This window comes from Littorina saxatilis, linkage group LG9, assembly GCF_037325665.1.
Source record: "Littorina saxatilis isolate snail1 linkage group LG9, US_GU_Lsax_2.0, whole genome shotgun sequence".
Classification (NCBI taxonomy): Eukaryota; Metazoa; Mollusca; class Gastropoda; order Littorinimorpha; family Littorinidae; genus Littorina; species Littorina saxatilis.
This window is the reverse complement of record NC_090253.1, coordinates 59,048,104-59,120,192: the sequence shown is the minus strand read 5'-3', so window position 1 is coordinate 59,120,192 and position 72,089 is coordinate 59,048,104. Positions and strand designations below refer to the sequence as shown.

General features: G+C 42.0%; 1 protein-coding gene and 1 long non-coding RNA gene across 2 annotated transcripts; both read right to left on the bottom strand.

The window, feature by feature from the left end:
• Positions 1–24,156: 24,156 nt before the first annotated feature.
• LOC138976622 (uncharacterized) lies at positions 24,157–26,476 on the bottom strand. Its single transcript, XR_011459097.1, has 2 exons — positions 26,337–26,476; positions 24,157–24,700 (listed from the first exon to the last, which is right to left on the bottom strand). It is a non-coding gene; the product is annotated as an uncharacterized lncRNA (long non-coding RNA).
• A 3,429-nt stretch (positions 26,477–29,905) lies between these two features.
• Positions 29,906–67,992, bottom strand: LOC138977300 (sacsin-like). The gene is made up of 22 exons (XM_070350201.1): positions 67,803–67,992; positions 66,454–66,547; positions 65,612–65,667; positions 63,475–63,622; positions 63,009–63,179; positions 61,766–62,082; positions 59,755–59,895; positions 57,370–57,704; positions 56,384–57,021; positions 53,822–56,139; positions 53,183–53,401; positions 51,533–52,340; positions 50,274–50,433; positions 47,828–49,291; positions 46,922–47,255; positions 46,483–46,617; positions 45,947–46,128; positions 43,214–43,304; positions 39,898–40,051; positions 32,775–37,573; positions 31,501–32,205; positions 29,906–30,226 (listed from the first exon to the last, which is right to left on the bottom strand). The coding sequence occupies exons 1-22, from the start codon at positions 67,953–67,955 to the stop codon at positions 29,906–29,908; spliced, it is 13,743 nt and encodes a 4,580-aa protein (XP_070206302.1). The 5' UTR covers positions 67,956–67,992.
• Between the last annotated feature and the right edge of the window lie 4,097 nt (positions 67,993–72,089).

Sequence of the window (72,089 nt, the reverse complement as noted above, 5' to 3'; positions counted from 1 at the left end):
ATGTAGCTTGGTGATTGGTTACAGGTGTTTGTATCATGTAGCTTGATGATTGGTTAAAGGTGTTTGTAGCATGTAGCTTGATGATTGGTTAGAGGGGTTTGTATCATGTAGCTTGATGATTGGCTAGAGGTGTTTGTATCATGTAGCTTGGTGATTGGTTGGAGGTGTTTGTATCATGTAGCTTGGTGATTGGTTACAGGTGTTTGTATCATGTAGCTTGGTGATTGGTTACAGGTGTTTGTATCATGTAGCTTGATGATTGGTTACAGGTGTTTGTATCATGTAGTTCGATGATTGGTTAGAGGTGTTTGTATCATGTAGCTTGATGATTGGCTAGAGGGATTTGTATCATGTAGTTCGATGATTGGTTAGAGGTGTTTGTATCATGTAGCTTGGTGATTGGTTAGAGGTGTTTGTATCATGTAGCTAGATGATTGGTTAGAGATGTTTGTATCATATGTAGCTTGATGATTGGTTAGAGGTGTTTGCATCATGTAGCTTGATGATTGGTTAGAGGTGTTTGTATCATGTAGCTTGATGATTGGTTAGAGGTGTTTGTATCATGTAGCTTGATGATTGGTTAGAGGTGTTTGCATCATGTAGCTTGATGATTGGTTAGAGGTGTTTTTATGGTGTAGCTCGATGATTGGTTAGAGGTGTTTGTATCGTGTGGCTTGGTGATTGGTTAGAGGTGTTTGTATCATGTAGCTCGATGATTGGCTAGAGGTGTTTGTATCATGTAGCTTGGTGATTGGTTAGAGGTGTTTGTGTCATGTAGCTTGTTGATTGGTTAAAGGTGTTTGTATCTTGTAGCTTGGTGATTGGTTAGAGGTGTTTGTATCTTGTAGCTTGATGATTGGTTAGAGGTGTTTGTATCTTGTAGCTCGATGATTGGTTAAAGGTGTTTGTATCGTGTAGCTTGGTGATTGGTTAGAGGCGTTTGTATCATGTAGCTTGGTGATTGGTTAGAGGTGTTTGTATCGTGTCGCTTGATGATTGGTTAGAGGTGTTTGTATCTTGTAGCTTGATGATTGGTTAGAGGTGTTTGTATCTTGTAGCTTGGTGATTGGTTAGAGGTGTTTGTATCATGAAGCTCGATGATTGGTTAGAGGTGTTTGTATCATGTAGCTCGATGATTGGTTAGAGGTGTTTGTATCATGTAGCTTGATGATTGGTTAGAGGTGTTTGTATCATGTAGCTCGATGATTGGTTAGAGGTGTTTGTATCATGTAGCTTGGTGATTGGTTAGAGGTGTTTGTATCATGTAGCTTAGTGATTGGTTAGAGGTGTTTGTATCATGGAGCTCGATGATTGGTTAGAGGTGTTTGTATCATGTAGCTTGATGATTGGTTAGAAGTGTTTGTATCATGTAGCTCGATGATTGGTTAGAGGTGTTTGTATCATGTAGCTTGGTGATTGGTTAGAGGTGTTTGTATCATGTAGCTTGGTGATTGGTTAGAGGTGTTTGTATCATGTAGCTTGATGATTGGTTAGAGGTGTTTGCATCATGTAGCTTGGTGATTGGTTACAGGTGTTTGCATCATGTAGCTTGATGATTGGTTAAAGGTGTTTGTATTGTGTAGCAAGGTGGTGGTTAGAGGTGTTTGTATCATGTAGCTTGATGATTGGTTAGAGGTGTTTGTATCATGTAGCTTGATGATTGGTTAGAGGTGTTTGTATCATGTAGCTTGATGATTGGTTAGAGGTGTTTGTATCATGTAGCTTGATGATTGGTTAGAGGTGTTTGTATCGTGTAGCGTGATGATTGGCTGGAGGTGTTTGTATCGTGTAGCTTGGTGATAGGTTAGTGGTGTTTGTGTCATGTAGCTCGATGATTGGTTAGAGGTGTTTGTATCGTGTAGCTTGGTGATTGGTTAGAGGTGTTTGTATCGTGAAGCTCGATGATTGGTTAGAGGTGTTTGTATCGTGTAGCTTGGTGATTGGTTAGAGGTGTTTGTATCATGTAGCTTGTTGATTGGTTTGAGGTGTTTGTATCATGTAGCTTGGTGAGTGGTTGGAGGTGTTTGTATCATGTAGCTCGATGATTGGCTAGAGGTGTTTGCATCATGTAGCTTGGTGATTGGTTAGAGGTGTTTGCATCATGTAGCTCGATGATTGGTTAGAGGTGTTTGTATCATGTAGCTTGGTGATTGGTTAAAGGTGTTTGTATTGTGTAGCAAGGTGGTGGTTGGAGGTGTTTGTATCATGTAGCTTGTTGATTGGTTAGAGGTGTTTGCATCATGTAGCTTGATGATTGGTTAGAGGTGTTTGTATCATGTAGCTTTATGATTGGTTAGAGGGGTTTGTATCGTGTAGCTTGATGATTGGCTAGAGGGATTTGTATCGTGTAGCTCGATAATTGGTTAGAGGTGTTTGTATCATGTAGCTCGATGATTGGTTAGAGGTGTTTGTATCATGTAGCTCGATGATTGGTTAGAGGTGTTTGTATCATGTAGCTCGATGATTGGTTAGAGGTGTTTGTATCATGTGGCTCGATGATTGGTTATAGGTGTTTGTACCATGTAGCTCGATGATTGGTTAAAGGTGTTTGCATCATGTAGCTTGGTGATTGGTTACAGGTGTTTGTATCGTGTAGCTTGATGATTGGTTAGAGGTGTTTGTATCATGTAGCTTTATGATTGGTTAGAGGGGTTTGTATCATGTAGCTTGTTGATTGGTTAGAGGTGTTTGCATCATGTAGCTTGGTGATTGGTTACAGGTGTTTGCATCATGTAGCTCGATGATTGGTAAGTGGTGTTTGTATCGTGTAGCTTGATGATTGGCTAGAGGGATTTGTATCGTGTAGCTTGATGATTGGCTAGAGGGATTTGTATCATGTAGCTCGATGATTGGTTAGAGGTGTTTGTATCATGTAGCTTGGTGATTGGTTAGAGGTGTTTGTATCATGTAGCTCGATGATTGGTTAGAGGTGTTTGTATCATGTAGCTTGATGATTGGTTAGAGGTGTTTGTATCATGTAGCTTGGTGATTGGTTAGAGGTGTTTGTATCATGTAGCTTGATAATTGGCTAGAGGGATTTGTATCATGTAGTTCGATGATTGGTTAGAGGTGTTTGTATCATGTAGCTTGGTGATTGGTTAGAGGTGTTTGTATCATGTAGCTTGATGATTGGTTAGTGGTGTTTGTATCATGTAGCTTGGTGATTGGTTAGAGGTGTTTGTATCATGTAGCTCGATGATTGGTTAGAGGTGTTTGTATCATGTAGCTTGATGATTGGTTAGAGGTGTTTGTATCATGTAGCTTGATGATTGGTTAGAGGTGTTTGTATCCTGTAGCTTGGTGATTGGTTAGAGGTGTTTGTATGGTGTAGCTTGATGATTGGCTGGAGGTGTTTGTATCGTGTGGCTTGGTGATAGGTTAGTGGTGTTTATGTCATGTAGCTTGATGATTGGTTAGAGGTGTTTGTATCGTGTAGCTTGATGATTGGTTAGAGGTGTTTGTATCATGTAGCTCGATGATTGGTTGGAGGTGTTTGTATCGTGTAGCTTGGTAATTGGTTAGAGGTGTTTGTATCTTGTAGCTTGATGATTGGTTAGAGGTGTTTGTATCATGTAGCTTGGTGATTGGTTAAAGGTGTTTGTATCTTGTAGCTTGGTGATTGGTTAGAGGTGTTTGTATCATGTAGCTTGGTGATTGGTTAGAGGTGTTTGTATCGTGTCGCTTGATGATTGGTTAGAGGTGTTTGTATCATGTAGCTTGATGATTGGTTAGAGATTTTTGTATCATGTAGCTTGGTGATTGGTTAGAGGTGTTTGTATCATGTAGCTCGATGATTGGTTAGAGGTGTTTGTATCATGTAGCTCGATGATTGGTTGGAGGTGTTTGTATCATGTAGCTTGATGATTGGTTAGAGGTGTTTGTATCATGTAGCTTGTTGATTGGTTGGAGGTGTTTGTATCATGTAGCTTGGTGATTGATTAGAGGTGTTTGTATCATGTAGCTCGATGATTGGTAAGTGGTGTTTGTATCGTGTAGCTTGATGATTGGCTAGAGGGATTTGTATCGTGTAGCTTGATGATTGGTTAGAGGTGTTTGTATCATGTAGCTTGTTGATTGGTTAGAGGTGTTTGTATCATGTAGCTTGGTGATTGGTTAGAGGTGTTTGTATCATGTAGCTTGGTGATTGGTTAGAGGTGTTTGTATCATGTAGCTTGATGATTGGTTAGAGGTGTTTGTATCATGTAGCTTGATGATTGGTTAGAGGTGTTTGTATCATGTAGCTCGATGATTGGTTAGAGGTGTTTGTATCATGTAGCTCGATGATTGGTTAGAGGTGTTTGTATCATGTAGCTCGATGATTGGTTAGAGGTGTTTGTATCATGTAGCTTGATGATTGGTTAGAGGTGTTTGTATCATGTAGCTCGATGATTGGTTAGAGGTTTTTGCATCATGTAGCTTGGTGATTGGTTACAGGTGTTTGTATCGTGTAGCTTGATGATTGGTTAGAGGTGTTTGTATCATGTAGCTTTATGATTGGTTAGAGGGGTTTGTATCATGTAGCTTGATGATTGGTTAGAGGTGTTTGTATCATGTAGCTTGGTGATTGGTTACAGGTGTTTGTATCATGTAGCTTGATGATTGGTTAAAGGTGTTTGTATCATGTAGCTTGATGATTGGTTAGAGGGGTTTGTATCATGTAGCTTGATGATTGGCTAGAGGTGTTTGTATCATGTAGCTTGGTGATTGGTTGGAGGTGTTTGTATCATGTAGCTTGGTGATTGATTAGAGGTGTATGTATCATGTAGCTTGGTAATTGGTTAGAGGTGTTTGTATCATGTAGCTTGATGATTGGTTACAGGTGTTTGTATCATGTAGTTCGATGATTGGTTAGAGGTGTTTGTATCATGTAGCTTGATGATTGGCTAGAGGGATTTGTATCATGTAGCTTGATGATTGGTTAGAGGTGTTTGCATCATGTAGCTTGGTGATTGGTTACAGGTGTTTGCATCATGTAGCTTGATGATTGGTTAGTGGTGTTTGTATCATATGTAGCTTGATGATTGGTTAGAGGTGTTTGTATCATGTAGCTTGGTGATTGGTTAGAGGTGTTTGTATCATGTAGATTGATGATTGGTTAGAGGTGTTTGTATCATGTAGCTTGATGATTGGTTAGAGGTGTTTGTATCATGTAGCTCGATGATTGGATAAAGGTGTTTGTATCGTGTAGCTTGATGATTGGCTGGAGGTGTTTGTATCGTGTGGCTTGGTGATAGGTTAGTGGTGTTTATGTCATGTAGCTTGATGATTGGTTAGAGGTGTTTGTATCGTGTAGCTTGGTGATTGGTTAGAGGTGTTTGTATCATGTAGCATGATGATTGGTTAGAGGTGTTTGTATCGTGTAGCTTTGTGATTGGTTAGAGGTGTTTGTATCGTGAAGCTCGATGATTGGTTAGAGGTGTTTGTATCGTGTAGCTCGATGATTGGTTAGAGGTGTTTGTATCATGTGGCTCGATGATTGGTTAGAGGTGTTTGTACCATGTAGCTTGGTGATTGGTTAGAGGTGTTTGTATCATGTAGCTTGATGATTGGTTAGAGGTGTTTGTATCATGTAGCTTGGTGATTGGTTAAAGGTGTTTGTATCGTGTAGCTTGGTGATTGGTTAGAGGTGTTTGTATCATGTAGCTCGATGATTGGTTAGAGATGTTTGTATCATGTAGCTTGATGATTGGCTAGAGTTGTTTGTAACATGTAGCTTGATAATTGGTTAAAGGTGTTTGTATCGTGTAGCTCGATGATTGGTTAGAGGTGTTTGTATCGTGTAGCTTGGTGATTGGTTAGAGGTGTTTGTATCGTGTAGCTCGATGATTGGTAAGAGGTGTTTGTATCGTGTAGCTCGATGATTGGTTAGAGGTGTTTGTATCATGTAGCTTGATGATTGGTTAGAGGTGTTTGTATCATGTAGCTTGATGATTGGTTAGAGGTGTTTGTATCATGTAGCTTGGTGATTGGTTAGAGGTGTTTGTATCATGTAGCTTGGTGATTGGTTAGAGGTGTTTGTATCATGTAGCTTGGTGATTGGTTAGAGGTGTTTGTATCATGTAGCTTGTTGATTGGTTAGAGGTGTTTGCATCATGTAGCTTGGTGATTGGTTAAAGGTGTTTGTATTGTGTAGCTTGGTGATTGGTTAGAGGTGTTTGTATCATGTAGCTCGATGATTGGTTAGAGGTGTTTGTATCATGTAGCTTGGTGATTGGTTAAAGGTGTTTGTATCATGTAGTTCGATGATTGGTTAGAGGTGTTTGTATCATGTAGCTTGATGATTGGCTAGAGGGATTTGTATCATGTAGTTCGATGATTGGTTAGAGGTGTTTGTATCATGTAGCTTGATGATTGGTTAGAGGTGTTTGTATCATGTAGCTTGGTGATTGGTTAGAGGTGTTTGTATCATGTAGCTTGGTGATTGGTTAGAGGTGTTTGTATCATGTAGATTGATGATTGGTTAGAGGTGTTTGTATCATGTAGCTTGATGATTGGTTAGAGGTGTTTGTATCGTGTAGCTCGATGATTGGTTAGAGGTGTTTGTATCGTGTAGCTCGATGATTGGTTAGAGGTGTTTGTATCATGTAGCTCGATGATTGGTTGGAGGTGTTTGTATCATGTAGCTTGATGATTGGTTAGAGGTGTTTGTATCATGTAGCTTGATGATTGGTTAGAGGTTTTTGCATCATGTAGCTTGGTGATTGGTTACAGGTGTTTGTATCGTGTAGCTTGATGATTGGTTAGAGGTGTTTGTATCATGTAGCTTTATGATTGGTTAGAGGGGTTTGTATCATGTAGCTTGATGATTGGTTAGAGATGTTTGTATCATGTAGCTTGTTGATTGGTTAGAGGTGTTTGTATCATGTAGCTTGGTGATTGGTTAAAGGTGTTTGTATCGTGTAGCTCGATAATTGGTTAAATGTGTTTGTATCGTGTAGCTCGATAATTGGTTAGAGGTGTTTGTATCATGTAGCTTGGTGATTGGTTGGAGGTGTTTGTATCATGTAGCTTGGTGATTGGTTACAGGTGTTTGTATCATGTAGCTTGGTGATTGGTTACAGGTGTTTGTATCATGTAGCTTGATGATTGGTTACAGGTGTTTGTATCATGTAGCTTGATGATTGGTTAAAGGTGTTTGTATCGTGTAGCTTGGTGATCGGTTAGAGGTGTTTGTATCATGTAGCTTGATGATTGGTTAGAGGTGTTTGCATCATGTAGCTTGGTGATTGGTTACAGGTGTTTGCATCATGTAGCTTGATGATTGGTTAAAGGTGTTTGTATCATATGTAGCTTGATGATTGGTTAGAGGTGTTTGTATCATGTAGCTTGATGATTGGTTAGAGGTGTTTGCATCATGTAGCTTGATGATTGGTTAGAGGTGTTTGTATCATGTAGCTTGATGATTGGTTAGAGGTGTTTGCATCATGTAGCTTGATGATTGGTTAGAGGTGTTTGTATGGTGTAGCTTGATGATTGGCTGGAGGTGTTTGTATCGTGTGGCTTGGTGATAGGTTAGTGGTGTTTATGTCATGTAGCTTGATGATTGGTTAGAGGTGTTTGTATCGTGTAGCTTGGTAAATGGTTAGAGGTGTTTGTATCATGTAGCTCGATGATTGGTTGGAGGTGTTTGTATCGTGTAGCTTGGTAATTGGTTAGAGGTGTTTGTATCGTGTAGCTCGATGATTGGTTAGAGGTGTTTGTATCTTGTAGCTTGATGATTGGTTAGAGGTGTTTGTATCATGTAGCTTGGTGATTGGTTAGAGGTGTTTGTACCATGTAGCTTGGTGATTGGTTAGAGGTGTTTGTATCATGTAGCTTGGTGATTGGTTAGATGTGTTTGTATCATATAGCTTGATGATTGGTTAAAGGTGTTTGTATCATGTAGCTTGGTGATTGGTTAGGGGTGTTTGTATCATGTAGCTTGTTGATTGGTTAGAGGTGTTTGTATCATGTAGCTCGATGATTGGTTAGAGGTGTTTGTATCATGTAGCTTGATGATTGGTTAGAGGTGTTTGTATCATGTAGCTCGATGATTGGTTAGAGGTGTTTGTATCATGTAGCTTGGTGATTGGTTAGAGGTGTTTGTATCGTGTAGCTTGGTGATTGGTTAGAGGTGTTTGTATCATGTAGCTCGATGATTGGTTAGAGGTGTTTGTATCATGTAGCTTGGTGATTGGTTAGAGGTGTTTGTATCATGTAGCTTGTTGATTGGTTGGAGGTGTTTGTATCATGTAGCTTGGTGATTGATTAGAGGTGTTTGTATCATGTAGCTTGGTGATTGGTTAGAGGTGTTTGTATCATGTAGCTTGGTGATTGGTTAGAGGTGTTTGTATCATGTAGCTTGGTGATTGGTTAGAGGTGTTTGCATCATGTAGCTTGGTGATTGGTTAAAGGTGTTTGTATCGTGTAGCTTGGTGATTGGTTAGAGGTGTTTGTATCATGTAGCTTGATGATTGGTTAGAGGTGTTTGTATCATGTAGCTTGATGATAGGTTCGAGGTGTTTGTATCATGTAGCTTGATGATTGGTTAGAGGTGTTTGTATCATGTAGCTTGATGATTGGTTAGAGGTGTTTGTATCGTGTAGCGTGATGATTGGCTGGAGGTGTTTGTATCGTGTAGCTTGGTGATAGGTTAGTGGTGTTTGTATCATGTAGCTCGATGATTGCTTAGAGGTGTTTGTATCGTGTAGCTTGATGATTGGTTAAAGGTGTTTGTATCATGTAGCTCGATGATTGGTTAGAGGTGTTTGTATCGTGTAGCTTGGTGATTGGTTAGAGGTGTTTGTATCATGTAGCTCGATGATTGGCTAGAGGTGTTTGTATCATGTAGCTTGGTGATTGGTTAGAGGTGTTTGTATCGTGTAGCTTGATGATTGGTTAAAGGTGTTTGTATCATGTAGCTCGATGATTGGTTGGAGGTGTTTGTATCATGTAGCTCGATGATTGGTTAGAGGTGTTTGTATCATGTAGCTTGTTGATTGGTTAGAGGTGTTTGTATCGTGTAGCTTGGTGATCGGTTAGAGGTGTTTGTATCATGTAGCTTGATGATTGGTTAGAGGTGTTTGTATCATGTAGCTTGTTGATTCGTTAGAGGTGTTTGTATCATGTAGCTTTATGATTGGTTAGAGGGGTTTGTATCATGTAGCTTGTTGATTGGTTAGAGGTGTTTGTATCATGTAGCTCGATGATTGGTTAAAGGTGTTTGTATCATGTAGCTCGATGATTGCTTAGAGGTGTTTGTATCATGTAGCTTGGTGATTGGTTAGAGGTGTTTGTATCTTGTAGCTTGATGATTGGTTAGAGGTGTTTGTATCTTGTAGCTCGATGATTGGTTAAAGGTGTTTGTATCGTTTAGCTTGGTGATTGGCCAGAGGTGTTTGTATCATGTAGCTCGATGATTGGTTGGAGGTGTTTGTATCATGTAGCTTGATGATTGGTTAGAGGTGTTTGTATCATGTAGCTCGATGATTGGTTAGAGGTGTTTGTAACGTGTAGCTTGATAATTGGTTAAAGGTGTTTGTATCGTGTAGCTCGATGATTGGTTAAAGGTGTTTGTATCGTGTAGCTCGATGATTGGTTAAAGGTGTTTGTATCGTGTAGCTCGATGATTGGTTAGAGGTGTTTGTATCATGTAGCTTGGTGATTGGTTAGAGGTGTTTGTATCATGTAGCTTGGTGATTGGTTAGAGGTGTTTGTATCATGTAGCTTGGTGATTGGTTAGAGGTGTTTGTATCATGTAGCTTGATGATTGGTTAGAGGTGTTTGTATCATGTAGCTTGGTGATTGGTTAAAGGTGTTTGCATCATGTAGCTTGGTGATTGGTTAAAGGTGTTTGTATCTTGTAGCTTGATGATTGGTTAGAGGGGTTTGTATCATGTAGCTTGATGATTGGTTAGAGGTGTTTGAATCATGTAGCTTGATGATAGGTTCGAGGTGTTTGTATCATGTAGCTTGATGATTGGTTAGAGGTGTTTGTATCATGTAGCTTGATGATTGGTTAGAGGTGTTTGTATCGTGTAGCGTGATGATTGGCTGGAGGTGTTTGTATCGTGTAGCTTGGTGATAGGTTAGTGGTGTTTGTGTCATGTAGCTTGATGATTGGTTAGAGGTGTTTGTATCGTGTAGCTTGGTGATTGGTTAGAGGTGTTTGTATCATGTAGCTTGATGATTGGTTGGAGGTGTTTGTATCGTGTAGCTTGGTGATTGGTTAGAGGTGTTTGTATCATGTAGCTTGTTGATTGGTTAGAGGTGTTTGTATCATGTAGCTTGGTGAGTGGTTGGAGGTGTTTGTATCATGTAGCTTGGTGATTGATTAGAGGTGTTTGTATCATGTAGCTCGATGATTGGTTGGAGGTGTTTGTATCATGTAGCTCGATGATTGGTTAGAGGTGTTTGTATCTTGTAGCTTGATGATTGGTTAGAGGTGTTTGTATCTTGTAGCTTGGTGATTGGTTAGAGGTGTTTGTATCTTGTAGCTTGATGATTGGTTAGAGGTGTTTGTATCTTGTAGCTCGATGATTGGTTAGAGGTGTTTGTATCATGTAGCTTGATGATTGGTTAGAGGTGTTTGTATCATGTAGCTTGTTGATTGGTTAGAGGTGTTTGTATCATGTAGCTTGGTGATTGGTTAGAGGTGTTTGTATCATGTAGCTTGTTGATTGGTTAGAGGTGTTTGTATCATGTAGCTCGATGATTGGTTAAAGGTGTTTGTATCATGTAGCTCGATGATTGCTTAGAGGTGTTTGTATCGTGTAGCTTGATGATTGGTTAAAGGTGTTTGTATCATGTAGCTTGGTGATTGGTTTGAGGTGTTTGTATCATGAAGCTCGATGATTGGTTAGAGGTGTTTGTATCATGAAGCTCGATGATTGGTTAGAGGTGTTTGTATCATATAGCTCGATGATTGGTTAGAGGTGTTTGTATCATGTAGCTGGATGATTGGTTAGAGGTGTTTGTATCATGTAGCTCAATGATTGGTTAGAGGTGTTTGTATCATGTAGCTCGATGATTGGTTAGAGGTGTTTGTATTATGTAGCTCGATGATTGGTTAGAGGTGTTTGTATCATGTAGCTCGATAATTGGTTAAAGGTGTTTGTATCATGTAGCTCGATGATTGGATAAAGGTGTTTGTATCGTGTAGCTCGATGATTGGTTAAAGGTGTTTGTATCGTGTAGCTCGATAATTGGTTAAATGTGTTTGTATCGTGTAGCTTGATAATTGGTTAAAGGTGTTTGTATCGTGTAGCTCGATGATTGGCTGGAGGTGTTTGTATCATGTAGCTTGGTGATTGATTAGAGGTGTTTGTATCATGTAGCTTGGTGATTGGTTAGAGGTGTTTGTATCATGTAGCTTGTTGATTGGTTAGAGGTGTTTGTATCATGTAGCTTGGTGATTGGTTAAAGGTGTTTGTATCGTGTAGCTTGGTGATTGGTTAGAGGTGTTTGTATCATGTAGCTTGTTGATTGGTTAGAGGTGTTTGCATCATGTAGCTTGGTGATTGGTTAAAGGTGTTTGTATCGTGTAGCTCGATGATTGGCTAGAGGTGTTTGTATCATGTAGCTTGGTGATTGGTTAGAGGTGTTTGTGTCATGTAGCTTGATGATTGGTTAAAGGTGTTTGTATCATGTAGCTTGGTGATTGGTTAGAGGTGTTTGTATCATGTAGCTTGATGATTGGTTAGAGGTGTTTGTATCATGTAGCTTGATGATTGGTTAGAGGTGTTTGTATCATGTAGCTCGATGATTGGTTAGAGGTGTTTGTATCATGTAGCTTGGTGATTGGTTAGAGGTGTTTGTATCATGTAGCTTGGTGATTGGTTACAGGTATTTGTATCATGTAGCTTGTCAATTGGTTAAAGGTGTTTGTATTGTGAAGCAAGGTGGTGGTTAGAGGTGTTTGTATTGTGAAGCAAGGTGGTGGTTAGAGGTGTTTGTATTGTGAAGCAAGGTGGTGGTTAGAGGTGTTTGTATTGTGAAGCAAGGTGGTGGTTAAAGGTGTTTGTACTGTGAAGCAAGGTGGTGGTTAGAGGTGTTTGTTCTGTGAAGCAAGGTGGTGGTTAGAGGTGGTTGTACTGTGAAGCAAGGTGGTGGTTAGAGGTGTGTGTACTGTGAAGCAAAGTGGTGGTTAGAGGTGTGTGTACTGTGAAGCAAGGTGGTGGTTAGAGGTGTGTGTACTGTGAAGCAAGGTGGTGGTTAGAGGTGTTTGTACTGTGAAGCAAGGTGGTGGTTAGAGGTGTTTGTACTGTGAAGCAAGGTGGTGGTTAGAGGTGTTTGTACTGTGAAGCAAGGTGATGGTTAGAGGTGTTTGTATTGTGAAGCAAGGTGGTGGTTAGAGGTGTTTGTATTGTGAAGCAAGGTGGTGGTTAGAGGTATTAGAGGGAAATTATCATGCAGGTATTGACTGAATGTAAAAACAAAAGAAAACATTGCAGACTCAGAAGAAACGGGTTTTTTTTACTGTTGTTGCAAACTTAATATCATTTTGGCTGACTTTTTATTCAGCAATGTGTCAGTTATCACCACCTTTAGGTCAAGTGGTTCCTAGTTCGTTCTTGGCTATTCGATCTTTCATAACTTCCCAATGTGGGTAAAACACACACTTGCTAACTGCAATCAAGATCTGTTATCCACGTGGCAAGATTAGTTTTATTTTAGTTTGGCAGGTTATGAATCTGAATCCCTCTCTCAGAAAAAACCCTTCCACAACAAAAATAAAATAAAAACGATGTGTGAGGCGAATCATCCGATAAAGTCAACCTTTGGTCAAGTGTTGAATTCCAACGTCAGCACTTTCATTGAACTCTGGCGTGTGATTGCAGTAGTCAAGCTGTGGTCAAATGATAACTGATATATTCCATAGTCAGCAGCTTCTGTGAACTCTTGTGTGGGAGTGAAAGAGTCATTGGCAGGTTAAGAGACATACACCTCGCGTTCATCGTATGATCCAGCTTGAAAACTTAATATAACAGTATCACAGACTCCTTCCAAAGGGCCCTGCATAGGTCAGTCCTGTGTCAGCTTGTAAACTTAATATAACAGTATTAGACATTCCTTCCTAACGGCCCAACATAGGTCAGTCCTGTGTCAGCTTGTAAACTTAATATAACAGTATTAGACATTCCTTCCAAACGGCCCAACATCGGTCAGTCCTGTGTCAGCTTGTAAACTTAATATAACAGTATTAGACATTCCTTCCAAACGGCCCAACATCGGTCAGTCCTGTATCAGCTTGTAAACTTAATATAACAGTATTAGACATTCCTTCCAAACGGCCCAACATCGGTCAGTCCTGTGTCAGCTTGTAAACTTAATATAACAGTATTAGACATTCCTTCCAAACGGCCCAACATCGGTCAGTCCTGTGTCAGCTTGTAAACTTAATATAACAGTATTAGACATTCCTTCCAAACGGCCCAACATCGGTCAGTCCTGTGTCAGCTTGTAAACTTAATATAACAGTATTAGACATTCCTTCCAAACGGCCCAACATAGGTCAGTCCTGTGTCAGCTTGTAAACTTAATATAACAGTATTAGACATTCCTTCCAAACGGCCCAACATCGGTCAGTCCTGTGTCAGCTTGTAAACTTAATATAACAGTATTAGACATTCCTTCCAAACGGCCCAACATCGGTCAGTCCTGTGTCAGCTTGTAAACTTAATATAACAGTATTAGACATTCCTTCCAAACGGCCCAACATCGGTCAGTCCTGTGTCAGCTTGTAAACTTAATATAACAGTATCACAGACTCCTTCCAAAGGGCCCTGCATAGGTCAGTCCTGTGTCAGCTTGTAAACTTTAATATAACAGTATTAGACATTCCTTCCAAACGGCCCAACATCGGTCAGTCCTGTGTCAGCTTGTAAACTTAATATAACAGTATTAGACATTCCTTCCAAACGGCCCAACATCGGTCAGTCCTGTGTCAAACGAGGATTCACAAAATGGTCTGTCTGTTTTCACGAGTCGTGTGGAAACCTTTGACTTTGAAACCCAGCTTTGGAATGACACTTGAGCTTTATGAGGATAAGTACTCCACGCTTAGTTGAAATAACGTTATTCCTAAATTTGATATTGTGTTTTCTTCTTTTTTTGTGATTGATAATTCGCGATTTCACGCTTTCGAAATTGATATCAAAATCAAAAGAAAAAGAACAGACATGACTTCCACTTGGCTTTCGTGCGGTGACATGTTAATTGTACGGTCCTATTGACACAAGTCTCTAAAAGTGATAAGCGTCACGCTCATAAGAAAAATACCTATCTCAGGGGGAGGTGTTAAGGAAGTTTGGAATATGCTGTCAATCATGTTCATGACGGCCCCGAAAATAATGCAAATTACACTATGTAATAAAATCAATGCGATCCTGACGTCAGCATCCGTGTGTGTGTGTGTGTGTGTGTGTGTGTGTGTGTGTGTGTGTGTGTGTTGGGGGGGGGGGGGGGTTGGTTCTGTGAACAATGAACAAGTCGCGTCAAGCTGTATGGAAACATAGAGTCAATCTGTTTTTTTCTGAAACTAAAACATCAACACTGAAAACCAGTCATCACCGAGACTTGTGATTGTATATATTTAAACAATTAGGTTGACAGACGAACAGGCAATGGGCTAGCAAGCAGGCAATGGGCTAGCAAGCAGGCAATGGGCTAGCAAGCAGGCAATGGGCTAGCAAGCAGGCAATGGGCTAGCAAGCAGGCAATGGGCTAGCAAGCAGGCAATGGGCTAGCAAGCAGGCAACCAAGAAACAGCGTATATACCCTCAAACTTCATCGTAAAAAGAACCGTCCAATTCAGAAAGGCATGGCCCAAACAGCTGCCTTGCTTATACAACAAAATCAATACATGTAAAAGACGATCCCCGGATATAACTCTGTCAAGTATCTGAAGTCAAGTTTAGGAGTTGCTTTCCCTTCATTTTTCATACAAACACTAAGCCAGGCTTGCCTAAGTGTTTCTATGGAAGCCGAAGGGAAAGTGTGTGTGTGTGTGTGTGTGTGTGTGTGTGTGTGTGTGTGTGTGTGTGTGTGTGTGTGTGTGTGTGTGTGTGTGTGTGCGCTATTTTCTTGTTGAGCAGATGATATTTCAGGATGGTACTGGCCATGTCTTTACTGTAACAAAGACGGTGTTATTTTTGTTGTATTTATTTATTCACTTGGAACACTGTTGGTTGGTTTTAAACGCTGGAAAAACACAAAGGAGACAGGAACAGGCACTGAGAGCGAGAGAGAGAGAGAGAGAGAGAGAGAGAGAGAGAGAGAGAGAGAGAGAGAGAGAGAGAGAGAGAGAGAGAGAGAGAGAAAGAAAGAGAGAGCTAGCGAGAGAGCCATTCGACCTTTCAAAATAAAGTAAAAACACCGAGTGTTTTTTTTTCTACAAAACTCTTTTATTTAGAATATTTAAAGCACACGAGTAAGTAAGCAAATTTAAAAAAATTAAACAAATCAAAGGTGTACCAACACGGAAGTACTCGCAGGATAAGTACAGTACGACTTGCAACGACTATGCAAAACAGATCGTATGGCACGCACAGTTTGTTCTGAATGTATTTTACACGGAGCAGACCTTGCAGAACATGTTAGCCTTATATCAGGTTTTTATCAAAATGTATTTTGTGACAAACCGACCTTGAAAAAAAATTAAGCAAATTTCATACTAAATGTATTTTAGCCGAACAGACCTCGAAAAAAAGTCTTTACAACATGGTTATTGACTTGACTTGACTTGACGTGATCAGTGGTTGAGGCTCGTGAGGTCCTGTTTGCCGTTCCAAACACAGAACAATGCGCGGCGGTGTAAAAATAATCGATATTACGATCAGGCAATCTGGGTCATGTCTTGAGGACAGATTTTGCCAGTCTAATCATGCAGAACGTATTCACGACAAACAGCTAAGATGGACAAGTAAAGGCATTGTTTTGATATTCATTCAGAATTCACACTGCGACCAATTACACGGGAAGAAAATAACATGTAACCGCCCCTTACACAGGGTTCCCACAGGTCATGGAAAACCTGGAAAGTCATGGAATTTGATTTTTAATTTTTCAGGCCTGGAAAGTCCTGGAATTCAAATTCAAGTCATGGAAGGTCATGGAATTTAACAAAAATAAGTTAAGAAAGAAAAAAAATTAACCTTTGAAATGACAGGACCTGCAAACATTACCGATAATCTGACTGCGTAGCAAATGCTTGACTTGCTTGTCGAAGAGAAACTGCGTAGAAACTGACTCAAATTCAGTGGAAAGCAAGCCAGTGTCAAAACTGGCAGTGACAAGACGTAAAAAGTTTGCGTGTTCGGAAATGGCGACCTGTGGATCCAGTCATGGAAAATGTTATTGAGGCTCATGGAAAGTCATGGAAAAGTCATGGAATTTTGTTTCTAAAAACCAGTGGGGACCCTGCTTACAGTGCCAAAGATCCGAGTCCGACGTGCACTCCTTCTTATGTAGCGCATCGTGTTACACCATATGAGACGATACAGTCTTCTCTGTCTAAAACGTCGTCTATGTGGGACACTACAGATAGATCTGTCCAGAAGCTTGAATAGAATGAGAGCATCATCATGCCAGTATTCGAAGTGTGTGTCCAATAGATGATTTTAGGAAATAACTCTGTCGGGTTAGCATGGGTTCTGAAAGAGTGACTACCCTTGCATTTGCGCAGACAAACTTTGCCATGTGCTTCATGTATACGTGTTTGAGTAACGCCCTCTCGCCAGTGACTGGCCTAAAATGTCACGTGGGAAATAATGTCACGTGGGTAAACTTTCCCACGTGACACTACAGGCCAGTCACTAGCAAGAGGGCGTGACTCAAACACGTTTACATGAAGCACATGGCGAAGTTTGTCTGCGCAAATGCAAGGGAAGTCACTCTTTCAGAACCCATACAAACCCGACATAGTTATTTCTGGAATTTGTCTATTGGAAGGATTTCTCAGTCCCTGTAACAGGCTGAACAGGTCGGGGACGGACTCTCTGGGATTCACAGGCAGGGATTTACTTTATTTGGTGTTTAACGTCGTTTTCAACCATTCAAGGTTATATCGCGACGGGGAAAGGGGGGAGATGGGATAGAGCCACCTGTTAATTGTTTCTTGTTCACAAAAGCACTAATCAAAAAATTGCTCCAGGGGCTTGCAACGTAGTACAATATATGACCATACTGGGAGAATGCAAGTTTCCAGTACAAAGGACTTAACATTTCTTACATACTGCTTGACTAAAATCTTTACAAAAATGGACTATATTCTATACAAGAAACACTTAACAAGGGTAAAAGGAGAAACAGAATCCGTTAGTCGCCTCTTACGACATGCTGGAGAGCATCGGGTAAATTCTTCCCCCTTACCCGCGGGGGGTGGCTGAACAGATCGGGGACGGACTCGCTGGGATTCACAGGCAGCGCAGGGATATGATGCTTGCCCTGATCGTTCCCGAGGGAAGGAATGTACTTGCATGAATACTTAATAACAAACTTGTATGTATGCTTAACAACAAGGTGCTCGAGAATCATGTCAACCTCCGTTACAAGGTAACAGCAACAGCGGAAACTTCCCCTGTGAAATGTGAAGACTGCTTTCCATTCAACGAATTCCTTCCTTTTGAGCATATTTTCAAAATCAAACACATGACAACTATTTATATATTTTTGGAATCAGAAAATGACCAGGAACAGACGAATGTTAATTCCATGAGTCGTGTTAAAACAATAAAGAAAACTGCTATTCAATGGTTTTCTTCATATTTAAGCACATCATTCAAAATCAAATACAACGACTGTCTTTCTTTATTTGGTGTTTAACGTCGTTTTCAACCACGAAGGTTATATCGCGACGGAAATACAACGAAGCTGTATTAATATTTATATATTTGGATTCAGGGGTAATGAGGAAAACACTGCAGTATGACCTCTGTGATTGAAATTCCATTTTTATTTTGAAAGAAAGTGAAAAAATGAAATAATTTGATTGAACATGTCATAAACTAACTGTTAAGGTATCAAGGTGCAATGCAATCCTATAAGCCCGGACTGAACCAAAGGTTACTTTTTAAAAAAGTCAAAGAAATAACTTTCCAAATGTGGCTTTCACAGTATCGCCTCAAATTTGAATAAAAATGCAAAAATTACCTATTCAAATAAGGATATTAAAAACGGAGAAAAATATGAAGAACGATCTTTTGATCGAGAAATTTACTGAAAAACTGTCTTGAGATTCAAAGGAAAAATATACACACCGCAAAAGCAATACTTCAAAGGAACAATTCACACAACGCAAAAGTAAAATTTGAAAGGAAAGATGTACACAGGACAAAAGTAAAAATTCGCAGGAAAGACTAACACATGGCAAAAATAACACTTCAAAGGAAAAATTCACACACAGCAAAAGTAAAACTTGAAAGGAAAGATTAACACACCGCAAAAGTAAAACTTGAAAGGAAAGATTAACACACGGCAAAAGTAAAAGTTTAAAGTAAAAATGTAAGACACGGCAAAATACACTTCGCAAAACACCAAGCAAATAAAATGCCAACAATGATTACAATATTCATCAAAAACGATGATGGTACTTTTTGTCCAGTACATTAACATTGGTTGTCTGAATACAGGATTTAATCCTGGTTTATAGAAGTAGAGAATGCATGGCCATCATGCGTCTGTATCAAAGCATTACATTACAGGCAATTTTGTTCCAATAAATTGATTGATTATTTTATATTTTTAATAACATAAATATATAATGAATAAGTTGTTGATATTATAAGATTGTTAAATAAGACATCTCCGTTCGTAAGCCCTAATATTTCAGCAGAAAAGCTGATCCCCCCCCCCCAAAAAAAAAAGGACAAACAAGCATTAAATTACACAGTTCACAAAGGTTAATGTTCAAAGACATAGGCCTGGACATTTTTGGGAAAATAATAAATTATAAACGAAAACCACTTTTTGTGGAAGAACTGGAGATTATGAATGCTAAAGTCCAGTATTTTGATTACACCAACAATACGTTCCTTGATCACGCTGGATATGACCACGTTTTAGGGATACTTTAATATAATTAATTAGCTACCTGAATTTATGACAACAATGGAAATTCCAACTCCTCTAACACTTTTGTCCATTACATGTTGTTGGCCTACTGGCAAAATGGGGTCCAAATATAATTGATCTTCCAATAACAAGCAGTAAAGCTACCATCAATTGGTTCATGCGGTAATCTACTAGTGTAACAATTTGTAAACTCGTATTTTGTGTACTTACAACTGAAAACCTGGTCATGATACAACAACGACAAAAAACAATAATGGAAGATAACTGTCACTGAAAAAACGATATTAGAATGTTCTTGACCAAAAGAGTAAAACTCAATGACAAGAGAAATAATTGTAACCATTTCACAATAAAGTATAGTAAATACAAAAGTAAAATAACTAATTAAGTAACTAATGAATTAACTAATTGATTAAACAAAAGAAAGAATGTGAGAGAGCTCAATGTAAAACGCTGGCTTGCATTAAAATATAAACAGAACTATCTTCACGTACACTAGAACGTAAAACTACGTTTCTCAGATACTCATGTTCTTTCTTTATTTGGTGTTTAACGTCGTTTTCAACCACGAAGGTTATATCGCGACGGGGGAAGGGAGAAGATGGGATAGAGCCACTTGTCAATTGTTTCTTGTTCACAAAAGCACTAATCAAACATTTGCTCCAGGGGCTTGCAACGTAGTACAATATATGACCTTACTGGGAGAATGCAAGTTTCCAGTACAAAGGACTTAACATTTCTTACATACTGCTTGACTAAAATCTTTACAAAAATTGACTATATTCTATACAAGAAACACTTAACAAGGGTAAAAGGAGAAACAGAATCCGTTAGTCGCCTCTTACGACATGCTGGGGAGCATCGGGTAAATTCTTCCCCCTAACCCGCGGGGGGTAGAAACTCATGTAAAAAGCCACGTTCTAATTCAGAGTACAATTCTTCAAGCTTTAATGGAAAAAGTTATGGACAAGCTACGACTTGTCAAAACCAAATTAAACAAAACTAAACTAAAGAAAATGAAAAAATACCGAAACAAAACAAAAATCCCCAAAACAGATAGGCTTCAAACGTTCCAAAATTCAGAATTAAAAACTAAAATGGTAAATTATTGGAACGTTTAATTTATGACAAAACTAAACACTACAATCAATAATTTTAATGGTTTTTTTCTCATAAATTAAACGTTACAATCACTTACCATTCTGGTTATTTTTAAACAAAACAAACTTAAGTACACTAATCCTAATGTAAATCATTAAGCAAAAAAGAGGACCTACACATAAAATTATGCTTATGTGGTTCAAATAAAAGTTTTAAGAAACAATTGCAGATTATAAACCTCGAACTGCCAAAGCTAGGTATACTATTCTATGCCAAAAGTTATGTGTGATACAGATGATTGACAAACACCAATCATAGTGCAAATAAGCAAAAACCAATCATAGTGCAAGAAAAGAAAAAACAATCATAGAGCTACAGAGGTTTCCTAGTGCACCCATAGACATATTTCAGGTGGATTAAAACAACTATGAGGATCAATGTTTGGATGGACACAGACGAACGCAGTAAGGACGTCTGTCTTAAAGCTAAAACATTCGGGGTTCGAACCCCGGCTGTGCCTGGTTGGTCAAGAGGGAAGATTCTTCCAATCCCCACGTCAATTATTTGTCATTCTTACTCGTCGTGCCTTAATTCTCCCCTTTTGTGTTTACACACAAGCACAAGACCAAGTACACATGATCAAATCCTGTAAGCAATACGAGTTCAGTGGGTTAAAGAAAACACGAAAATACCCAGCATGAATTCCTCGAAATCAGGCTTTAAAATGGTGGGGGGAAACGTACAAACACTTTAAAGCACACTCGTGCTAAAAACAAAACAAAAAGAAACAACACCGAATGCAAGCGGGGGTTGCAGACCATGAATGCAGAAGAAGGAGAAGGATAGAGACCTTCTCAATCTTTTGTCTGAGAGGTGAGACAGGTTACCTCTTACCCACATGGCTGTATTTTCCATCAGACTGCACCTTTTGCAAATTATCATAATAGCCACAATCATTTATAGTTAAATACGGATGTTCAAAAAATCTAAAACACACATGAGGAGCAATACTTCAACAAATTTATATAATACACATAAATAGTCATAGTTAAACACAGAGAGATATATGTAGATATGAGACGCATGCAAAGTAGTAGTTAAACACAGATGTGTTACTATAATATGCATGAACAGTCATATGTTAACATGTTCATAATGTTCATGATTTTTATTTGTTTGGATTGTTAATTTTTTTTAACGTCGCTTCGTCCGACATGGCTATTTGGGACGAATACACGTTTTTTCACACAGCCGTCTTCATGTTTAAAACTATTTACATTAAGGTCTCTCACTGTAAAAGTAAGGTTCTAAAAAGGTCATGTGCTTTTACATCTGTTACTTCAAATTTTGTTGAAGATCTCGATCTGGTTTGAACAATAATTATTTCATTTCTGCTTACATATCACATATTACATACATTTATCAATATGAAAACACCAACAAGCCTACGGATTATTTGGTGTTTTCAACACACATTTACAATTAGAAAAAAAAATATACAAATGATACAGTCTTAATTGTTATTACATATAAAACACATAAATAAGTCAATCAGTTTTTACACACAAGCACAAGTGTGTGATCTCTTTTAAAAAATATAAAATCTTGTTTGGGGGACGTCCGGAATTAAACATTCAGAGTATCTGCACGGTAGTATTTGTCACAAAGTTATTTCATGTCAACACAATGAATGAGGACGTGTGGAATGGTTCAAGGTTCAAAGTAATCATAACAGTAAGACAAACAGGTACATTTAACATGCATGAAAACTAATATCTTAAAACATGTGGTAGATATACACACACTTTTGATATATACACAAAGCCTGGACATGACAACTAAATTTAGACTCTAATGGGACTACAAACTACACTAGATACTTCGGATAAGACAACATGGCACTGATTAAACATAGTTTTGTTTGCGTGTGTTTCCAGGCAGCAAACATTCTCAATAAATTCCCATAGGCACAATAAATATCCACCAAACATATCAGAAAAAAACATCAACTTACCATTTAATGTTACATTCATCTGGCAGAAAGTATTCAGATGAAGTAAGATGTTGAAGGATATAAAATTGGCTTTGAGCTTTTTCTTAAACAGTGTAATATATATTTTGATTTAATTTGTACAGAGCTACATACATTTGCTCATGCTAAAAGCATATCATACTCTTAACACTTGAGCATACTGTACAATTGTTACTTTCTTTCTTTCTTTCTTTCTTTATTTGGTGTTTAACGTCGTTTTCAGTCACGAAGGTTATATCACGACGGACAATTGTTACGACCCATCAGTATTTAACATGATTAAGCACCCCACTCCATGCACACATAACAATTCTTGTATCACAACAGTGAAAAATGTAAGTGTAGTGTATCTGCTGTATATGAGTAACCAAGAAAAAAGGTTTCAATCAAACTACCAAATTAGCAAAATGGATGAGTATACATATTTTATGACTAAAACAACAATAAAAACAAAAACGCAACCCAATTCCTGCAAGCAAACATCACACACAAATGTACAGGGATAGGGGCATCACATTTTTTAAAATTTTTCCATTAAGAAAATGTGAATGCTGGTCTTTCTACTTTTACAAAACCAGAACACAGCCCTATTTGTCAAAGCTTCACAAAAACTAAAACGTGACATTAAGCGCCATTCTTAATTCTATTTACTTTCACATTATAGTTTTTACATAACAGTGAACCGCCAATTTTCATCAGGGAACTTTCCTCTGAGAGCCGGCAGCGTATACCACACATATCAACAGTTGCAATCTCAAATATGCATGGTTATTGTCAAAAGTACAAAAACTTAATAAGATATTCAAGAGCATGTAACATAAATAAACAGTAACTCAACAAGAACAGGATTCAGGCAAAACATGTATTTGTATCAAACAAAATACACCTCCAAATGTTCTTTGGAAAACTTTGTTACTCCACTATACACACAAAGTAGTGTCTTTGCAAAACATGCAATCTAATAAAAGAAAAGAACAAAAACACCCACCCAATTAACACCCACCCAATTAACACCCACCCAATTAACACCCACCCAATTAACGACATCGATTAACCAATAACAAAATGCAAAATAGAAACGACGATCACCTGACATGATCAAAAAGAGAAAGGACCCTTTCACAGATCCTCCGTTTTACGGTGATTAACGACCTGTACACCAGTAATCCTCATGTAAGCAAGAGTCCGGGGAATCTTTCCCTCAACGATATTTTTCTCAATCCTGAATACTCAATGTGCTAGGCCTCCAGAATTGAATGAAATCAAAGGAATCTTCTATTTTATGTACAGTGTAATTGAAATCATCTAATGGCCAATACAAACGTGTGGCTTTTCTTGTGATACATGAATTAGGTATTTCCACCATCGCATGAGGGACGAGAACAGAGAACGTCCAAAATATCAGTAGCGCGCATTTCTTCAACTAAAGGTAGCGTCGTACAGCTTTCTGTTTTAACTCCTTCACTAATTCAAGCAAAATATTGAGAGAAAAAACTAAAGCATTCTGAAGCACTGAACATTGCCATCGCATGATTAAATATCTTTAGTTTTATGTACATGTACACCGGCTCTTACAATAAGAAGAATATTATCTCGAATAAATACAGGCTATTTACAAAAAAAAACTTCGAAGGAATCACATTTGTTGCATACATTTTGTTCTACAATGCAAGGATAAATATACAAATAAACCAAAAGGAGCAAGCTGTCAGTCACACCATTCCATGATCAAGTAGCTTGTGTTAAAGCGCTGGTCGATCACGTATCTTACTCCTTTATCCTCACTGTATTACTACACTAATACTACAATAAAGATAAAGAAGTAGGATAACCTGGTCCACCAGAGCTTTAATACAAGCTCAGGTGCTTTTAATTTACTCATGTGAGTAAAAGTTAAAACTTGCCTCTAAAGAGACTACCATGCAGACAATTAAGACACTAAAAGGTTTTCAAAGGAGAGAAAACAGCAAGAGTTGTGTTCCTTCTTCTTATTTCAGGAATACAAAGATTACAAACTTGAAGAGTCAATTGCATTTGGATCATTCCCGACAGCATCGTATCGGGTACATGCTGTGTATGTACATTATATTCTTACATCAGAAACTAAGAAATAACGGACAAACCAATAATACGACAACATGGCAAGAAACAATTCTTTAACAAACATGCAAACAAGTTATCAAGCAAGTATAATCTGTATGAAATAACCTATTCTCCAAATTGAAAGGAAAGGTAGAATATAAGTTTCAATTTTCCAACTGTCTTGAAAATGTCCAACTGTCTTGCAAATGAAATGTCACATATTTAACAGTAAAAAATACATATCATCCTTGCATCTCTTGGCATATTATTTTGGGCTAGAGGCATGCACCAACACAGGCTCGTGTCTGTCAGCACATCACTAGACAATCACAATAAACAAATTTTAATCCTTGACACTACAATTTACACCCTGGAATACTCATGGTGGTGGTAGAGCTTATTGCTGTGGTGGTGGTAGGGCCTTGCGTTGGGGATCTAGAAACAAAAACCAAGAAAAAACCCACTAGTGCTCGTTTAAACAAAACAGATCACACACACAAAAGCACAACAACTAGACATTTTAAAAAGCACTCTTCTCTCTCTGACTCTCACTCTCTCTCTCTCTCTCTCTCTCTCTCTCTCTCTCTCTCTCTCTCTCTCTCTCTCTCTGTTACTGTAGTTAACTTAACTTTTATTTCATCCTGTTATTTACTTACCCTCAATGTTACTCTGTCACCCTCGAAAAAAAAAGTTCAATTCAATTCTGTTGCATCAGATAAGAATCTATTGCTGATTTTTATTTTATATATATTACAATATTTTGTTCTGAGTACTTAATGTCTAGTCAACGTTTTGCATTGTACATTATAGCAGACCACTTTCCTACTAGTCACATTATAGTTGATTCTAACATTGAATAAAAAGAAAAATATCTTATGGTATCTTATATCTCTATCCCCTTGTCTCTCTGTCTATCTCTCTCTCTTCCCCTCTCTACATTAGTAGATTTCGTGAGAGAGATATATAAACACCCAAGTGTAAGCTCTCTATTGTTTGCCTTGAAACATTAATCACAGTACAAAACAACATGCCTTCGAGCCCCTTCCGTCAGGCAAGCGCTTCCGCGCTCTGAAGAGCAGGACTTCTCGTTTCAGGAACAGTTTCTTTCCTGAGGCAGTCCTTGCGGCCTCAATGGTGGATCGTTCTTAGATCTGTTAGATCTGTGATATGTGTCAGCTAAAGTTTTGAAATGGATCGAGTATCCTTAAATGAAATATCTTAATAGATATAAGGGTTGTGTCCTTTGAATAACTGTGTCAGCATGTACTCGGATTTATTATATTGATGATTATATTTTTAGATAGATTTTAGGGAATTCATTTATCTTTATCCATGCAACCTGTGATTATACCTGTGTTTACTCCTGTCAAATTGGTGCTAAAAGAACAACCAGTCCGTTTTGAACTGTCTGGTTGGTATACACACGTAAATAGGCCCAGTGAAACTGAACACTTTATCTGTACATATTTATTATGATATATGCGTGTGGAAGGAGTGTGAAGTTTTATGCATACACCATAACAAAATCCTGTGCTTTGCATTTGGTAAATAAACTGTTTGACTTGACTTGACTTGAAGAACATTCTCTGCCCACCCAAATACTTGTAATTGCTCCTGGCTTTTGTTTTCGTTTTTATTGCGTTATTCTCAATCTCCCTGGAAAATTCTCATCTCTTCCTACTAGATAAAAGCCAGCAGCAACAAGAGTCGTGTTAACCAGGTGTATGCTTTTTTGAAGCTTAATCAGGCATTATGTTTTCTGGCAGAATGATCGCGGTCTTTTATGTGCAGAGACTGCGACAAGGTTGTTGGACATGGGTACCGTCTCTGTTATAAAAAGTTGACCCCTAACAGTCCCGGCCTGGATTCGACCCTGTGACCCGAGGATCATAAATCCAGTGCTCTTACCAATTGAGCTACCAGTGCCGATACGCATAAGGCAATTACCAACCGGATGGGAACCAGCCGCGAAGTCGGATTGGTTTATTTTGAGGCAAGTTTGTAATTTCAACCACTTTACACCCGGCTGGTAACTTTTTCGTGCACATCAGTCCTGACCCGTGACACTTACTTTGAATTGCAGCAGCAGGACTACCGCTTGAAGATGATGGCGACGGCAAACTCAGGTTGTAGTTGCCGCCGATGGAGCGTTGAGGATACGGTTGTTGTGTACGTCGTGGTGGCGATGGTGGACGTGGCGGTGGTGGTGGTGGTGGTGGTGGAGGTCTGTACTCGCGAAACTGTGATGGAGAGAATAAGGATTGATTTTAATACACGAACGTTACGGGAATTAGATGTACTTTCCCACCTTATGCACCCCCCCCCCCCACTAAAAAAACCCAAAGCTGTTCAATTATTTATTTTGTGCAATATAAACCCCTAATATTTTTCGGCAGAATAAATGTATACTCTGTGCTTTTCTTGCCAAGACGGTTCCATAAATCTTATAATGTTCACTTTCTCTTATTAAAATATTACCAGCCTTCTTCAAATCTGAATAGATAAATAGGTTAAAGATATCAAGAAAACCCCAAACCAACCTTGAAACCATTATTTAGCTTGTACTTAAAGGCACAGTAAGCCTCCCGTAAACCATCACCGATACTGTCGGGCTTTTACACACAGTACAAACACACTTCCATTTGAACGCTCACCAAACGGGAACATCCTAGGTGCCCTACGTAAAAAGCGAGCAATTTTTAAAGAATTAATTTTGCGGATTGTCCCAGAGACAATCGGACCGTGGTGCGTTTTGGCGCTAGACCTAACTTTTAACATTTAAATAATAAATTGACAGCTTTCTTTCTTTATTTGGTGTTTAACGTCGTTTTCAACCGTTCAAGGTTATATCGCGACGGGGAAAGGGGGGAGATGGGATAGAGCCACTTGTTAATTGTTTCTTGTTCACAAAAGCACTAATAAAAAAATTGCTCCAGGGGCTTGCAACGTAGTACAATATATGACCTTACTGGGAGAATGCAAGTTTCCAGTACAAAGGACTTAACATTTCTTACATACTGCTTGACTAAAATCTTTACAAACATTGACTAGGCTATATTCTATACAAGAAACACTTAACAAGGGTAAAAGGAGAAACAGAATCCGTTAGTTGCCTCTTACGACATGCTGAGGAGCATCGGGTAAATTCTTTCCCCTAACCCGCGGTAATTGACAGTTTGTTACACAAACATTTTTAAAATCGTAAAAGAAATCTTTTTTCATCAAGACAAGATCAGTACAATTCGAAGTTTTGAAAGTTTGAAAAAAGAAAAGCCCGGAAGCAGTGTCACGCAAGGTCGTGGTTCTCGTAGCAGACGATGGTTTATGCCTATCGCCAGTTCCTCTGAACAGTCAAAAGCCATCGCTGGCGTTCTTGTGAACCACAGCAGTTCTTTCTTTCTTTCTTTGGTGTTTAACGTCGTTTTCAACCACAAAGGTTATATCGTGACGATGGAAAGGGGGGAGATGGGATAGGGGAAAGGGGGGAGATGGGATAGAGCCACTTGTTAAGTGTTTCTTGTTCACAAAAGCACTAATCAAAAAATTGCTCCAGGGGCTTGCAACGTAGTACAATATATGACCTTACTGGGAGAATGCAAGTTTCCAGTACAAAGGACTAAACATTTCTTACATACTGCTTGACTAAAATCTTTACAAACATTGACTATATTCTATACAAGAACCACTTAACAAGGGTAAAAGGAGAAACAGAATCCGTTAGTCGCCTCTTACAACATGCGGGGTGCAGAGAAATAAGGATGTGGAAAAGAAGACTTTTGGTAAGTGAAATAAAGGTGATGGATCCAGTCAGGTAGAAATAAGACAACAAGAAAAGAATTGGAAAACTGCAGGGAATAGTAGGGAGAGTTTTCTTGGAAGGAAATATAGGTGAAAGGACTGGTAAGGCAGAAATAAGACAAAAGAAGAGAAGTAAAGGGGTGGGGTAGCTCTGTTTAAACGCTCCCGCCGCGTGAAGGCGAACCCATGGGAGCACCACAGCCGTTTGTTTCGTGCATAGTCAGAGGTACATAATAACGTGCTATTGCAGATAAGCTCACATCGAGTCGCATTCAAATTACTAAGAGGGCTGCCACACATGCGACTGAGTCGCGTGATTTACCCTGTCACACAGCCGACTCAGTCGTAGAAAACAGCTACGACAAGTCTGCGACTCAGTCTCATGCGATTCCCTCGTAGCTTTGAGGTTTAGAACATGTTCTATTCCTGCGATCCAGTCGTCGGTCAATCGCAGGGGCAGAGCCAACAGAGCCAATCAGAACGCGTTGCTGCGGCCTTGACGCCGTGACGTAAAATAATGGCGGACAGTGGCGTACAGCGTCTCTTCGTCGATTCAAAACTTTTTGGAAGAACAGTTTTTTACTCAGATATAAAGGAGACGTTTTAGGCGTGTACAGCGGTCGTAAAACATTAATTGCAGCTGTCTGGGAACTTTATTTCTTGCAAAGGCGTAATGCTGAAAGGAATTTTTCAGAAAGGTAGAGCGACGTTCGAACATTTAGCGTCTGCTCTCGCAAAGCGCGTTTGCCGTGTCACGGCACTTCCGCCCCGCTCGCGTGGAGTTATCGTTCGTCAATCGTTCGTCTATCGTTCATAGTGTGACGGGTCATGGCCTACGATGTGATGTGCGATCGCCCAAAGACTGAATCGCGACGACTGAATCGCAACGACTGAGTCGCCTGTATGACAGCCCTCTAACTGACGACTGCATTGTGAAAAAGGGAAACTGGATCACACGGGTTCACGATGGCTCAGGGGTAAGATAAACCACACAAAAATAAATTCTTTGAAAATTGCTCGCTCTTTACGGAGGGCACCTAGGATGTTCTCAAGCGGTGAGTGTTTAAATGAAAGGGTGTTTGTACTGTGTGTAAAAGCCTGACAGTATCTGTGATGGTTTACGGGAGGCTTACTGTGCCTTTAATAAATTTTCAGGCTACAAATAAAAAATGAATATTTGCTTCTTTCCATCTGGAATAAAATAAAACCACAACTTTCTTGCCCCTCCTCCCCCACGTTACTAGCCCCTCTCTCTTTCACCACACACACACACACACACACATACACACACACACACACACACACACATACACACACACATACATCACTACCCACCCCTTCCCCCTTTTCAAAGCTTCAAGCATCTACCCATTTAGAAAATTTTCAAGTTTCATTGACTTTTAAGATGGTTAGAAGTCCAACACTGTTATTTTGCAATGATGAATTTGTATCATTATCTTAGTAGGTTAGCGCAAGAGGGAAAACAGCCTAAGTAAGGGAGGAAAAAGTTCCTGATCACACGAACTAATTACGTCAAGTGCCATCGTGAGCAAGAGTTGTTTTTATCGCTGTTATATTGCCTCAAGGATTTGTGTTTGATTACGTCAGAAAATTGTAAAACAATGAAATTGGTTCAATTATGGCATGTTGCACACAGGATGTAGCCCTGGATTGTGATTAAAGGAAAATGTGAATGCCATTTTGGCGGGAAATGCAAACTGAACAAACTGCGTTTGGCTGGCAACACTAATGATGTGTTAAAACCATCTGTGGGATCGTTGTGTGAATATTTTAACTGTGTACTCATCTGTGTCACACACAAAACAAAAATAAATTGTTACTTCAACAATACTCTGAGGCGCATTTTATCTTTGAAAGTCTCACCAGTTGCCCAGCTCTTTCAACAATTCTTGCAGCACAGTTGAAGCTTTCTGAGGCGGCTTGTGTGTCGTAGACTTCAAATGGAATCTTTGGGTAGTCATTACTAAATCTCGGATAGCGCATGCGAGTGTGAAAACCAACGATGCCGTCCAGCGTGGACACAGCGCTCTGTATCGTGTCATCCTGCACACAGCTGGCGATGGAGCAGATGCTGTGGCTGTTCCTCACATAATGGCCCGCGTCTCGGCAATACAGCACTGCTTTCATCGCTTTTTCCGCCGCCTGCAATGGAAGCATGATTTGCGCTTACATTCTAACGCTAAACAAAAGCAAAGCAAATCGAAATTAAAAAAGGAAAACACACACACACATACACATACACACACACACACACACACACACACACACACACACACACTCACACACACACACACACACACACACACACACACACACACACACACACACACATTTGTTTTGCAATTTTAAGATTTTAATATAAAAAAAGTGTATTTCTAAGCTTCCCAGCTGAAATACCATCCCGTAGACTGTACCGGTGTAACACGAGAAAACTACTCCCACGAGATTTTTACTCCGGAGTAAACATTTCGTACGAAAAAGTTACTCCCTTTACGAAAAAAGCACTCCCCCATTGCACGAGAAAATTATTCCCCAGGACAGGTGAGTTCCGAGTAAACATTTTGTTCAAAAATGTTACTCCCCTGACGAATAAATAACGAATAAATTACTTCACCCCAACACAAGCAATTTAACTTCCCATGCCAGGTGTACGAAATTTTTACTCCCTTGTCCCCTGTTAGTCTTGGTGGTAGAAGGGGTGGAAGGAGGGTAGCGCGACATTCGTGTGCGCGATATCACTTATTGGCATTATCCCCTCGCCCGCATCCCATTTTTGCGTGCGAGATTTGTACTGGAAGTAAAAAAAAATGGGGAGTAAAAATTTCGTGGAGGGAGTAATTTTTTCGTGCCTTTGGGAGTTCTTTTCTCTTACGAAAAGTGTACTCGGAGTAAGAATTTCGTACGAAATATTTACTCCGGAGTAAATTTTTCGTGGAGTAACAATTTCGTGTTACACCGGCTCAAAGAATGTTTGACCAAAATTTCAAAGAATTTGATTTTAAAAAAGGTCGTCACAGTGCCGCTTCACCTTTTCTTTGAGAAACTAATGACACCATCAAAGGCATTTATCCCCAAACAAATTCTGGGGATATCGTCTGGAAGAATACATGTTTATATAGGACATTTTAAAATATCTGTCAAGTAGTTTTATTGGGATTGACGTGAATGCACGCACATATACACATACAACCTGGCTCACTTTTCAATTCCCAGGATATACTAGAATACAATAGTCTATTTTGACGAAATGTAATGAGAGTTTGGTTTAATGATGACCTCAAATATTTCACCTGTGAGCGCACATAGCAATAATTTTGAAACATTCTGAAACATTGTATAGATATGAATAACAAATCTCGCACCTTGGACAGGGTAAAAGTCAATGGTAACCGACACCTGACAGCTAAACAGCCTACCTGATGAGCCAGGTAGCACACCCAGTTGAAGCCAGCATTGTCTCGCTGTAGCGTCTCTCTGGCCGCCTCCACGTCTTTCTCCGCCTGTCGCAGCCACCGCTTTCCCTCCTCGGGCTGGGGGTTGGCATGGTGACTGGAAGAAGACTTCCAGAAGTCGTACGTGTCGTGCCTGTCACTGGAGCTGAAGTTTCTACTCGAGCTGCTGTAAGTCTTGGCCCTTGTGAATAGGTTATCGAAGAAAGCACCGTAACTGCTTCCGCTACAGCCGCCATGCCTAAAACCTCTCCATCTTGAGCCTTGCCGCCTATAGCCACTTCCTGTGGAACCTCGACCGCCATAGTCTGAAAAGTCTCCACTGTCAACAACATCCTCATCATCTGATGTGAGCTCCTTACCGTCATTTAGCAGGGACACATAACGGAGTATCGCCTGCATAACCTTGGTGCAAAAGTCATTTCTGTCCGGGTTCTTGTCCGGATGCCACCTGAGAAACAATCGCTTGACGATTCGCTTACGGCTTTTGTCGTCGAGCATGGAACTCCATAGCTGCCGCAGCTGACGTCGAATGTCTTTGAGTACCGCCTTCAGGTCGTCACTGGCCCCGGGCTGGCTGAAGGCGGCAGGGGTCGCGGTCGTGTCTCCAGTGAAAGGAGCGACGGCTGTGGGAGTTCGTCTGATGAACTTGTACAGCTCACTGGCTTCCACCTGTACACAGAGCAATCTTGGTGGATCATTTGGCGCCTTGAAATAATATAATGTTAGTGCATATGTAATAAAATTAAGGTTCTGATAAGTCAGAAGTTGGTCAGAAATAGTCCAGAATTCTACGAGCATGTCGACTACTATCAGTTAATACGTACAATAAAGAGCATCTTGCCGTATCTGAAATTCTATGAGAGAGAGAGAGAGAGAGAGAGAGAGAGAGAGAGAGAGAGAGAGAGAGAGAGAGAGAGAGAGAGAGAGAGAGAGAGAGAAACACACTCCACTGGAAAGGCTATTGTTAAGAAGTTAGAACCGTCAAAAACTTAATCAAAATGACAAATCAAACGTGATTTAACATAAACATGGAGAACAAGCGTAACTACGTAAGAAACATACTGCATGATTCAATATGGCAATGACTGATAACCATTCATGCACGCGGTACACAGTAAGCTGGCAAACTTCTTAATGAACTCCAGACATGTCATTGCACTTTTAATAATCCAGTATCAATTGTCTAACAAGAAAGCCATTAATGCTGTATCGCTGTTATCTGTTCAAAGTAAACGTACCTCTTTTGGCTCCTCGTCCTCTCCAACGTCTATGACGTAGCGCAGCAGCAGCAGCCTCGTTCTGACATCGCTGGCAACAGTGTCAGGTTCCTTCACCTCTATAACCTTGGCGAAGATGTAGACTGGCTTGACGCTTTCTGTGTTTTGGCCCTGAGTGTCATCTGTATCGTCGCACTGAGTGCCATCTGTGTCATCACACTCATTGTCCTCTGTATCATTGTCAGTGTCGTCTGTATCACTGCCCGGGATGTCCAGGATGGGGTCGTGCAGCTCGTGGGCCACGTACTCTGACGGCTTGAACTCGTACACGTCCTGGTCCAACAGAAAGTGCATGTCCTCAGGAACAAAGGACCCAGGGGGAGGGAAAACAGTGCTCCTGATCACGGGCTGCCTTATTTCGTAAGGTTTTATATCTTCTTCATCCATAGTCTTTTGGGCCTGTGATAAAGGTTCTGTCAAGCAAATGTCAAGCACTGGTGGCAATCCATAACCTACTGCCCACTCAACAGCTTTGCGCACGAACATCCCGAACTTTCTGTTCTTTGCTATGTCGACTATCTCACCGTCGTTGATATACAAAGACACTTTTGTCACTGATCCGTAGCTGGAGGAGTTACCAGCTTCTGCTTCCCTCACTACAAAGAAGTCTTTCTGTTGCTGCGTGTCCTGCAGCTCCTGTCCATTGTAGCTGAGTACCGTTTTCAGGTCAGTTACTTTGAGAACATTGAGTTGCTTCAAAGAATCTTCTATCTTCTTCTCATCATCCTCTGTGAATGTCTGATCCTTGTCGATCTGCTGGTGGTGCGCTAAGCGTTTGACGATAATTGCAAACTCTTCTGACCGCAGTAGGTCAGCAACAAGACCTGTTTCAGAGTCCTCTCTCGCCAGAGTTTTGCATGACTCCACCAGCTTCTCTCTCACAACTTCATACCACTTTTTCATTCTGTACGGCTCAGGAAGTAACGTAACTTCACTGAGATGATGGCCTTTTAACCCAAGTCGACGGAAGCCTGCAAACACAGCAAGCTCTTTGATAGGCTTCTTCAATCGCTCTTGTTGGCTTTCGTTGACCTCGAGGATCAGTTGTCGGGAGTCAATCAGTCTTACCTGTGGAATCAGTTCTGTTGTCATCATGCTGATTTCTTCTCCAGGGACGAAAAGTGGATGTCTTGACAGAGAGTCCTGTTCATTACCTCCTCTCAAAAGACTGAATAAACTGTGAACAGCATCAGCAACCAGTTTCAGGTCATTGGGGTTGAGGACTTCTCCATGAGACAAGCTTTGAAGTCTCTCCAAAGCCATAGCATAGTGATCCAGAGTGACAGTTTCACACACTCCAAGTCTACGGAACAAGTCAAAATATTTTCCCAGCGTTTCTGGAGCACCCGTCACAAAACCATCCACGATCTGCTCTGGGAGAATTGTGATGACGACTTGATCTGGTGAGAACATGGCTTTCTTTTTTCTATCAAATATGACAGCAACATCATGTAGCTGCTCAAGCTGATCATCAGGAAGTTTCTCCAAATGTTTGTAGATAGCCTCGATGATATTTTCCAGAGATGTCAGTTGCAAGTCGTCAAAGCCTGTCAGGACAGACGTGTCACCCTTATCTTTCATGCTCAGAGACTGACACACGTTCTTCACATGTCTCACAACCAGGTCTACACAGGGTTGTGGGCTGAACCCAACCCACTCATGCATGTAACATTCCCAGTTAATGAACCGTGAAGGATCCGCGTCTTGAGACAAGAGGCACGAGCTGGTCCATCCAAGGTACTGCTGGTCAGGTGACAGTCCTTCAGAGAACGATATCAGCGGTGTGGGTGGGTGGAACAACGGGTGGATGGACTGAAGCAATTCACCTTCATCCAGGTGTGACAGTGGCACAAGAAACTTGATACCCTTTAATTGTTTCAAAAAGTCTTCGCATCGGAGCTTAGCAGACGTTTTGAGGCAAGTTGCTAGTTCCCCAGACTGCTGCTTTACCTTAGAGGACACAGATGTTTTTCCTGCTTCTGCAACCTGTCTGACAAAGGTGAGAAACCATCTTTTTGATACCTTACTGACCATGCCAACACGCTCCAAGAATGACCTCCACTGGTCGTCATTGTAAGGAGGTGGAGGGAATCGTTCCTGTGGAATCATCACCTTGAACACGTTGCAGTAAGGGCTGAAGAACTTCGAGGCAGCAGAGAGAGTTCCATCCGTCCCTTTGATGAACGATGTCTGACGCAGTGTGTTGAGCAGAGGTGTGCCGTCTTCATAGTTGAGGGAGTCTTTGATGTACTCCATGTGTCTGGGAATGGTGTCTGCTCGAATTGATGACAGTGTCGACAACAGGTGTTCACAGTAGAACTCTTCCCTGTCAGGAGACGCAATCCCTAACATTACAAAAAGGCTTTCTAGCCGGCTGTTTCTTTTGACCAGGGAGATGCTTCTGTTGTTGGACCATTCGTTCAGACCATCGTGAGGAATGCCATCAGGTAGGCAGAGCAGACTGTTGTCATTTCCCACCGCTACGAAAGAACCGTCCGGTCTCTCGAAGAATGGCAACAGTCGTATTCTGGAAGCAAGACATCGGTAATCCACTGTTCTGTAAAATAAATCCAGTATGGCCTCAGCTTCACTGCTGTTCAAGTTGTGCTCCTGTATATCGGTGAGAGCTGTGATCAGGTATCTAGGATTGTTGACTGACGCCACAGTGTTAGTTGCTATACGTGTGTAAGAGACAAGTCTCATGTCTAGTTTGAATAATGGAAGTTTTTTAAGACTTTTGTTGACTTGTTCATTCTCGCTAAATACTACTTCTGATCTTGCGTGTGCGGGAATATAGACAACATGGTCTCTGTCTCTAACAGGAAATAGGTAGACTGTTCCGTCGTTCTGTGCCGGAATCAAACACCACTGCTGAAGAAGTTCCATATTTTGGCCTGGTTCGTTTTTCTCTAGGTCATCAAGAAAACACCAGAGACGTCTGATCCAGTCATCCAAGCAGAAATCTTGGTGTTTGGAGGATAATTCATCCAACGATGGGGTTAGGCCACTGCTCACCATGGATTCGTGCAGAGTGAATGGCAGATGCTGGGCCAGAACAGCAAGATCAAAGAGCTGCAGGTACTTGGGGAGAGGGCTCTCTTCACTCAGGATTACACACGATATCAACTTGCTGTGTAGGAAAAGGCTGCTGGACCCAGGCAGCAAGTCGTAGAATTCAGACACAATTGTAGGATTGTGAGGAGTGAAGCAATGCAGCTGTCCTGACATCCTCAAGCTGAGAGGAAGTCCTTCCAGGTTTCGATCTTTTTCCTCTATAAATGTGAATACTTTATAGACACCTTCTGCTGTTTTGAAACCCGTGTCCTCGACAGACTTAGGGAGGTGCTTCAGGTTACAGCTGTCCGTGTCTGAATCATCTCTGTGACAAGACTGCAGAAAATTTATCACTGTTTCCTTATCCACAGCTTTGACACTCCGCACTGAACTATTGATGAATGCATCATGGATTTTGATAGAACTTTCAATGATGTTCATGTTTAAATGCATCAGTACTTGTTTCAGCCCTGAATGAGTAGAAGGATGTCTCAAAAAGTACCCAGGGAAACCCTCAGATTTAACAGCCGGCACCCACAGCAGGCGGTTAAGATCTGTTCTCACCACAGGGAACACGTCAGCTTCTCTCTCAGCGAGCAGCTTGTAGAACGACGTCATCAAACACTTCCAAAAATGATCAACTTCCATCTTGACATCAGGGAAAAAGTCACAGTAATGTCTCAGTTTGTTCTGCAAGTCCTTGCACTCCAAGAGGCTGTCGCGTTTCTGTGATTGTGTTTCACGGTATGTCTGTGCACTATCTGTACATAACGAAGACTCTTCTCCAGAAAAGCACAACTGCCTGACCTCGTGAAGAGCAGTGACGTAAGCAGGTACGATGACGCTGCGTGCCAATAGCTGGTTCCATGACGTCAGTTTGTTTTTAGGCCTGGTGTCGATGTTACGTCGTGTCTCGTGATCCAGCGCAAAGCGACCGTTAACGTGCACTGGGAGGCCTGTTGTGACTGGGATGGGCAGCATGCAGAAGGCCTGAAACTTTCTCTGGTTCCTTTCACCAGGAGAATATGTGGATTCTTCCCTTTCATTTTGAGCGTGGCTACTTACACTTCTATTGTGTGCTGTCGTTGGGACGCTACCCTCTCTGCGGCCTACTTTGGAGGTGGAGAACTCTTCAGTCGCAGATGACGAGGGTCGTCCACCATTGTCAGCTTTGAGTGACAGGCAGAGAGCAACTCCTCCTAGAGGGAGCAACTTATGTTCCTTCACTAAATCTGCATGCTGTAGTTCTGCAGGCAAAGTCTCCGTGTTGGACAAACCAAACCTGTGGACAACCAACCAGTCCTCTGTTGACTGGTCACCGTGAGAAACTCGGCAGTGTACAGCAACCTCTTTGGAGGAAAAATCGATAAGTCCTGATAAGGAACCTTCCTTTTTCAGCTTTTTTGATTCCTGCTTCACGTGTTCGTAGAACTCTTGCTGACTTTCGGTGTTGTTCTCGTCTGTACTGAGCTTCGTTTCATAGTCCAGTTCAACTGTTCCGTCTGCCTTTGCTGTGTACACTCCGATCTTCCTGACGTTGTTCAGGAAGAGAAGACACTCGCCCATGGTTGACCGTAAGTCTTGCAGAAGGTCGTTCACTTCCTTCATGGTCGCTGCTGGCTGTTTGATTTTGGTCTTCCTTGCTTTTTCTTCCGTCCTGAGCGGTAACCTGAACACTGTTCCTGACTGCGCCTCTGTGCTGGTCCCTGCAATACAATAGAGGGGCTTCAAGGCAAAGTCCTTGTCGCGTGAGCCATCATGTACACCACCACAGATCTGTCCAGGCTGTTGCATGTAACAAGAGCATCCTTCCACTTGGACACATACCGAAAATAGCTGCCTGTACAGCGGCACTTTTTCCTGTCAGCTTATAAAACATTCCTACACAGAGGCAGTTGTTGTTTTTATATGGGACCAAGCGGATGGATGTTCTTGTCACATTTAAGTTCTGGGTAGATTCGAGGTGGGGTACATGAGCGTGAACACAAGAGGCACGTACCATTACGTGGGGCGGACATACAACTTTTCCAAATCAAGTAAAACAGGTTGGTATTATTGCAGAGATGCTTGACAGTCTATTGGAAGGGAGAATATATCCTTTCGAGGGATAGAAGCTGTAATGGATTTTGGTTGAACGTTTTAAATGGTAAGGGTACACACAACACCGAACATGATTTTGGGGGACCTGATATCTATTTATGTAACTGTTGCCACATTAGTGACATTTAATAACAGGTCTGAGAAAAGTATATAACACATACAAATAAAACCTTGCTATGACTTTTCATGAGCAGCTCTGTTGTCTTTTGATGGAACAGATATTTTAGACATACACATTTTTGAAACTTGATATCAAGCATGAAACACAAACAAAAGTGGAATTAAACCGAAAAAGAAATAAAACATTTCTAAAACAACTAAGTTACGGTACTTCTTTAACCACAGTAAAAATAAAAATACCCCTTAAATATGCTAAATCTTGAGCTGTGCTGCTTTTACTACTACCCCCTCCTCATTTGACAGAAAACATGATTCTAGTCTACACCTCCGAAAAAAGAATTAAAAGGGATTTGACATTTAAAAGATAGTCCATATATGTAAGCTCAGGGATTGAGAAATAAAACGAAAAGGAAGCAATAACTTCTTATTTTTATGATAACACTAGCAGTTCTGTAAGTGGAGCCCTTAAGCGTTTTAGGACGCTCGCTATCCAATGATTACCAGCGTTACCTCCCTTGTTTGGATAAAAACAAAAAGTAACGCCTTGCACTATAGAGGCTGTATTCAATAAAGGGGAGGTCCATAATCTGAGAAAGGAAAACCCAAGGCTCCGCCCTTGGCAATAGCCCAGCACTTTGTAATTTATTCCAAGAACCATCACAGGGGAGTTTTCTGAATTTAATATCCAAGAACCTTGAATGAAAGATAAATGCGCAAGAAAATCTTCAAATCAAACTTTTTTCGGAAAGGGGTTACCTCCCTTGCTAATTTGTGAATTGAGAACGTTAGGACATTTCAAATATTTTTGACCTGAAGAGCAATTGAAGACATATCACCATAAATCCAATTACTGCTAACGTTTCTTTTATGGTATGAGTTACCTCCCTTTCTTGAGAAAGTTCGAGGTAATTAAGTAACAGGTTAAACTTTATCAGTTTACACCCTTGGAGATTGATAAGGTATATGCTTGCGTGTATACAAAAAAGCAAGAGTTACCTCCCTTTAATTCTAAAACCTTCCTGGTTGATTTTATTGTCTTCGTGTATTCTCCTGAGCAATAGATAGTCTCTAATTACACCAGCATTATGTGCTTGCTACAGATAAACAGTAGGCGCTGTACTTGTTTGTTTGTTTGTTTGCTTAACGCCCAGTCCACCACGAAGGGTGATATTAGGGCGGTGCTGCTTTGACATTTAACGTGCGCCACACACAAGACAGAAGTCGCAGCACAGGCTTCATGTCTCACCCAGTCACATTATTCTGACACCGGACCAACCAGTCCTAGCACTAACCCCATAATGCCAGACGCCAGGCGGAGCAGCCACTAGATTGCCAATTTTTAAAGTCTTTGGTATGACCCGGCCGGGGGTCGAACCCACGACCTCTCGCTCACTGGGCGGATGCCTTACCACTAGGCCACCGTGTTGCGGTAGGTGCTGTACTGGTCTTGCATTATATAGGCTGTTTTCAATAATGGGGAGGTTCATTAACCAAGGAAGGAAACAATGAATCAAGAAACTAAAACCAAGGTATACATCTGCGGGTCCTAGGTAGTGTGCATGCACACTATCTTGTTCCTGCCTCTTGCCATCTCTGAGGTACGGCGACCACAGACAGACACACACACACAAACACTTACATTGAGTTTGATATATATAGTAGATGGGGATTAAACATTTGCACAAGAATCACCACAAAATAAATAAGTAAAATTGAAAGCTTGAGAGAATAGGACACATTCATCACAGATGGTAACAGCAGGAGACTGACATTCTGTATAGTGAGTGCAGCCTTTATTAATTCTACTAACCTTCCAACGTGAAAGGGGCCAGCATGTTGGAGTACTGAGCCCTGAACCTGTCTGTGACTGACAGCTGTTGTCCCGGTCGTCTGGCACGGGGACTGGCCACAAAGAAGTTGGGGTCCATCACACACAGCTTCTCTCCCAGCTTCTTCTCTTCGACCTGGTAGACAGCCACAGGTTAACAGTTAACAGCAATCAATCAATCCATCAAAGAGCAAACAAGAAAAGTAAACACTTGAGCGACTTCCCTTCGGATTGGTAGGGTGCCTATTGTTCATGAATCTAATGACTCTCAAGTGTGCAGATGGGAGTCAAACTTTTCGGTAATAAAGGAACAGGTTACATTTTAGGATATCACAATACAAATATATATATGTAAATACATTTTTACTGTCAGTGATTTTACTGTAACATAGATTTTATTGTGGCAGTTTGTTTGTTTGTTTGCTCAACGCCCAGCCGACCACGAAGGGCCATATCAGGGCGGGCTTAAACAGTTAAATACTATCAGCTTAAAAAAGGAATTAATTACACAGGTAGAGTTAATAAAATCAAAGACATATCAATGTCTCCTGCATTTAACCAGTGACACAAACCAAAACATTATTGCACCATTTTCCGTACCCCAGCTAAAGCATTCATTCCCTTGTCATTTTATGCAAACAGCCAATACTATCAAAGCTGTGGTTAATTTTTGAATATCCGGGTCTACGAGTTAGAGAAGATAGGACTGCGAATCATGTACATAATTCTGTAAAGTGAACGCGGCCTGAAACCCCACCTATACTGCGCGTATGACATTTATTTATTTCTTTATTTGGTGTTTAACGTCGTTTTCAACCACGAAGGTTATATCGCGACGGGGAAAAGGGGGGGAGATGGGATAGAGCCACTTGTCAATTGTTTCTTGTTCACAAAAGCACTAATCAAAAAATTGCTCCAGGGGCTTGCAACGTTGTACAATGTATTACCTTACTGGGAGAATGCAAGTTTCCAGTACAAAGGACTTAACATTTCTTACATACTGCTTGACTAAAATCTTTACAAAAATTGACTATATTCTATACAAGAAACACTTAACAAGGGTAAAAAGAGAAACAGAATCCGTTAGTCGCCTCTTACGACATGCTGGGGAGCATCGGGTAGATTCTTCGCCCCAACCCGCGGGGGGTTCGTATGACATTGAAAGCTTCATTAAACGCTTGAATTTTGCTGTGGTAGCTTCCGGTTTGCTCTCTCATGGCTCAGCATACTTTGTTGTCAAGAGGGCTAGAGCAGAAAAAATAAATGCCTGTTCAGAGATTCGAACTCAAGACCTTGAGATGGCAGGGCAGATTTCGTAACTGCTAGACCAATCCACCAGTGTTGACGAAGAGAGAAAAATTGATAACTTTATATCATTCTACAATTGAATTACCATTCATGCAATGCAAAAACGTCATAATTAATTACCGTTCAGATTTGCCTTTGATTTGCAAACATGTTTCACCGAAACACAACACAATGTCATGTTTACACCACCATTCTACACAACATTCGCACCATGCAATGGCTGCGATATCTCTATTTACAACATGCACGAAAAATTAAAATAACTGTAATTGAATCACTCCAAAGCTCTGTGCAGTTGAAATCAAACACCAAAGAAATAGTTATATTCACGTCTGAACAGTAGACAGATAGAGGTATAAATCATGCTGCTTCAAGAATAAAAAGAAAATGAATTCATATTTTTCGTTCTTTTTCACAATTGGCGCAGTACTTAGCCTAGTAGTTAGGACATCAGCACCGAAATCTTGAGGTCCTGATCAAGTTCGAATCTCCAGAGGCGTTTATATTTTTTCCCATTGCTCTCTCTTTCTACAGTATGCTCAGCCCTGAAAGAGCAAACCGGAAGTTACCACAGCAAAATTCAGGCGTTGAATAAAGCTTTCAAGGTCATACACGCAGTATAAGTGGGGTCCTGGGCCGCGTTCGCTGAACACAATTCTGTACATGATTCTGAGCCCTATCTTTTCAAACTCGTAGCCCCGGATAGTCATAAATAGACCACATCTTTAAAGTTACTCAAGCAATCCACCGGGTCATTGCTGATATGGTACCCCTTAACATTGGCGCAAAAAACAGTTTTTGACAGCTCATGGGATCGAAACCTAAATCAGTAGGAATGACATAACACACAAAATACACAAGACAGTGAAACAAAACAAATTGTTCCGGATAAATAATTGGTTTGTCTTTCTCCTCGTATGTCAAAGTTATCAAGTGCTACCTATTCTGAATTTAAGTCGATTTTGTAATTGGTACCTAACGTTTTTTTCAGGTCGATTTTGGGGGTTTCCTGATTGTGAAAGCGGTCACGTGACCCCTGTTGAAGAAATATTTGATACGAAAAGTGTGCCAGACAGCCAAGGTAAGTGCCTTTAATGGCATGGAAAGTTTCAATGAAATGACAGGGTAATGAATGCTTAAGTAGGGGTATGAAAATGGGTACAATACATTTTTTAGAGGTGGTTAAAATAACCCAATATTATTACATCACCAGACAACCCTGTGTAATGTGACCAGGTTGTTCACAGTAATAACTACATCACCAGACAGACCTGTGTAGTATGACCAGGTTGTTCACAGGTATAACTACAACACCAGACCTGTGTAGTATGACCAGGTTGTTCACAGTAATAACTACAACACCAGACAGACCTGTGTAGTGTGTCCAGGTTGTTCATAGTTATAACTACAACACCAGTAAGACCTGTCCAGTGTGGCCAGGTTGTTCACAGTAATAACTACATCACCAGACAGACCTGCGTAGTTTTACCAGGTTGTTCACAGTTATAACTACAACACCAGACAGACCCGTGTAGTGTGACCATGATGTTCACAGTTATAACTACAACACCAGACAGACCTGTGTAATGTGGCCAGGTTGTTCACAGTAATAACTATAACACCAGACAGACCTGTGTAATGTGGCCACGTTGTTCACAGTTACTACAACACCAGACACACCTGTGTAATGTGGCCAGGTTGTTCACAGTTATAACTACAACACCAGACAGACCTGTGTAATGTGGCCAGGTTGTTCACAGTAATAACTACAACGCCAGACGGACATGTGTAATGTGGCCAGGTTGTTCATAGTTATAACTACAACACCAGACAGACATGTGTAATGTGGCCAGGTTCTCCAGAGTTATAACTACAACACCAGACAGACCTGTGTAATGTGACCAGGTTGCTCACAGTTATATCTACAACACCAGACAGACCTGTGTAATGTGCCCAGGTTGTTCAGTTATAACTACAACACCAGACAGACCTGTCCAGTGTGTCCAGGTTCAGGCACCACCCGGGTCCAGAAGCAGGGTGTGTCGGTCAGGTTGTACACAGCGTTGAAGCCAACTCCGTACCTGAAAACCAACATGCTATGTCACACGCTTTCCTTCTTTGCCACTACCAAAGCAAACGTGTTTGTTTGTTTGTTTGTTTGCTTAACGCCCAGCCGACCACGAAGGGCCATATCAGGGCGGTGCTGCTTTGACATTTAACGTGCGCCACACACAAGACAGAAGTCGCAGCACAGGCTTCATGTCTCACCCAGTCACATTATTCTGACACCGGACCAACCAGTCCTAGCACTAACCCCATAATGCCAGACGCCAGGCGGAGCAGCCACTAGATTGCCAATTTTAAAGTCTTAGGTATGACCCGGCCGGGGTTCGAACCCACGACCTCCCGATCACGGAGCGGACGCCTTACCACTAGGCCAACCGTGCCGGTAAAAAGCAAACGTGTGCAAGATTGTATGTTACACGCTTTGGAGCATGGTAAGAACGGATTCAAACTCGAAATCGTCCCTCACAAAGCCTCAAAATGCACACATGGCTTTCATGTCACCTGCTGTCATCGTTTCTTTTCTTTACAAATTCTTCAACGCTGAGAATATTGCGAACGGCACCCGAGACGACAGTACTGTTTCCATACACGAATTTTGCTGCCCTTGGAAAGTGGCTCGATCATGACGTAAGGCCTGTGAGTCTGAATTTATAAGGACAGAGTTGTGTACATAGAAGACAAACATACCAAAAAGAACAAACATTTCGCGCATGCAGACACAAAAAGATGTCATTAAGAATGCGATATTTCAAAAGATACAGACTGTGACGGTGACTGTGACATCATTTACACATACCGATACGTCATTCATAGTTGTTCGGTCACTTCGGTGAAAGTAGATCTCTCTACAATCATGGCTGGTGTGGTTAGCTAGCCTGTCAAAGTGTGAGTACTCAAAACTTGTTTGTTCTCTCCTCTGTTGAAGCTGTGAGACATAAATGCTATTCTTGGTCGTGTGACAGAGTTTTCTTCCACACTTGAATAGTTTATGTCTAACTCAGCCCGACGGCTTCGTTAGACAATCAACATGATCTCGTGTGGAAAAAAACTGTCACACGACCAAGTCTGAATAGCAGGTATTCATACATGGAAGTATTGCTTACCTAGGTCATTTTCAGTAAGTACTACAAAGGTGTTTCTTCAAGTTGAAATTTTAAAACACGCTTAGCCAATACACTGCAAGCATGGAAGTCACACGCCCTGCTTTCATCAGTTCAGTGATTTACTCTTTGTATTTTAAAGTCATTTTCGTGTTTTAACAACAACAACAACAACAACAACAACAACAACAACAACAACACAGACTACCACCACCAACAATAGCATGTAAAGCACAAACGCATCAACAAACCAGTTGCATAAGGCGAAATTACTACATTAAGTCAAGCTGTCGAACTCACAGAATAAAACTGAACGCACTGCATTTTTTCACCAAGACCTTATAGCATCGTAAGTCCCCCGCTCGTGGAAAAGGCAGTGAAATTGACAAGCCAGTACAGAGCGGCAGTGGTTGCGCTGGGCAGGATAGAACGCTTTTCTGTATCTCTATTCTTTTTAACTTTCTGAGCTCGTTTTGAATCCAAAAATAACATATCTATATGATTTTTGAATCAGGAACCAACAAGGAAAAAGACTAAATTGTTTTTAAATCGATTTCAAAAATTTAATTTTAATCATAGTTTTCATATTTTTATTTTTCTGAGCTTGTTTTTAATACCGGCACGGTTGGCCTAGTGGTAAGGCGTCCGCCCCGTGATCGGGAGGTCGTGGGTTCGAACCCCGACCGGGTCATACCTAAGACTTTAAAATTGGCAATCTAGTGGCTGCTCCGCCTGGCGTCTGGCATTATGGGGTTAGTGCTAGGACTGGTTGGTCCGGTGTCAGAATAATGTGACTGGGTGAGACATGAAGCCTGTGCTGCGACTTCTGTCTTGTGTGTGGCGCACGTTATATGTCAAAGCAGCACCGCCCTGATATGGCCCTTCGTGGTCGACTGGGCGTTAAACAAACAAACAAACAAGAAAAGCTTGTTTTTAATCGGAATATAACATATTTATATGTTTTTGGAATCAGAAAATGATGAAAGTAAGATAAATTTATTTTTCAATCGTTTTATACAAGAATAATCTTAATTACAATTTTCAGATTTTTAATGACCAAACTCATTAATTAATTTTTAAGTCTCCAAGCTGAAATGCAATACCAAAGTCCGGCCTTCGTCAAAGATTGCTTGACCAAAATTTCAATCAATTTCCTTAAAAAATGAAGGCGTGACAGTGCCGCCTCAACTTTCACACAAAAAACGGATATGACGCCATCAAATACATTTATCGAAAAAAAAGAAAAAATCGTCTGGGGATATCATTCCCAGGAACTATCATGTGAAATTTCATAAAAATCGGTCCAGTAGTTTTCTTTGAAGTGCTACACACACACACACACACACACACTCACACTCACACACACACACACACACACACACACACACACACACACACAAATACACACACACACAAATACACCACGACACTCATTTCGATTCCCCGTCTATGTTAAAACATTTAGTCAAAACTTGACTAAATGTAAAAACATCAACACGTTAATTCAAATTATACAACTAACATGAAGTCTATTGAAACCAAACATAACAACTCACTTTCCAGTTTTCAAGGCGTCCCCCTCCTTGCTTCCCTCCCCTAGATCCTGGATGCCTTTCATGTCACGTGGTGTGAAGCTGGCGTCATTGTAAATACATAGGGCAGGGCCAAACAACGCTTTCCACTTTTCGTTCATCAGTTTTTCCGTGCTGTGATTCCGAAGATCTTTCACAAATCGAACCTGAAGAAAGAATATAAATATAAGCCAGTCCTGGTTTTCATGATGCCTTTCAGCTAGTTGTATAGAATCTTTCAAGCTGATTGTTTGGTGTTTTTTGTAGGTTTTTTTGTATTGGACCCATGTGTATTCTGCAGTATGTTTGAGGCAATGTTTTCTCAAATGTGTTGTCGTTCGCTATGTCACTGTGTAGTTTTTTTTCACTGTTGCTCCATTTTTGGTTTCCCTAAATGGTAATTACAGTTAAAAAAAAAAAAAAACACACACACACACACAAAACCACATGAGAGCAAAATATAAACAGCACGAGGTGTGTTTCCACTTTTATCTCTGCCCAAAACAAGGGACGTCACTGACCTCGGTGGCACCGGCATCGTCTGCATTCTGCAGCAGTTCCTTGAAGATAGAGGCATCCCGCTCGTAGCCCTCCAGCAGACGGTTGATACGGGTGGTCAGCTCCTCGTGCTGACCGAACGACTCTGAGAACTCGTCCTGCGAGGAGAATAAAGATGAATAAATTTGATTTCATGACAGGAATATCTTGCTATTTCAAGGGAACGATTTGTACGGTAAGGACTCTCCATTATATACATTCTTTGAATTCATTTGTACAACTACATGAACCTTGGGGACAGAGGGAGAGGAGCGGGTACAAAACAATTAGAGATAAACGCACGCAACCACGCAACCACACACACACAAACACTCATATACACACACACACACACACACACACACACACACACACACACACACACACACACACACTCATACACACACTCACACACCAAATCACCTCGTCATGCTCTCGTTTGGTCCTCACACCAAGAGTGAGAGCGAGATGCGCCGAGAACTTGGGATGCAGGAAGTGCATGGTATCCGACTCCTCCACCCAATCACAGTCGTTGAGACAAAGCTCGCTGATTGGATGCAACGATCTGTTTGTGTCAGGCAGGTACAGGTCACTGGTTTCCTCCTCTTTAAGACGCTCTCTCTTTTCTAACCGGAGGGTTGTCTCAAGGAGATTCGCCATCTTCAGCAGGAGGTCGACAAGTTTGCTGTCACACTGGGATTCACTATGGTCAGTGGCCAGCTGTCCCATTGCGTCCAATATATCTGACACCCCAAATCTGAAAGCCGAGTTTCAAGAAAAGCAATAAGACATAGAAAGATGTAGGATTCTTGAAAACAGCTGCAGCTGATTATTTTCAGGATGAAACGCAATGCGAAAGAGATGACAGTCATTTGACACGTCAACCCTCAAATGGTTCAAAACCCTAAAAACTTGTCCTTGTTCTTCAACTTAATAACATCTCTCTGATCACAAAAGCCAAGGAAACTCATTTTGAATCTTCAGTCCAATGTTCTGTTCTGAACAAAGATTAATAATTTTTAAAAAGCTCGCTGCAATTACTGTTTTGTTAACCTGCCATCCTTGGTGTTATATAGCAATGAGTGGTGTAACTTGAGCTGTACTTGTTGACACTTAAGTATGCCAAGGTCATTAATTGTAGCCCACGTTTCCAGATGATATGAAATAATCTCTCGCAATCACATCACGCGTTTATTTGCCAGTTTGGCATATAAACTAAAGGATCCTGAAGAACATTATATTTACATATCAAATCAGTCAAAATTCTGCAACTGAATTCAGAATTGATCAAAAACAGAGACACACTCCTGCTAACAGTTTTACACTTACGCTGCCTTGACACCCAGGAAAGCGAAGAGCGCATGACAGCGCCAGGTGTGTCCATCAACGTACGACAGGTATGGCTCCAGGTAGTTCCCCGATCCCATGGCCAGACGTCCTGCTTCCTGGAAGCCTTGACCTGTCAGCACTACCTGTCGCTCCTTCAGCCCTTCAATCACAAGCCTGTGGTCTTCGTTTATATCTCTTGGGTCACGTCTGTAGAACCTGTCCAGGTACTGATAGATGTCCTTGCAGATTTTTTCCACAGCCTTATAGTTGCGCTGGGACACTGCGTTGGGGTCTTTGGAAATACTCAACAGTTGAGCGACGGTTACTTGTGTCAACCGCGTGTCACCGAATGGCATGGCTTTATCCTGAGTGACTCCAAGTAAACCCAACGTGTCCATGTCTTTGCTAGACAAATTAAGTGGGTTTTCATTGAGTACTGCTGCCTGGCAACCGACCAGCTCTTTTAAGCTGCTTGAAAACGTTTCAGAAGGTGCTGTGAATGTTTTTCCTTTTCCAGCCCACATAAGAGGCCAGCCCTTTGGTCGTTTCAAAACCGGCAAGAACCTGATGTTTTTCAAGACTGCAACGTAACTCTTCATTTCTTTCCCTAGGCTCGGCAAGTACTTGATTATTGCTGTGGCTCTCTGCAGAGCTGTTGTTTCGGCCAAAGTCTCCACTGACTGAGCTCGCTGCCTCAGCTCCTCTCTGCTGACTGTGTCCTCCACCATGCCCAGCTCCAGCAGCTCGCTGAGGGCGGTGTGGGTGGTGAAGTCTGCCTCCCCGTCACGCTGTGGGAACCTGGCGTCGTCCTCATAGAAGAGCGGGGCGGCCAGGCCGTGGGGGTGGACCAGACTGGCCGGGGCTTGCAGACGTCCGTCAGGGCGACACGGGATGCAGGCGTGAGACTGGAACAGCTTGTGCAGTGCAGCCCTGTGGGACGTCAGGGCGTACAGAACCAGCCGGTCTCTGTCCCCGGCCTCTAGCGCTGGGTGGTCCTGGTCAAATTTAGGGAAGAAGACACGGCGACAGAACTGCTCCATGGTGATGACTTTCTGTCTGAAGGCGACGTCTTGTCCGGACCGCGAGATGCTGTCAGCCACGCCAGGCGGGAGGTCGATCAGACGACCAGCATGCCACTCGCTCTCCTCCCAGAAGGTTTCAAGCACCCTGAACGCTACCCGGCCAATGTCTGTGTCACTGAGCTCCGGGTCAAAGAAGAAGGAGTCAGAGAAGCCTGTGCAGCCACTGGGATGAAGAAAGACGGCAACGTTTTCCTGCACCAAGAGCTGATAGAAGTGTGAGTACAGCTCGCCCTGCGGACTCTGGCCTTCCCTCAGTGGGTGTGCTGTGTGCTGGGGCCACAGGCTGTAGTACGGCTCTGCTAATATCTGTGTCGGCGCCACGCTCTCCAAGGCAGCCAGGTAGGCCCTGGGGATGGGGTCCGAGAACAAAGCTTTGTTCCACCTGAAAGGTGCAAGAAGCGATGCTGAAATGTTCTTGTAGAATATCTTTCTATATACTAAATACACACACGTAATGCTTTTGACCGGTCTGAAACACCGGACATTTATTTCGAATGGAGAAACAAATCATAAAATTTTGACTTAGTCTTTTGCATCTTTTTGTCCCGATGAAACAAAGACGTATCTTCTAGTCCGCAGTTGGAGACATGGGTGTCTTTTCATATGAGGTTTTTCAGTTCTTTGTTTATTTCTTATCCCTTTTCTTTAACATCTCAACATGACAAAGAGAATGTATCTCACACAGCGACAGTATTTACAGACAGACAGTTACTCTCGAGCATTTGCTGAACCTCAGGTATTACGTGATTTTACAGGCATATCTATATCTGTTTGCCAACTGTGCTGAGTTTTAGCAATTTTGAATTTTTCTCGATTTTTTTTATTCGAAAATTAGGTTTGTGTGCCGATTTTGAGGGGTACCCTTATTTGAGTTCCAGTCGATAACCTCATGTAAAAGAAATCATCAGTCCAAAAAGTGTAATTAATAGCCAAGGGGTGTGCCTTTTTGGGTAAAGTAATGTTAACATACAATATCATGAATATGATTTCTGTGTTTGAGGTTTAAAACAAAGGATGCAATATTTGGCTTCAAAGTAGAACAAAGGACTGGCCAACAGCCGACAATTCACTTTGTGAAGAAAGTAACCCAGTTTGTTCGCTTGAATGACATAACAGGTTTATTTTCGTTTGATAAAAAGATCTATCTTTCAATGAATTACTTGGATGTTTCTGTCAGGTTTGACATTAAGAAAAGTGTATGTGAGGTATTCGAGGCCATCTGAAACAGGGATTTTTTCAGGAGGCAGAGTTTCCTAAATGTTGTGTGAGTCTTTTTTTCTCCTCATTTTGCTGGTTGTTTGATTGTACGTGTGTGCAGAAGGAGGGAAGGGGATGTTAGTTTTTGTGAATTGATTACAACAGACCTTCCTTCAATGAGCTTTTTGTCATCTTCATTCTGAGACAGCAGCCCCCGGCGGTCAGAGGTCAAGGCAAAAGGCGCGTTGATGTGCACTGGAAGGTCAGTCAGGGACACTTGCCGGGCCAGTGGGAGGAAGCAGAACAGATGACCCGTTGTGTAAAATCCTGAAACATAGGAAGCAGAACAGATAACCCGTTGTGTAAAATCCTGAAACATAGGAAGCAGAACAGATAACCCGTTGTGTAAAATCCTGAAACAAAGGAAGCAGAACAGATGACCCGTTGTGTAAAATCCTGAAACAAAGGAAGCAGAACAGATGACCCGTTGTGTAAAATCCTGAAACATAGGAAGCAGAACAGATAACCCGTTGTGTAAAATCCTGAAACAAAGGAAGCAAAACAGATGACACGATGTGTAAAATCCTGAAACAAAGGAAGCAGAACAGATGACCCGTTGTGTAAAATCCTGAAACAAAGGAAGCAGAACAGATGACCCGTTGTGTAAACTCCTGAAACAAAGGAAGCAAAACAGATGACCCGTTGTGTAAACTCCTGAAACAAAGGAAGCAAAACAGATGACCAGTTGTGTAAACTCCTGAAACAAAGGAAGCAAAACAGATGACCAGTTGTGTAAACTCCTGAAACAAAGGAAGCAAAACAGATGACCCGTTGTGTAAACTCCTGAAACAAAGGAAGCAAAACAGATGACCCGTTGTGTAAAATCCTGGAACAAAGGAAGCAAAACAGATGACCCGTTGTGTAAAACAAATCCTGAAACAAAGGAAGCAGAACAGATGACCCGTTGTGTAAACTCCTGAAACAAAGGAAGCAAAACAGATGACCCGTTGTGTAAAATCCTGAAATAAAGGAAGCAGAACAGATGACCCGTTGCATAACATCCTGAAACAAAGGCCTTCCTGACATTCCGAACAAAAACCGGCATCACGTACTTATGAATAAAGCAACACACAGTTTCAAGAACTGAAGAAGTTAAAAAGTCAATATAGTGTTTGTTCTATTTTAAGTTAAGATACATCCACTTGTTATGTAACGTTAAGGTCACTGCACATCACAGACAAACCAAAGGATTGGGCAGACTAAGATGGAGACGGGATGAACTGTGAAATTCATGCATGTGAAACGGCTTATAGAATTCCATCAATTTCGTTAGAACAAATAATGCAGAAGGTTCTGTAACTGTGAACTTTACCGCTGTATAATGTAAAATATCAAAAGACCATGTAATTGAAAACGTTGTGCACACCTTCAGGACACGACTCAATGCCTATTATCCTTCCTTCACTATCTGTGAGAATGGCAGCAGCAGCCAGCGGTATGAAGCCTTCCTTGCTTGTCTCACGTGCTGTGTCACACGATTCTCCTGCCCCTGGTGTCCAGGCAATGCGAAACCTGCACTGTGTCGTCTGTTTGAGTCTTTTCTTTTTCTGTTCAGCTTCCGTGGAAATTGTAACACATTCAATAAAATTCTGCTCGTGGAGAGACTTTCCTTGTTGAACTGCTGACTCCCAAGCCTTTGAGAAATGTTCCAAGATGCTTTCGTTGCCTGGCAACTGGTGTGGCACTGTAGGCACAGAGTTTCTCGTCACCACCATCAGACGCTGGGCCTGTGCGGGGTCCCTGCAGTCTCTGGGCAGATGGTACAGCTCCACGCGCTTCACGTGCTGAAGGAACAGCAGCAAGTTGCCCGCCTTGGACATCAAGCCCTCCATGAAGTCCTCTCGTCGTTCTGCAGTGAACGCCTCCTGACAGATCTCGCTCTTCTCTGCCTGCCCTTCTGTCCTGAACGGGAAGCGGAAGAGAGTTCCGGAGAACGCTTCCCAGTCCTTGTTCAACATGTCGCACTCAAAGACTCCCTGGAAGGGCCTGAACTGGTTGGGCATCCGTCTGAGCAGCGCCTTGTTCATGATGTCCCTGAAGTCCATCTTCTTGCCGCGTTTGTTGTCCAGGTAGCGCTGGTGAGGATCCAGCATGGCCAGGGTGCTGCCAGAGTAGATGCTGGGCACCTCAGTCACGTTGTACACCGCGTTGAACCCCAGGCCAAACTTCCCCACCTTTTGACAAGGGAATACAAGTAGAGGTTACATGCCGAGTCTCAGTGAGTATTACACATAATGGCAAAGTTTGCGGATCATGAAAAATGCGAGCTTCAGATAAAGTATCAGAATGCGAGTTTCAGATAAAGTATCAGAAAGGCATGTACTGTTGGCAGATCTGAAACTGCTGCGTAATATATATAGAAATAGCATTGATACAATCTGGTTGTGATCATGTCAATTTGTTAACATTCATTTTGGCATAACAAATCGGAAAGTAAGGAAAGTGTCTTGTGTTTGTCTTGAAAAACTCGTCACTTAAGAATTGAGTACAAAAGTAACCATTTGGAGAAAATGTGTAAGAAGTACTGGGAGCATTTGCGGTGTTGTAATTTATACACACCTGCAAAGATAAACTCTAGTTAACTCTGCTAATTAATTAAATCAGTGTTAAGGGAATCGTTTTGTTGTGCAAGCTCTTCTGCAGTGAAGTACCGTTTCTGTTGACATTTTATTGTAGTGCTGGTAATCACCCACGAAACCCTTGCAAATTTTGGTACAAAGTAAATTATCAAGTAAATGTGCACACGATCGCTACTCCTAGGGGCAAAGAAATAGAGCAAGAACGAAAACAATGACAATGCAAGGATAAATTACAGTGTTCAAAGATGACTAAAACACTGTTTAAAATTCGAATAGTTGAACATTTAACACTAATGGAATAGTATTTCTTGTGCATTGTGAAATGATTACAACTCCCGAAGCGGGAATCAAACTATGTAGCCATGGGCCTGGGGCGATTTGAGACAGTTTTTGGCCTGGAGTGTCCCTTTAATACATGGCTACTAGTGTTGCCCCACCTTGCTGCAGTCCTGTTTCTTGGTGGCCCCGCCCAGCTTGCACAAGTTGTCAAAGTCGGTCCTGGTGAAGACAGAGTCGTTGTAGACCCAGAGAGCCGGGCCCTGCAGGTCGGCGAGGGCGGGGGTCACCAGTCCGCTCCTCCAGTCGTCGTTGTCGCGTTCGTCCACCAGGAACTTCACCACGCTCGCCCCGGCGTCGTCTGCGTTCTGCACCAGCTCCTGCAGACACCAACACACACTTTGTGTCAGGACAGTTCAGAATCGGTCGTCAATAATGAAGCAGTGATATTGAGCATTCACCCACGCCGTGTATTTTCCTTCTTCTTTTTTTGCAATTTTTCTGACTTCGGAATGGTTGGCAAAATCAACTTAAGGCCCTGATAATGTTGTGACATTATAATATACTTCAGCTGCAACAACAATGTATTGATTAATTAATCAATTGTCTGAGCTGGTTGAAGCCAGTTGTTACTCGAGTTACTCTGTTTTGTTGTTGTTTTTAGCAACAAAATGATGAAATGCAGACTAGTCTCAAGCAAAAACATGTAGGGTGGAGAAAATGCAACTTCGTGTTCTTTGAACCATGCAACGTCTTTTGTACGTGTCCACATTGGTGAAATAATGATTGACCGGTCTCACCTTGGGAACGGAGAAGCCGTCAGTGTAGCCTTCTCGGAGCAGGTTGTGCAGTCTGGTCGTCAGCTTCTCGTACTGTCCGTACTCTGAGTCATCAAGCTCCGATTCATCAATGTCAAGGTCATCCATTCCGGTCATTGTCCTCTTCCGTAGGTCAAGGGCTCCGAGTGTCAGTGCAACGTCCTTGTCAAGGTTAGGATGGACAAAGGTCATTCCTTCCTCTTCCTCTACAAGAAATGTTATGAAATCCGGGTCTGGGGCAACCGTGCAATCTTTGGCCATGGCAAACTTGAGTTCTGTCGGGTTGGCGGAGTAAACAGGCAAGAAAATATCTCCCTCGTTGTATTCCCCTTTGTCCACAATGGCCTGAAGGATGGTTTTCACGAGTTTCAAATCCTTGTTGAAAGCCCTTTCGTCAGAAGAAGACTCTGCATGCTTGCTCTGTATCTCCTGCAGGACCTCTGTGAGAATGGTGTAGCCCTGTCCCTGGTGACAGCCGCACGCCGCGAACAGCTCGACAAGACCCGCATCCACCAGGTCAGAGGGCAGCGGGAAGCAGTATGGCGACAGGTCAAGGTCATCGCTGTCCTCATCCGCTATCCAGAACTTGCCCGGACGCCGGAAACACCCGTCTTTCTCCGTCAAAATGCAGGCCAGCTCTCTCAGTTTCTCTGTCACAGTCTCTCCGCCAGAACGGTGCATATCATTCAGCTCTATGTAAATGTGACGCAACATGGTTGAGAACTGGTGTGACTCTTTCTTACTAAACGTGGAAATGACAACGCTCAGATGTTTGATGATGTCTTCAGCAGTGGGCTGGTAAAAGTGGGAAGAAATGGAGCAGTCGGGACTAAGAGACCCAAGCGACACTGGCCTGACGGACCCGACAAGCTCCAGTTTGTCGTAGTGACACATGTCCACGGCACGCGAGATGCCCAGGGCCTGGTGTTGTGCCGGACACACAGGGAGCGCGGCAGGGAAGCCAGGCGGGGCGTGGTCTCTGCTTGTGACGCAAGGCAGGCACTGCAGCGTGGCCAGCTTTTGCACCGTGTCTGTGGTCAGTGTGTGTCCGTGTTTCTGGATAAAGGTCAACATCGCGTTGGCTTTTCTCTGTGCAATAACAATTTCCTCTGATCCCTCGCTTCTGCAGAGTTTTTCGATTTCTTCGGCTGTTTGAATTAGATCTTGAGTCGTGACCTCGGCACTGTTTCGCAAGCCAAGCAGCTTCAGATTCTCCAGTATAGCTCCATGGCTCAACGAGCTGGCAGGAAATCGGTCCTCTCCAGAGAACAGGTCTTGAAGCATTTTGTCTTCCGGATCATAAAGGTCATTTGCTTTCTTCAGCTCAGCTTTCAGACATGAAGGAGCGAACTGAATTCCTTTTGCCAGTTCCTTCAACTCGTGTTTCTCAATCAAAGGGGTCTGGAGAAAGTATTTCATAAAATCTGTGATGCCTGCAATGCCTTGACTTTCAGATGAAGCAGCAGAGAGAATGTTTTTAACAAGATCATGCAAGGACATTTCCTTTGCCCCGAGATCTCCAGCAAACTGACGGTGGGCCTTGCTATCGCAATGAAGCAGTTTGGGGGAGAGATGGACGGCGGGTGGAAGGCCAATGCTTCCTGTGACCTCAGGGGTCAGAAGGTCAATCTCCTGCACGCTGGTGTATTCCACTGAATTCGCAAACTCTGATGGAGGAGCCTTTGTTGTGCTCACATCAGTCGGCCACACCGGGAATAGATTCAGGCATCTGAGTACACGCTTGGCAGCTTCCCATTCCTTCTCGTCAGTCTGATCACTCCTGCCTCTCCCGTCAGATATAATGTCTACCAAAGCAATTGTATCATCAACGGTGGACTCGGTGTTGAACTTCATCGCTATCTCCTGGATGATTCTGTCTTCCTCAGCCAGTCTCGCCAGACACTTGAGCACACCCAGATATGAAGTTGGTTGCACGCGGGAGTGGATGACGTCACTGTGACGCAATACAAAGTCAGGAAGACTGGGGATGACGTGTATACCAAGGTGACGGAGAGCCTGGCTCAGCGCCGAGGAGGCGGGAGGAAAGCCGTCCAGTCTCTCACACAGGTAGTTGCCCTGGAGGGGTCTGAGGACCAGGTCGTTGCCTTGGGGACAGGGCAGGAGGGGCAGGTGGTCGAAGTTTTTCAGGTCCTTTCCCTGCAGGTATGACCACACCTGTCCGATCCAGGGGTCGTCACGTGACACTGTTACGTCAGAGAGACCTGAGTGCTGGGCCGCTAAACTCTGTTCCAGGAGTGACGGAACTGTGTCGTCAGTCAGCAACCTCAGCTCTCCAAATCCTGGGCGACAAAAAACGGTAGAACATAAGACGTTTTGCTGGATATAGGCTACATTTCTTCTGACAACGAACAAAAGTTTTCAAGCACAATATTGCACAATCAAATTGAAGCATTCAGAATTGACTTCAGTAATTCAACTTCTACCAAAAGCTAGTTATCTTTTTTTCTTTCAATACAGTTCTTTCAGTAGAGGTAGACTGTTTGGTAAAATGATGTTAATACATTCATATCAACTTGTGCTCACCTGACTCTGCCAGTTCCTGGAGACACTGTTGGAGTCCATCTGGTTGGGTCACGTGACACAGGCGGTCAGGTAGTCCTGGCAACAGGCTGAGGTCTTGGTCATCCCGACACACGTGTATCACGTGATCATCAGGCGTGCAGAACGAGCCGTCCGCCAGTGGCAACAGTTCCAGGCCTTGCAGCATTGACTGGTCACCATGGCGACAGAGGTAACGCAGAATCAGACACTTCTGTTCCCTGGAAGGCTTCTCAGACCATGCGGTGTCTGCTCGCATCAGACTACTGAGGTGTTCAGGCCTGACAACAGTGACAGAGGTCGCGCTGACCTTATTCAGGCCGTGCAGCACGTGCCGGGGAAGCCGGACCAGGTTGACCCGACACTCGGCGTACACCTCAACCACCGCCACCTCCGTGTCCTCGTCCAGGTCGTCATGGGCAGGGGACGTCATCACCACCGCCTCTTGCAGGGAAACCCAGTAGCCTCCCTGTAGCTGGGTGAAGAAGAGCCGAGAAGCGGACAGTTTCTGATAGAACGGAGCCAGCAATGGCTGCCAGTGAGTGGTGAGCTTGGAGGGGTTTGGACACAGCTGGTACAGCACATCCGCTGTCATAGCAACGGTCTCCTCCGGGGATGTTCCACTGTCAATGGAAGATGATGTACACTGTTACTCAAAAAAATGTCACAAAAATTAACAAGTCACTCAAACGCGTCCAGACAACCACAAACATTATTTCGTTACAGGTGAATTTCTTACCAAAGTGACACTGCAAATGTAGCCTTTAAGTTAAATGTCTTTTGTAAATCGAGCTGAAACAACAATCAGAAGTTACATCTGAAGCTGAATAGTCTGTTATTCTTGAACGAAATAAAAACATTCAATGTATAGGTAGAGTTCACTACACAGCCAGCCATACCTCACATCCAGGTATTGATATACAAAATTCAATGAACAAATAGAGTTCACTTCAAAGCCAGCCATACGTCACCTGGTGAAGGGGGACGCTCCAGTCCCAGCTGACTTGACCAGTTCAGTGACCAGTGTGACGTAAGCACGAGGCAGGACCTCCCTGACCAACAGACTGTTCCACAAGGCTGCCTCGTCGCTCGGTCCCCCGTCCTCCCCCTCCCCCTTGGGCCATTCCACGTGACGTCGGTTCTGGCTCAGCTCGAAGAACCCGTGCACGTGCACTGGCAGCCCCGTAGGGCTCGGCGTCTCGGGGGGTAGCGGCAGAAAGCAGAACAGCTGACCTTGGAAAGCTTCCGCTGGGCTGTTGAGTTTAGCAGCGACACCCACGTATGGTCGATGACTGAGATATTTCCTCTGTGCAATAGAAGTGTGCAGATTTTGCAGATATTACAGGATATACTTTAAGGGTAAATTCAGATGAAGAAAAACGTCAATTATTTCTCGAAGTAATGCTGGAGAGTGTATTTCTCCTGTCTAGACTAATTCATCGGGCTTCTGCTAAATGTAAACGTCCAGTGCTAGTAATTGTGCTTCAATAAAAATGAAAAGGCAAGCAAAATCAAAACAATAAATTCACCCAATGACCAATATTGGTCATTCTAAAACATCCATATGAAACCCTTGTAGATACTTGACCTAAATCTTTCTTTATTTGGTGTTTAACGTCGCTTTCAACCGTTCAAGGTTATATCGCGACGGACTTGACCTAAATCTAGACATCAAAAACAATGTTCAGTCAGATGTCATGTACAAAATGTCACCAATTCATAATAAAACACGCACACCGAAATCTGTCATCAAACGTGTAAATAGTTTCTTGTGCTTTAGGGTGTCACTAGAAAGCACTACAGTTCGGGTTGGGGTGTAATTAGGTCCCACACACCAGAAGGATAATAAAATAGGTGCTTGGGCGCTCGGTTGCTCAAATTTGAATAGGCTGTGATCGGGTAATGTTTTGAGACTGGAATTGTTTTTACACCCCCGGTATAGGGGTGTGTATAGGATTCGGTCGATGTGTTTGTTTGTTTGTTTGTGTGTTTGTGTTCGCATATAGATCTCAAGAATGAACGGACCGATCGTCACCAAACTTGGTGAACAGGTTCTATACATTCCTGAGACGGTCCTTACAAAAATTGGGACCAGTCAAACACACGGTTAGGGAGTTATTGGTGGATTAAGATTCTACAAGGATAAAAAACAAAGGAATACTGTACTCACCAATACAAGAACGGGACAAGTCTTGTCCCGTTCTTGTATTGGTGAGTACAGCATTCCTTTGTTTTTTAACTTTGTTCATCTTACCACAGTCACTTCGTTGTTTAGATTCTACAAGGACTTATAGAGGGACATATTAATGGTCAAAGGGAAATAACCTTCTCAGTTGGTGGCAGTGAGAATGGTACGGACGGGGGTGTTTTTCCTACCTCGGAGGAATTTCTTGTTATTGAACGTCTTCTGTCTCTTCCGCCTCTGTTTCGATTTACGTCAAAACTTCCGGTGTTGCTAGATGTACACATTTTAAATCGCCAAAAGAGCTACAGAAATAGGTTTGGGTTTTGAATAGATGGAACTAAGGTGTACCTTAGAGATTTTTCAAACGTAAATGTTGTGTTTGGTGGTCTTTTGAGACCGTGAATTTTCTCCAATGAACATTTTGTGTTTGCTTTGTAATACGCTTTAACCCCGCACAGAGTGTCTGTTTTGATAAATGTGTACCCATCAGGACTAAATCAAATATGTAGGCAAACGTAAGTCGGAACTCATTACGCAGACTGACCGGCACGGTTGGCCTAGTGGTAAGGCGTCCGCCCCGTGATCGGAAGGTCGTGGGTTGGAACCCCGGCTGGGTCATACCTAAGACTTTAAAATTGACAATCTAGTGGCTGCTCCGCCTGGCGTCTTGCATTATGGGGTTAGTGCTAGGACTGGTTGGTCCGGTGTCAGAATAATGTGACTGGGTAAGACATGAAGCCTGTGCTGCGACTTCTGTCTTGTGTGTGGCGCACGTTATATGTCAAAGCAGCATCGCCCTGATATGGCCCTTCGTGGTCGGCTGGGCGTTAAGCAAACAAACAAAAATTACGCAGACTATAACCATTGGATTCAGGAATTCAAACCCGTTCGTTCCGTATGGTGAGATGTGGTGACAAAACAATTCAATGTTGATACATCATGAAAATGGACATAAAAGTTGTCTTATCTCTTGATGCACTTAGCATAGTAACGGGGCAATTTAGAGCAAATCATCACAGGCTTATGGAAATTACAGCACCGCAATTGTCCCTTGAAGTCTAATTCGGTACAAAGCTTTCCTAAAATGGCCCCGCACATAGAACACCTTTAAACTAACGTCATGTGCAATATGCTCACCAATTGTTGAAACGAAAGAAATATTGTCACGCACCTGGCAGAGACCTGTGAGTTGAGAGGACATGTCGTCCATTCCCTGGTGATAGTGGACCACCAGCCAGTGTTCCTTGTCTCTCTCCACCCCGCCTGCCACTGCTCTGACCACCTTGACCACCAGGTGACTGGACACAACTACCTGCAATCCAACAACACACCTATCTTGCAACGACCTGCTGTGGCGATTTTTTCAACAGAACCCAGTACTCGGTTTGGACAAAGCACGCCTGAAACACCTTTATCCTACAGGGTGACCCAAAAAAAAGAGTACCCAAACAAAACGTCATAAATTGAACAAAAATAAAGCAATCTTCATAAAATTTATTTACACACACAAGTAGCCTCTGCATGATTTGCACAGAAAATGTTAGCGTTCTAGCTTGTCTTTCAGGAAAGTTATGCTCATTCTACAGATCATGCTCCAAATGACCTCCGCGCCGCTGCAGGCAAACTTGAACTCGCAGCGCAAAGTTATCAATCACCCGCACACACTCCTGTTGCGAGATTCCGCGAATGGTTGTTGTGATGGCTCTCTTGAGTTCTGTGATTGTCTGTAGGTTGTTCCTGTAGACGTTGTCTTTCAGGAACCCCCAAAGATAGAAATCTGGGGGATTTAAATCCGGGGGAGGCCATTTGGAGCATGTTCTGTAGAATGAGCATAACTTTCATGAAAGACAAGCTAGAACGCTAACATTTTCTGTGCAAATCATGCAGAGGCTACTTGTGTGTGTAAATACATTTTATGAAGATTGCTTTATTTTTGTTCAATTTATGACGTTTGGTTTGGGTACTCTTTTTTGGGGTCACCCTGTACATACGTGAGAGAGACCACTCATGAGATAACAATATCGTTCAACCACATGTGTGTATAACATGTAAATAAGGTCATGTCAAAATAGTCTGGCAGGGACCTGCTTTTTCACTGCTTATGATGCCAAAGTCACCGAGACAAACGTCATTATGGAAACACTTTTATGCATGCTCCTTATCCTGGAAGAGTTTTTAGAACTAACATGTTACGTTACACTTTCTTTGCTTTGCCTTGAAAGATTGCACGAGGCTTTGGAAGGGCGGGGATATAGCTCAGTTGGTAGCGCGCTGGATTTGTATTCAGTTGGCCGCTGTCAGCGTGAGTTCGATCCCAGGTTCGGCGGAAATTTATTTCACAGAGTCAACTTTGTGTGCAGACTCTCTTCGGTGTCCGAACCTCCCCCCGTGTACACTACATTGGGTGTGCACGTTAAAGATCCCACGATTGACAAAAGGGTCTTTCCTGGCAAAATTGCTTAGGCACAGTTAATAATTGTCTACCTATACCCGTGTGACTTGGAATACTAGGCCGTGAAAGGTAAATATGCGCCGAAATGGCTGCAATCTACTGGCCGTATAAAATTTCATCTCACACGGCATCACTGCAGAGCGCCTAGAACTGTACCCACGGAATATGCGCGATATAAGCCTCATTGATTGATTGATTGATTGATTGAGGTTCCAAAAGAAGCGTCTTCAATGTCGCCGCCTCGACTGCGGGACGTTTTGAGTTAAATACACGTAAGTACAGGATAAACAGAATACTACTTCGCTTGCTTTGTCGTACCAGATTAACACTCGTTGCTTTTGCTCGCAGTTCAATATTTAAAAAAGCAACTCGTGTAAATCTGGTACGACACAGCAAGCCATGTAGTAGTCTCTATATCTGCAACCCAGAAACACGTATCTTGCAACGACCTGCTGTGTTCATCTTTTGAATGGAATTGAATTGTCTATTCGTATTTCCGTTTGCATAAAATAGGCTCCTTGCCTTACTATAACTTAGGAAACAAGAACAAAGAAATCAAACCACGTTTTACCTCTTTCTGAAAATACAGCATCAACTCGTCTTATTACTGACAACAAACTTTGCGAACTACACACAAATTCAGCTCTGTCAATCACACCAGAACCAGTCATCCAGTTCCTCTCAAACCAAATGTTATGACATGGTAGATGGTACAAGTAGCGAGGGTTACCTCCTGTTGGGGACAGAGTTTGTCCCTGGTGGTGATACCAGACAGGAATTTCTCCCTGCTGGCTCTGACGGCCGCCACACACCCTCCGCTCAGTTCCACGGAGAAGTCAAGCGTAGGGGCAGGAGACTGCGATTCACCGTCTGCAGAGAATACCTCGACTTTCTCCAGTCTTTTCAGGAACAACAGCATGGTGCTGATTTCGCTCCTAAACGCCTGCTTGAGTTGCTGAACCCGCTGCTGGCTGTAGACTGTCTGGGATAATTCTGACGGCGTCTGTCGGAGCGGGAACCAAAACACTGTGCCTTTAAAGTCTTTGTCTGCAAGAAAAGACCTTCAGGTTAAAATTACCACAAGTAGAAATTAATGTAAACGGAAGGCAAAAATAAAAGTTGTGTAGATTTCGTGTGCAGAAGCATTGAAAAGAGCGAGTGTCGAAAAAACAGTCCAGGACTTTACGAATCATGTTTATCATTGCATTAGATGAGTAATGGAACCTAGATGTAAAACGAAAGATTATCTTTGAGATATGATTGACTTTTTGTCCCTCTTATAACCCTCGTAAACATTTCGTTCAGGGAAAGAGGACGAGAACAGATATCTTACATCAAGCAAATACTAGTCCGTGTAACTCACAAAATCACAGAAAGCAAAATAGATTTTAGTTGTTGGCTTCTTGGTCTTGCTTCTGTTGTAGTATGCTTCACACACCCGCAAAATTGCCCACGTGGACAATTCAAGTTTTCCGTATACGTAGTACAAGCACGAACATGGAAATATAACCAGGCGTCATGTCACAAAAAAAGTCAAAAATGATCTTTCCTAATAACAAAACATGACCAAGAATTGGGTCGTAGTTGTTGGAGTATCAAAAGCCTGTGATAAACCGTGATGTAGCCACAGAATTACGCCCGTGACTGCATGCACAAAGAATCCAGAAATGAACGTTACCAAGCAAAGCCCTAGACGAGCAGCAGCAAAAACAAATACTTCAAACAAATCAAACAAATCAAAAGGAGTTGTTTTATTGGGAGATTGTGTGGCACCCCTAGCTCCGTAGCAATTGCTAATTTAACGTAGTTACAACGGATACATGGTAAGAGTAGGCAGGCCTGGTCATGAAAGTTCAACTACAAGGGCCGAGGTGCACGACAAAGTTACCACCCGAATGGGAGCCAACAGTTGTGTAGGATTGGTTGAAACTGAGAAGTGTTTTGATTTCAACGAAACAGAAGCCACGGCTCACCAGCCAGCGAGTCTTCGTCCAGCAGACGGAGCAGGGGCTTCAGAGCGCCAAGTAACGATTTCCATTCGTCTCGGTCAAGGTCATCCAAGAATGTCATACAGATAGCCTCCCTTTCCTCTCTGAACGGGTCCATGAACAGCAGTTGTGGTCCGCTGATGATGATTGGGTGATCTGTTGGTAGACAGAAGAATTCACAGATACAAACTTGTGTCACAAAAATAATATAATGATCATTAATAGTTCTATGGCGCTTTTCACCACCAAACGGGAGTTTCGAGATCATGGCGATTTGGCAGTACCTGCAGCAATCATTTTTCTAAAGACATCCCCGGTGTTCTTCCTCTCCGGGTAAAATCCCTTTCAGCAGCAACCTGGGCCTAGAAGAAGAACCTGTCTTCTCATTTTAATCAACCATACACTCAGTACCCTGAACACATTGATGTTTTGAACTGAAGAAAGCACAAACCTGTCAAGTGAAAAACGGACTTGAAGCCCAGTCCAAATTTGCCGACCTTGAGAGGGTCCTTGACCTTGACACTGGCGTGGAGTTTCCTGATGCCGAGCCAGTCCTCTTCCGTGAACAGAGCGTCGTTGTAGACACACAGTCCTGGCATCTGAAATGGACACACTTTGGATTAACGCGTGTAACTTTCTTGGTTTTTTAAACCGATATAAGAGTGCCAGCTGAAATAGTTTATATGACCGCAAAACCAAGAGAAGGTGGGAGAGAGAGAGAGAAGAAGGGGGAGAGAGAAGGGGGAGAGAGAAGGGGGAGAGAGAGAGAGGGGGGGGGGGGGAACAGAGCGAGAAAGATCAGAAGGATAATTAGGGAAAAACCTTTGTGGCCGACGTTCTATCGGCCTTGGAAAAGAACTTCTATCCTTGGCGGATGATGACTTTATTCAGTTATTCTGCAGAAAAACAGAAATGCTGGAGAAAAACCGTTCTTTTCTGCAGCATTTCTGCATAATGTCATCTTTCGCGAGAGCAACGTTTTTTTCTGCAGTAAAACAGTTTTACTGCAGTAAAATTGAAATCAAGAATGCTGCAGTAAAACGGAGATGTTGTTTTACTGGAGAAAAACTGTTTACACTTTTTCTTCAGCATTTTGGCATTATTCAGTTATTCTGCAGAAAAACAGAAATGCTGGAGAAAAACTGTCTTTTCTGCAGCATTTCTGCATAATGTCATCTTTCGCCGAAGCAACGGGTTTTTCTGGAGCAAAACATTTTACTGCAGTAAAATTGAAATGAAGAATGCTGCAGTAAAACGGTGCTGTTGTTTTACTGCAGAAAACCTGTTTACACTTTTTCTGCAGCATTTTGTACTGGCTCTTGGCGGATTATGACATTATTCAGTTATTCTGGAGAAAAACCGAAATGCTGGAGAAAAACTGTCTTTTCTGCAGCATTTCTGCATAATGTCATCTTTCGCGAGAGCAACGTTTTTTTCTGCAGTAAAACAGTTTTACTGCAGTAAAATTTAAATCAAGAATGCTGCAGTAAAACGGTGATGTTGTTTTACTGCAGAATAGTCTGTCACAGTTTTTCTGGAGAAAAACGAACGACCTTGTAAAGTAGCGTTTGTATTCGTCGCCCCCTGGGATAGTATAATAGTTTGTAACTATTGGTAATTCTGGATGAGTCCATCTCTCGTCAGAGGGGGGCTCGCGTGCTCCAACATTATAATGAGCCAGTACAAAATTCTGCAGAAAAAGGGTAAACAGGTTTTCTGCAGTAAAACAACAGCACCGTTTTACTGCAGCATTCTTGATTTCAATTTTACTGCAGTAAAATGTTTTGCTCCAGAAAAACACGTTGCTTCGGCGAAAGATGACATTATGCAGAAATGCTGCAGAAAAGACAGTTTTTCTCCAGCATTTCTGTTTTTCTGCAGAATAACTGAATAATGCCAAAATGCTGAAGAAAAAGTGTAAACAGTTTTTCTGCAGTAAAACAACATCACCGTTTTACTGCAGCATTCTTGATTTCAATTTTACTGCAGTAAAACTGTTTTACTGCAGAAAAAAACCGTTGCTCTCGCGAAAGATGACATTATGCAGAAATGCTGCAGAAAAGACAGTTTTTCTCCAGCATTTCGGTTTTTCTCCAGAATAACTGAATAATGTCATAATCCACCAAGAGCCAGTACAAAATGCTGCAGAAAAAATAAAAGCAGTTTTTTCTGCAGTAAAACAACAGCACCGTTTTACTGCAGCATTCTTGATTTCAATTTTACTGCAGTAAAATGTTTTGCTGCAGAAAAAAACGCTGCTTCGGCGAAAGATGACATTATGCAGAAATGCTGCAGAAAAGACAGTTTTTCTCCAGCATTTTGGTTTTTCTGCAGAATAACTGAATAATGTCATAATCCGCCAAGGATAAACTTCGGAATGTGACATCACACATTTGTCGACTCGCAAACTGACGTCTGAAATGAAGGTGACTGTGAGGTTGTCTTTATGGGTAGGTAACGTAGAAAAACCAAACAATACAGATTTCAGTCGCATTACAAACCCCGCCGTCCCCTTCACAATTTATTTAACCAACCAACCAAACAGTACCATTAAAACGTAAAACTGGCACAGACGAAACAAAGCTTACCTGTAGGACCTCAGCAAACGGTGGCCGCCATGAAGCAGGATTGTCATCCTTTTTTTCTGTAATGAAAATAGACGATGTTAGCAAATAACGGTCTTTTTTTTAATGGGCAGTGGAAGAGTTGCATCCCTTAAAACAATAAGGCAAACAGAAACAGTGCAATCCTATCGAGACAACTATAAGCAGGCTATCCAAATCCGGTAAATCTAGAGACGGGTCGAGCTGGTCTCGGCGAAGCATGCTAACATAAGACCTAACATGCACAAAGCCGAATAAAACCTTGAAGGCTTGAACAACCAATTTTCTTCAAAACATAACCTATATATATTTTCTGGATTCAGGAATTGATTTTTGAGTCTGAAAGTAAAACGTAGATTCTTGTTATATGTTTAAATAACAAACTTCTTAATTGTTTAAAGCTTCCGAGATACAATGCACTCGCATAGTCCGGCCTGATTTAAAGAGTGTTTGAACAAAATTTCAATCAATATGATTGAAATATGAGGGCGTGACAGTTCCGCCTCAACTTTTGAGACAGCCAGCTATGACGCCATCTAAGACATTATCGAATAAAGTATTATTTGGGAGAACTCATATGCAAAGTCACATAAACATCTGTCGGGTAGTGTTCTAGAAGTCACTGTGAACACGGTTTGTATAATCATTCTACATGTAGTATTTTATTTACATGTTTACATTTTAAAAATATGTTTTTGAGTTTTGTTTTTGCTGTTGTTTAATTTACGATCGTGATAACGTAATTTGAAATAGAGCACACTCCAAGGGCACGGTACAGAAAGCTACGATTTAGCGCAGTTCTGTGGCAGAAAAAACACGTCATTTACTTGTTGTTGGTGGTTCGTGCATCGTTGTGCCTTCAGACACAGACACGATCTTTACCATCGTCGCCCTGGCATCCTCCGCGTTCTGTAGCATCTCCTGCACACACATACAGTGTTACTCTTCACACACACATACATACAGCGTTACTCTTCACACACACACACACACACACACACACACACACACACACACACACACACACACACACACACACACACACACACACACACACACACACACGCAGCGTTACTCTTCTGTAAAATCGATAGCGAGCCGCCGCACTGTGCACACTTTCTTACCAAGTTCAAGTTCAAGTGTTATTAGTCCATAACCCACGGGGGCATTTTGAACAATACATACAATCAATACAATCATGATATAGAATGATCTGCGACCTACCCAATTTGCATTTTGTTCATTTTGAAATCACTCTCAGATGGTATGTCAGGTTGTTGGAACGCAGAACGCAAATGTATCTAATACCTTTGTGGTTTTCCAACATAGATAAGTATGCACTCGAACACACGTACTATTTTGCTGCTGATACAGTATCATGCGAGCAAAGTCGTTCACTTTCATCCAATCCTGAACATCTGCTTATTTATACATCGATCAATTAACCTATATGCAACATATGTTGATATATCCTACATTGATAATACATGTTTCATCCTATTGAAAACGAAACCAAGCAGTCAAAACTGTTTGGATATGAATCATGACGTTTTTCGGACAGGAAATATAGTGCCTCCGTGTTAAAAATATCTATATTTCATGATCTATGATATGGCCTAAACCATTGTTCCACAGCACGTATTGTCCCTTAAATATTGACCCTTAAAATCACATGGAATTGGTAGGTTATGTTGTTCTGGGTTTACAAAGGGGGCTGTCATCTTCAAGATGTGTTCAGTGTCTGGGTACTGACCTTCAAGGTGTGTTCATTGTGGGGGTACTGACCTTGAAGATGTGTTCATTGTCCGGGTACTGACCTTAAAGATGTGTTCATTGTGCGGGTACTGACTTTGCAGATGTGTTCATTGTCCTTCATGTACTGACCTTGAAGGTGTGTTCATTGTCCTTCATGTACTGACCTTGAAGGTGTGTTCATTGTCCTTCATGTACTGACCTTGAAGGTGTGTTTATTTTCCAGGTACTGACCTTGAAGATGTGTTCATTGTCCGGGTACTGACCTTGAAGATGTGTTCATTGTCCGGGTACTGACCTTGAAGATGAGTTCACTGTCCGGGTACTGACCTTAAAGTTGAGTTCACTGTCCGGGTACTGACCTTGAAGATGTGTCCATTGTTCGATATGACCTTGAAGATGTGTTAATTAACCGAGTACTGACCTTGAAGATCTGCTCATTGTCCGGGTACTCGTGCAGGATGTTCTTGAGGTCGTCCAGCAGATTGGGTCTCTCAAAGCCCAATATTCTCTGTCTTTTGACCTTGCTGTGACCTCCAACGTCTCGGTCGTCGCCACGACCCTTCCTGGCAGACATCGTGTTGTCTGAGCTAGCCCGGCTTGTCAACGAGCTCAACTCATCGCACAAGTCCTGAGGAAAAATGAAAGAAAATGAAAAGTGTGTGTGTGTGTGTGTTTGTGTGTGTGTGATTGTGCGTGTGTGTGTGCGTGTGTGTGTGTGCGTGTGTGTGTGAGTGTATGTGTGTATGTGAGTGCGTGTGTGTAACGCAGAAAATACTATTTATGCTACCAAAATAGTTGATATTAGAACTATATGACGGAATGAGCACACCACTCCACCTCGCTAGAAAACACCAGCAGACACACAACGTCGAACGTTTGTAAATTGTCCTCCCATGACGGGGGGAAATTGTCCGGGGGGCAGTTGTCGGGGAGCAATTGTCCTAGGAAGCAATTGTCCGGGGGGCAGTTGTCGGGGGGCAATTGTCCTGGGGGGCAATTGTCCGGGGGGGGGGGGCGGGGAGCAATTGTCCTAGGGGGCAATTGTCCGGGGGGGAGAGATGTCCGGGGGCAATTGTCCAGGTGGCAGTTGTCGGGGGGCAATTGTCCGGGGGGGGGGGCAGTTGTCGGGGGGAAATTGTCCGGGGGAGGCAGTTGTCGGGGGGCAATTATCCTAGGGGGCAATTGTCCGGGGGGGGGGGGTGGTGTTGTCGGGGAGCAATTGTCCTTGGGGGTATATGTCCGGGGGGGGGGGGGGCAATTGTCCGGGGGGCAGTTTTCGGGGGCAATTGTCCGGGGGGCAGTTGTCGTGGGGGCAATTGTCCGGGGGGCAGTTGTCCAGGGGGCAATTAGCCTAGAACCGTTGGCAGCATGGTATGGAAAATGCCTCACATACATATCAAGTTTTTATTATAGCGTGACAGGCAATACACAGTCAGCGAATATAGTCAGGGGAGGGGGGGGGGGTGTTGGTAGGGGGAGGTGGAGGGGTGAAATAAAGGCAAGTTACATGCAAACACCGTTGTGTGAAGCCCGTGACTGAAATATCCTTACCACTCCCATCCTACATGCTCCCTATTTCACTTCCTTTAACACCGAACTAAAAACCCATTTGTTTACCCTGCATTGCTTTAAAAAAAATGCAATATTTCTAATATGTATGTGCTCATTTCCTCTTGTGGTGGTGGTGTGGTTTAGTGTGTGTGCGTGTGTGTGTGTGTGTGTGTGTGTGTGTGTGTGTGTGTGTGTGTGTGTGTATGTATGTATGTATGTGTGTGTGTGTGTGTGTGTGTGTGTGTGTGTGTGAGTTTCATGGGTCTGTGTTGTGTGTTTGAAGCGTTAGTGGTTGGGCAATTTATGTTTAATGACTGTGTTTTTCTTGTGTGCTATGTATTTTGAAATTCATGTATGTTTATTGAAAAATGTGTCAAATGTATTTTTTTTATGTGTATGATTGTTTGACTTGGCACTATGTGGGTTAAAACTTTGTAAAGTGTATAAGTATATTTCGATGTGTATTTCTAAATGATTTTGAGTTGTGTACAGAATAGTTTCTTTGTGTACGTTTTTGTGAGACGCTTAAAACTATTTAAGGATTAGCGCCACATACAAATCCTCATTATACCACATTCAAAGGACAGTATTCAATGCAATCGTGCACAGATATTTTCCAATGTAAAACATATACACACATACTCCTTCTCGAGTGATATGAGACGACACTACTTCAAACAGATACACACTTACATGTGTACATAGTAACATACACCCTCGGAACCCTCTCGAATTCAACTCACGAACAAGACACAGAGTCTAATACTGACTTAATATTGAAAAGGAATCGAGCAGAGAACTGCACTTATTGGTTTTTTATTTCTCAATAACGAATTCCAGTGGCATCCATTCCCGCTGACAATGACATGAAAGAGCCAATTCAGCATTTCTATAAAGTCAAAAGTTGGAGTTTATTTTGTTCCTGATACTTTACTGTCACACCAGGGGTGCGTTGCCTGGAGCGGACGCCCTGTTCGCGAAGAGAGAAAAGGTTTTTAGAGTGTAGGCTGACTTATGGTCAATCAATCAATCAATGAGTCTTATATCGCGCATATTCCGTGGGTACAGTTCTAGGCGCTCTGCAGTGATGCCGTGTGAGATGAAATTTTATACGGCCAGTAGATTGCAGCCATTTCGGCGCATATTTACCTTTCACGGCCTATTATTCCAAGTCACACGGGTATAGGTAGACAATTATTAACTGTGCCTAAGCAATTTTGCCAGGAAAGACCCTTTTGTCAATCGTGGGATCTTTAACGTGCACACCCAATGTAGTGTACACGGGGGGAGGTTCGGATACCGAAGAGAGTCTGCACACAAAGTTGACTCTGTGAAATAAATTTCCGCCGAACCTGGGATCGAACTCACGCTGACAGCGGCCAACTGAATACAAATCCAGCGCGCTACCAACTGAGCTATATCCCCACCCCCGGTCCGGTGTTTGCTTTTCCGTGTACGGGGTTTCTTCATCCACACACTCATTCACACATTTTAAAGGCTGCCATATTCGTAGCGTTCATTAATTAATTCATATTATTTACATGTGCCAATAATGTTATAAAACTGTACCTAAGGGGATATAATGACGATTGGCTGTAGCTTTCGAACACAGAAAAAAATATTTCAGTATTGCAAAGTGGTGTTGATAGTGTCGAATGTAAACAGAACAGTCTCAAACGCCATCTTTGGTTTACGAAACGTCACGAAGTGACGTCAACGGTCTAAAAATAGCCCAAGTCCTGGAGAACTGTTGCTAAACAATGCAATAAAGAATTAATTATTTCTCGTAATTGGTAAGGACTTCAAACCTAAAACTTTGCAGGAAGCTTACTTTATACATCCCCGCAACGATGGGAAAAGCCCTGGAAGTAATTAAACTAATTAAATAGGACTATGCCAGCCTTTAACACACACAGTCATTCACAGACGTACTCGTGCATACGGGATGGCGACAACACGCACTCGAACAACACACACGGCACACAACGGATGAACATTTCAAACATTTCGCTATTAACTCAAATAACAAAATACCTCTCGTCACACAGAACACACCGTTCGGCACTGTACCAACACACTTCCTTCTGAATCCTCCGAATATCTACAACACATCACATCACTGCCGTAAGTCCTTGAAGTTCACACAGTTCTCAGTTTTCTGTCCTCCGACAAACATAAGAATGTCCGCTTTTATGTCAGTCTCAATTCTTCTTCCAGCTGCAGGTAATAAAATAAAGTCCGAACTACTCCAACTAACAAAAACACTTTCATCCCATACCACAACAGGGGAATCAGGACGAGGGTCGTGGTGTATGTGTGTCTGTGTGTCTGTGTGTGTGTGTGTATGTGTGTGTGTGTGTCTGTCTGTGTGCGTGTGTGTGTAGAGCGATTCAGAGTAAACTACTGGACCGATCTTTATCAAATGTTACACAAGAGTTCCTGGTATGATATCCCCAGAAGTTTTTTTCATTTATTTTATAAATGTCTTTGATGACGTCATATCCGGCTTTTTGTAAAAGTTGAGGCGGCACTGTCACACCCTCATTTTTCAATAAAATTGATTGAAATTTTGGCCAAGCAATCTTCGACGAAGGCCGGACTGCATTTCAGCTTGGAGGCTTAAAAATTAATTAATGACTTTGGTCATTAAAAATCTGAAAATTGTAAATAAAATTATTTTTTTATAAAAAGATCCAAACTTACGTTCATCTTATTCTTCATCACTTTCTTCTTCTTCTGGCACGTTTCATGATATTGAGGATTGCAGTTTCCCCCTCACACACAATATTTCAAAATAATAAATAGTCAAACAGGGGCCAAAAAACAGTTTGCACCAAGAGTTCAACTTTTTATCTATCCAAAACAGTAAAAAAAATTATATGAACATTCGTATTTCCAAGATGATTGGCGTTCCAAGACACTATATCCTAAAAACCCCAAAACATGCTTTTACAACTTCAGTGCATAATAACTGCCCAAAGGTGCTGTTTAAAGCAACCATTGATAATAATTTTTAACATACTCCTTGAACACATTAAGAAAAATGGTTAACTTGCAAATAAAGGGACAGCATTGATCAGAACAATGGTAAGATAAAGGACGCTACTTATATTTTGTACATTTTTTATCTTTATCGTTTCCTGTAGACCTCAGAAGT

Bases quoted from the DNA above. Each gene is read 5' to 3' on its own strand.
- LOC138977300 (XM_070350201.1), bottom strand. From the start codon at position 67,955: ATGTCTGCCAGGAAGGGTCGTGGCGACGACCGAGACGTTGGAGGTCAC. The intron at 66,548-67,802 runs GTCAGTACTCGG...ATGTGTGTGCAG, and splicing joins ACAATGAGCAGATCTTCAAG to GAGATGCTACAGAACGCGGA. The intron at 56,140-56,383 runs GTGAGCACAAGT...TTTGTCGCCCAG, and splicing joins CCAGGAACTGGCAGAGTCAG to GATTTGGAGAGCTGAGGTTG.